Consider the following 72,089-nt stretch of genomic DNA (forward strand, 5'->3'; position numbering starts at 1 on the left):
CAGCAGAGGTGTAGGGAATTCCAGCAAGACCTACATCTCTGCTTTATTGACCTGGTCAAGGCCTATGATACCATCAGTAGGCCTGGGCTCTGGTTTGTTCTTCGTGCTTTTGGAGTACCTGACCCTTTGCTCACGATCATTAAGGACCTTCATGAGGGTGAGCGGGCCCGGGTAAAACTACGTGGCCGGGAGTCCGAGCCATTCCCTGTATACCTTGGGGTACGACAGGGATGTCCTCTAGCTCCCACATTATTTAACATCTATTTTGACCACGTAGTTCGTGAAGCCTTCAATAGCTGTACCGGGGGAATCTCCATATGGTACAGATATAATGGGAGGCTGATCGATGCCCGGGTGCGGTCAAGGGATGGCTCCCTATTGCTCAACCATGTTATGTATCTTCTTTGGTTCTTTCGGTAAAGTCACGTAGAATGATAATAAAATAATAAAGTGATAAAATAAAATAACACAATAATATTCTCACGACGTTTCGGCCACAACACAAGCGGCCTTCATCAGGTGAAGGGGGCGAGACTGTCTGGTAGGACAGCGCTGGAGTGAAAGAGCCACGTTCAGATACGGCCTTTAAGCTGTGTGAGAGGAACTAAGCACCCTCAAATTTCAGCACCACGGATAGCTACGGGCCCCGTTCAGACGGACGAGTTCGTCCATGGTCGGAACAGAGGAGGGGGAGAGAGACAGCTGCGAGGCCCTAGTATGCTCCATGTTGTAAAACTATACCATTAACCGTGGTGTGAGAGGTATTAAGAGGCAATGCTGGCGAAAGAGCTGCGGTCTGAAGGTCATCGTAAAAATACAATTAATTAAGAACAGAAATGATTTAAAACATCTTTCCAGTGGTTACTAAGCCTGAATCCATCTTCTCGGTTGAAATTGTCTCTGTGCTTGTATATGTGAATGGCCTCATGAACGAATCTCTCATGGTAGCCGGTTGGTTTGCAAAGAACCTCCGTCTTGGAGAAGTCAATGTCATGTGAGCCCACTGAATTATAACAGTGATCTGCCACGGCAGAAGAGTGCGTCCTATCCTTTTTGGATGTCTTAATTAAAAGAAGACATGATGGTTCAATGAGCCACTCTGTCTACAGGAAAGCTACCCATACAGATGCTTACTTGAAACCGGATTCCCACCACCATCCATCCCAGAAGAACTCCCTCATCAAGACTCTATACCATAGAGCCCAATGCATTTCCGACCAGGAACACATTACCAGTGAACTCAAGCACGTACACCAGGCTCTCAGGGCTAATGGCTACTCCGACTACACAATCCGCAAAGCCATCACTCCAGTCATGAAGAAGGATCCTCTTGTGGAGCCACTCAAAACCATCACCTTACCCTACATTGCAGGGGTCACTAAAAAGATCTCCAAAATCCTGAACAAACACAAGATCCAGGTCCGATTCAACACAGTACATAAAATCCGTGATTTTGTTCCATCTGTAAAAGATGCTGTTCCAGACATACAGTACCCGGGCGTTTACAAACTAAAGTGCCTCTGTGGTAGTAGCTACATTGGAGAAACCAAAAGACATATCTCAGACCGCATGCGCGAACACAAAGCAGACTTGAAACACGGTAGGACGAACTCCTCTGCCGTGGCAGATCACTGTTATAATTCAGTGGGCTCACATGACATTGACTTCTCCAAGACGGAGGTTCTTTGCAAACCAACCGGCTACCATGAGAGATTCGTTCATGAGGCCATTCACATATACAAGCACAGAGACAATTTCAACCGCGAAGATGGATTCAGGCTTAGTAACCACTGGAAAGATGTTTTAAATCATTTCTGTTCTTAATTAATTGTATTTTTACGATGACCTTCAGACCGCAGCTCTTTTGCCAGCATTGCCTCTTAATACCTCTCACACCACGGTTAACGGTATAGTTTTACAACATGGAGCATACTAGGGCCTCGCAGCTGTTTCTCTCCCCCTCCTCTGTTCCGACCATGGACGAACTCGTCCGTCTGAACGGGGCCCGTAGCTATCCGTGGTGCTGAAATTTGAGGGCGCTTTGTTCCTCTCACACAGCTTAAAGGCCGTATCTGAACGTGGCTCTTTCACTCCAGCGCTGTCCTACCAGACAGTCTCGCCCCCTTCACCTGATCAAGGCCGCTTGTGTTGTGGCCGAAACGTCGTGAGAATATTATTGTGTTATTTTATTTTATTTTATCAATTTATTATTTTATTATCATTCTACGTGACTTTACCGAAAGAACCAAAGAAGATGAATCATTGCAGTCACGAAAGCTTTAAATCGTCATGTTATGTATGCCGATGATTTGGTAATAGCTGCTCATTCAGAGGAGGAGTTGGAGATGCTGCTGCTAAGAATGGAGCGTGCTACTAATAGATGGGGCCTTACCATCAGCAACACCAAAACTAAGCACCTGCCTGGGTATTTTGTACCATCGGACACTCCACCCCCACATCTCCCAATCGGTGATGGGGCAGTTGTGGAGAGAGTAGAGAGTTTCCCATACCTGGGTAGTGTGCTTATGACTGGCTCCAGTTTGACAGCAGAGGTCTCACTCTGAATAAGTCGAGTGGCAATATCTTTTCATCGGTTGCATAACGTTGTGTGGAAGCTGCCTGGTCTGTCGCGCCACACGAAGCTTCGGGTCTTCTCGGTCACGGTCATTTCCTCACTTCTCTACGCTTGCGAAACGTGGACCCCCCTAATGGAACATCTTCGCCGGTTAGAAACATTTAGACAGGCCTGCCTACGATCCATCCTGGGTTTAACCAGACTGGATTGTGTGAGGAGCTCACAAATCCTTGAAAGATCTGGGCAAGGTCCCATCGATGAGCTCCTCCGGCAGGCAAGGCTGCGATGGCTGGGTCATGTAGCCCGCATGCCCAGCCACCGCATGCCGAAACAGCTTTTGTTCGGCCGGATCGAGGGGGCTAAACGGGCGCGGCACGGGCTAGAGAAGAGATGGAGTGATGTGGTACAGGAGGACGTGGAGCTGAGTGGAGTTGCCGATGACTGGTACCAGCAGTGTCAAAATCGGCCTCTGTGGAGGAGGCTCATGAAGGACGCTACTGGGCATTTGGAGGTAGTCGCCCTCCAACAACAATGGAGGGCAGAGGAGCGACGCTCACAACAACGAGGGGAGCGCCGGGTGGCTAGGGCACAGCAGGTTGGCACAATAGGGGGCACAGGTGGTGCATCAGCCAGTCATCTCAGTCATCTCAGTCAGTCGACCCGTGGCACCTGGGTCTGCCCCGTGACCTCCTGCCAGCGGGCGTTCGACACTTCACGTTGCCTCAAGGTGCACATGGCCTGGCACAAGCGTCGTGGTGACGTCACCGCCACTTAGTGGCGAATGGCGGTTGTTGTTATATATCTACTGTAATCACCCAGGAATGTATGTCCTTAACGTTCGTGACGTCACTCCACATCGACCAGCCCCCCTCATTAATATTCATGAGAAGGTGACGTCCTCCAAATGGACACACCCCCACCCCTCATTCATAATCATAAGCGGGTGACGTCACTCAAGATGCAGTACTCCCCCCCTCACTAATAATCATGAACAAGTGACGTCACTCCACATCGAACAGCCGCCCTCAATAATCATGAACAGGTTACGTCCTCCACATGGAACCCCCCCCCCCCATCTCAGTAACATCTGGCAGTTCACCAGTTCAAGCGAGCCTGACTGCTGATGAGACACTGAGAGACGAAGCCTGTTTCAGGGTGCTGCTTGTGTTGAGTTAATGTTGATGATGAGATGCACTCTTAGAAGCTTGTGCGGCTGAGTAGCACCACTCGCATTGTGTGCGTGGAGAAGTGGCGATGTGGAGACTGTACAACTCGGATATCTTGTTCCTTGAGCTGCAGCAGCAGCAGCAGCTGTAGTTATGCGTTTGTCCACTAGAGGGCATCACGTGCCTTGTGGAGAACCTGCAGTGCCCCTACATTCTGTAGCCCTAACCCTATAGCCCTGACCCTATAGCCCTGACCCTATAGCCCTGACCCTATAGCCCTGACCCTATAGCCCTGACCCTATAGCCCTGACCCTATAGCCCTGACCCTATAGCCCTGACCCTAACCTAATACTTTTGGTGTCCTTCCCCGGCACCTCCGATTAGCACGGTTGGCTATGTACGGTGCGAAAGAAATTCAGCCTTCAATAGCTGCCCCCAGACATGAGTTATCATTTGTGGTCAATTGGCTTCTGAAAAATAAGCTAATACCTCATTGGACTTTACCTGATAATATTTTTAAAAAATTGCTTAGTTTATTCTTTTTTTAGTGATTTGTTTACTTTTCCTATACCTTGCACTCTGATCTTTTTTTTTTGTATTGTTTGTTGCTGTAACGTACAAAGCCGTCCCTACTGGACATCTCTGAAAAAAGCTTTATAGCTCATCGGATTCCTCCAGTATGATTACATATTCAGATTTTGATTCTCATATACATATCTGGGGCAGCTCGTGTTGGTAGTGAGCCCCGATGAAGGCCAGCAAGGCGCTCGAAGGGGACGGAATGGTCAGAACAGTGTCTGGTCCTCAGACTCACCAGAGACACTCACCAGGGACAGACTCACCACATATCGACACACTCACTCACCCACCCACTCATCCACTCACTCAATCTCCCACCCACCCACTCACCCTCACCCACCCATCCACCCACCTACTCACCCATCCACTCTGACTCACCCACCCACCCACTCTCACTCACCCACCCACTCACTCACTCATACACACACTCACCAACTCACCCAATCACTCAATCATTCAAATACCACTTACCCACGTACTTATTCACCCACTCACTCAATTACCCACTCACCCACCCACTCAACTACTCACCCACCCACTCACCCACTCACTCACCCACCCACTCACCCACCCACCCATTCAACCACCCACTCACCCAGCCACCCACTCACTCACTCACCCGCTCACTCACTCACCCACCTACTAACTCACCCACCCGCTCTCCCACCCACCCACGCACCCACTTGCCCACCAGCTAACTCACCCACTCACTCAATCATCTCCCCACTCACCCACCACTCATTCACCCACTAATTTACTCACTCACACATCCAACCACTCCATTACCCTCTCACACACAGACTCACGAACTCACCCATTCACCCAATCACTCATTCAAAAATCCACGCACCCCTATACTCATTCACCCACTCGCTCAATTACCCACTGACCCACCCAAGCACCAAATCATGTATCCAGTTCCCCATTCATTTAATTAGCCACTCAACCACTGATTCATTCAAACTAACTCACTGACCCACCCACTCACTCATCCACCCACCTAATCATTCACCAACTCAACCATCCACTTACTCATTAACACATTCACACATCCACCAATTTACACACTAACCCACTCATTCAATTACCCATCCACCCATTCAACCACCAACCATCCACTCACCCAGGCACCAACTGATCCAATTACCCATCCACTCACCCACATATCCACACACCGATGCACTCATTCATCCACCACCTACCCACCCACTTACTCAATTTCCCACTCACCCAAGCAGTAATGTGATGGTTTATAATGTGCAGTCAATGGCAACCGCGCTGAGACCATTAATTCACCAGACTTGAGAACCTGCTTTAATCGTAGGTGAATGCCTGGATTCAACCCCATTTTAGTACTCTGACCTCTGAGCCACTGGACCATTTCTAAACAATCAACACCCCCCCTCCCCCATGTTAAATACATAAGCAGCCTGTTTAGTAAGAAGCATTATTGAAATACTTTGCCAAGACAATTGGTATTGTGGAGCAGTCCTGCAATTGCTTTCTCATGCCTCTGCTGGCAAGAATAAATGACACAATAGAGACCTCTAGAAAGGCGTTTGAACGATATTTTGGTCTATTCTTCCATACTCGTCAGATGATTTTGAAGAGGAAGGAGTACCCACACTTTCACCCACCACACGCAACTTGCCACTCGATTATGGTGTACCCAGTTGTACTGTTTGGCGGACAGAGGCAGGGGAACTTCAGATACTCGACCATTTGTTTCAACTGCTGTGCCAGAAGGTGGAACCAGCAATCTCTCCATTGCCAGTGAAGTTTACGAGCCATTGCATCACAGCAGCCCCCTCCAGTATGCAATGCTAAACGAGGGTCTCTCTCTCTGCGTGCACATCAGGGTAATATTTAATGAGGTGGTATGGACGTCTCGCTGCTTCGTGATGGATGTGATGGCAGTGGGAAAGTGGAGCAATGGAACAGCGGGGCATTAGGGCAGAGTGGCATCAAAGCAGTGGGGCAGCAGAGCAGAGGGGCAGTGAGGCAATGGGGCAGTGGGCAGAGGGGCAGCAGGACAGCGGAAGCAGCTTGGCAGAGGGGCAGTGGGGCAGTGAAGGGGTGGATGTGTCAGACGAATCGCCTGATGATCTTTTCCCACCACTGCTTGTACACGTTCTGAAGAAGGGCCATTGCCTGAAACTTCTCTCATGACATAGTTGTCATTGTACCGCCGCACACACAGCCGGGACACTGCACACGAGCCAAGGCACATTGAACCAACCCAGGCAGCGCTCACAAGCAATACAAAGTTACATTGTTTCCTCATAGGTTTATGTCATAAAGTTTATAATAAAAACAACAATGATAATTATTACATAATGCATTGGATTGATGCTAACTCTTAACAGAGTTAGTCTGTTGGCAGCAGTCAGTGTCCAGTACAGTCCTGGAATCTGCTGCTCAGTTTCCTTCCCCGGCTGTGGTCCCAGTGGCACCTCCATCACCCCAACTGTGCGGTCGACCGGCCGCAACCAAACAGCATCATGCTGCGGAAGAGCGCATGGATCGCGTTCGCCACACGAGCCAGGCCCTTTCGTTCCTGCACTACCACCGCCTCCTGCCACTCTGTCTCCTCCTGTCTCCTCCTCTGTCTCCTTCCCCGTCGCCTCCTTTGTCTCCTCCGTCTTCTCTTTCTCCGTCTTTTCGACCTCCTGCATCACCATCTCTTCCTCCACCACCATCTTCTCCTTTTCCTCCTCCACAGCCATCATCTCCTCCATCTCCTTGTCGTCCTCTTCGTCCTCCACCGCTATCTCCTCATTTGTCTTCTCCAACTCCCTCTCCACCTTCTCCATTTCCTCTTTCACCTCCTCCTTCACTTCCTCTTTCATCTTCTTCTCCACAACCTCTCTCTTCTCTTCAACGGCCTGCGAGGATTGCTGCGCTGACTCCGCTCTGTGAATAGACGCGCATGACACCGTTCAACCTTCCTGCTATGGCAGACAACGCAGTCGTCTCCTTACAATCTGTAGGTGGACTGTGTGGCGGACTAATTCGAATTTAATAACCACACAAAACATCACAATCAGTGAGTACGCTTGGCATTGCAGCTGTCATTCTCTCAATGCAAGGCTAGCACGAAGAAAGGTGCTGCTGAATCTAACACAGACTGCTGTAGTTTCACAGTAGTGGCTGGAATTGCTGTGTAAATCCAATGGAATAACTTGCAGTGACATTTGTATATGTGTACTATAATTGATCCCTGGCACACAATGGCATACTCATTTCTAATGACATCAGGGGAGATTTTTAACGTGTGCTATGAAGGAGAGGGTGTGCGTGTCTTTGTGGTTTACGCAGCAGCATTAATACCCAAGGCAGGACGCCAGAGCTGAACTGTAAGCAGTGAGTGATGAACCCGCTATCGCTGGCCCGCTTCACCCATGCACGATTGTGGAAAAATATCTATGGTGATTCGTGGTCGACTAAGTTGCCCCCTTTGACTTTGATGGCATCTCAGAGCGCTTTACACGTGATGAGCCACTCACATCTTGCATTTCTCGTCTCAATGCATTTGAAAGGGGGCACCCCCCTCCTCCCAATGGCAGCTATCCTTGTGCAGTAAAATACACTTGGTAGTTGGCCAGGAAACGGGCATTAGTCTGGCAACAATATAGTGGATGTAGGGTTACATGGTGAATATATTACCGCATTGTTACGTGGTCTCACCCAGAAAGCAATTATGGAGAACATTTCTATCGCCGAATGTACATGTGGGGTTTGCATTGTCTGTGTGTTTGTGCGGGTGGCAGAGCTGGAACATCTTTGCATCATAACTAGAGGGATCTGGGTTCGATTCCCAACTGGGCCACTTTCTCTGTGTGGAGTTTGTTCTCTCCCCCTGTTCTGGGTGGGCTCTGCTTTCTCCCCATAACTGAACCCACATAAGCAATGCAAATCACTCAATTAGGATCGCAAACAACAGTCATTTTGTTCCCGATTACTAACAAAACTTGGCAGGACCCTGCTGAAAAAAGGTCTTGAGACTCACTGATGCTTATCCTGCGTAAACAATAATAATAAATACACACAGGACACACGCAGAGTTGCTTACCCTGGCTCAGCGGCTCCTTCTCTAAAGACATCTTCTCCAATGTGCAGTGTGATTGGGCCCTGCACAGGAGTGGTAGTGGTGTTTGTAGCGGTAGCGGAGGAGGTGGCAGCGGTGCTGGCGGCGGTGCTGGCAGCGGTGCTGGTGGTGGTGCTGGTGGTGGTGCTGGTGGTGGTGCTGGTGGTGGTGCTGGTGGTGGTGCTGGCGGTGGTGCTGGTGGTGGTGCTGGTGGTGGTGCTGGTGGTGGTGCTGGTGGTGGTGCTGGCGGTGGTGCTGGTGGTGGTGCTGGCGGTGGTGCTGGTGGCCTTGGTCCGGAGGCAGTGGTGCTTCAATTTGGTGAAGCGCTTCTCCTCCTAGAGAGGCTTCACCTCGCCGAGGTTATTCACCTCCCGAATGCTCCTCTGGTTCTTGGGGCGCCTACACTTGAGCTGCTTCTATTCGTGCATATGCGCAACGATAAGCACAGGAACATTCAAACATGCACACACATGCACAAAATAATACCCACACGCACGCAAACATGCATTTCCACCCATACACAAATGCATACTCACACACCTATGCATGGACGCAAACATGTATATTGACTCATCCAAATATGCTGAGCACACACCAAATATGCTGAGCACACACATACACAATCACCCGATGTTAAAACAAACCTTTACCAATCAGTACTTTTGAACACAGCATTAATGTAGCCCTAACCACTAATTCACCTAAACCCTACAAACTAATGATACATGTTACACCCTCATATATTCCCACAGACACCTATCGACCCCACAGACCTCATGAACCCCATTGAGGCCTTGATCAACTGCGATAATTTAATGGCGATTGTTATTAACATTCATCACGGGCAATAGGTGCCACAGAATGTTCCATTGAAAGGATCTAGCTGCCCATAATCTGGAAAAATCTAACAGCAGCGCTCATCGTGGGCAACTGGAATAGCACCTTCCAATGAGCTCACAGACAGAGGTCGCATCACTGCCTGAAAAAAAGGCCAATTGATGTGCATGCACGAGTGGGATATGGCGTGACATGGTGGCAAGATGGGGTGATGTCGGGAGATGATGTGGTGGTATTTAGATGTGATGTGTTGGAATGTTATGGAGAGATCGTGTCATGTGATGGTGTAGACACATGGTGAGGTTCTGTGATGGGTTATTGACTGGATGGTGGGGTGGTATGATGGGAAAGGTGGTGTGGAGAGATGGTTTGGTGATGTGATGTGTAGTCATGTTGTAGTTTTATCGTGTGGTGGCGTGGTGTGCTATCGTGTACAGACGGTGTCCTTGACCCTCACCGACCACATACACACCTTTTGGTCGCCATTCTTGTCACCTTGGTTCGGGAAAGGGTCAACTCTGTCCATAATGTCCCCCTACGTGGTCGTTTGGAGCTGCGACTTCCGGACTACGGAGCACAGACATTTCATTCAAAGGATGAGTGATGGGTTAGAGAACGAAGCACATGGAGATTTCACAGAACTCATTCTGAGATCCCTCTAGTTACCTCTTATCACACTACAGGCCCTGCTTTTGAGAAATATTCATCACATGGCATTAACACTTTACATGTCATATTTTTGTGAGCATGTTGAGATCATTCATTCCATAAACTTGAGACCCTAGTTTAATTATAGGTTGCTGAAACCCAGAGCTTAATAAACGTTCTCTGCCATGCTGGATCAGTGTCTAATCCCTTACCCACCAAGCCAGTTCTGCTGAATGCCATTATTATGGAGTTCTCCTCTGCATTTCCTAGTAATTTGTGAAAAGTAAGTTTATAGCTCATCAGAATTCTCCAGAATATATAAATATTCTGATTCTAACAAACTATTTTATGTAGGTATATGTAACTTACTCTCATAGTGCTCCAAGATATCAGCCCACTTAAGTTGTCTGTCCATGTTGTAGGTGTTGTGTCTGTTTGATGGTGGTGGCCTGGAGGGGTTAGAACAAGGATCAAATTTATCAACTCAATTAATCACTCATCCTCTCAATTATTACCATTTTCCACTCACAGTACCAGTCACTCACTCTTGTGCATGTTGATTTACAAGCCCCTTCATTTACTTGCTTACTGCCAACTCACTCACTTGTGCACCCGCTCACTCACTCATTCACTCACCCACTCACACATGTTTATTCCAATCCACTATTCCATTGAACATAATCGTCAGACTTAACCATGTTCATGTAGAACCCATTTGTATTAATCCACTGGTTGATAAAGGCCTCTCAATGCCTCATGGATGATGAGGGTTATGTAACCATACTTAAAAACGCTGGTCAGTGTGGGTTGGTGAAGGTCGGGGAGACTGCAAAAGAAAATATTTTTCTGCACTGCCCTCCTATGCTCACAATGACTATTACACCATTTATAGCACGTGGTGGCCACCCAATGCTAGGACATCCAATCACTCCTCAAGCTAGACCCTGCTTAGCTTCTGAGACCTGATGAAATCAGGAACATAACGGGTAATCTATTCAGAGGTCAACCAATCGAATTACCTGAGTAATATCCCTCGCCCAAACATCAAAATACTATTACTCAAGCATAACCCGAACACCTCATAGGCAACCCTAACCCGTCATACCGAACACTAACCCTTAATACACAAACCCTAATACACAACCGTAACTCTAAGTTCTAAACCGTAACTGTATCACACTTGCCCGTATGGCAAACTCCAACCTCTAATTATAACTGTGAACTCTAACCCTTCACTCTATCCCCAAACACTAAAACTCAGCCTGTAGCCCATAACCACAACTTTTCACCCCTAATTATTAACAACGATCCCTGATCATTTTTAAAACGCCCGTGTCGGGCTCACTTTTCAGATGTGATGAAGACCGGGCTCACAACTGACGAGATTAACTTTACTTTTATCACCGGTTGTGCATCTTTTAAAAACTAGAATGCGAAATAATTGCGTCCAGTTGCACATTATTTAATTGTAAATGCATTTACATAATTTTGCTTTACAAACAATGTTTTCCATCAATTAAATAATTGTTGAATAACAAGACAAAATGCAGGAGTATCTGCATTATTATGAAAAAACTATTGTAACATTTACAATATTATAGAAATAAAAGAGAAAATAATAAATTGTGTCAAGCAGACGATCATACACTGTAACACGTAAATTAACAATTGGGAATTGTTTAATGATTAATGTTCACCTCTTTTGCATGCCGTTTCTATTTGAAACTAATTCTCACAACAATGTAAGAAATATCTACATCAATATTAATTCTACCGTCAAGAATCCAAAAATCACAATATCCACGACATTGTAGTTTGATTTTATAATAACATTTGTTAAAATTATATATTTAAACGTATTTGTTACAACACGTTACCATAAGCTGAGCTAAACCCCCAAACCCCTCATGCTCATGTAGTGAGTGAGACCCCCACACCCTTGAAAGCCTCAATAATAAACCCCATTAACACGCAAACAATCCTTAAACCACCCCTTTCAGGCTCACCGGTTAAATGATGTGCAGGCTGACAACTGCTGAGAATAATTTCAGTTTCATCAACAGTAGTGGAGGCTTTAATAACCACGAGGCTAAATAATCTCACGTTTATTTTAGCTTAGACAAGAAACACAGCGACCAATAAACACAGCTCTTCAATATGAATGACACGTGGTGCATGACGTCATAGATATCATGATGTCAAAGGTACCACCCACATGACTGTGACATCACAGACTGGAGACAACTACGTCATCAGCCAGGATCTGACCTGAACAGCAGACCCCTTCCTAATGTTAAATGTAATGTAACTCAGATTATTTCGGGCACAATTGTCCCAGTAATAAGAAAATGATGATTGTGTACATTTTATTCGTAATCTAGATGACTTAAACAGGCTCGTTATCAACGTTTTGAATGGTTACACGGTTACGGTCTAAACAATGTTAGAAACAGCAATATATGAAGTGATATTCCAAGTTACGAATCTAATTGTCTTAATTTGATGGCAGACAATCCAATTACCACAATATTATGAATATTTGAGTCTAGTTTGAGGTGACAATGTAAAATTATATTTTTAAAATGGCATCTTATGAAAAAAACTATTGTAACATTTACAATATTATAGAAATAAAAGAGAAAATCATAAATTGTGTCAAGCAGATGATCATACACTGCATTACAAATTAACAATTGGGCATTGTTTAATGATTAATGTTCACCTTTTGCATGCCGTTTCTATTTGAAACTAATTTTTACATCAATAATCAGTCACATAAAACGACGATGTCAGAAATATCCACATCAATATTAATTCTACCGTCAAGAATCCAAGAATCACAATATCCACGACATTGCAGTTTGATTATCTGATAACATATGCTAAAATTGTATATTCAAAAGTATTTGTTACAACACGTTACCTTAAGCTAAGCTAAACCCCCAAACCCCTCATGCTCATGTAGTGAGTGAGACCCCCACACCCTTGAAAGCTTCAATAATAAACCCGATTAACACGCAAACAATCCTTAAACCAGCCCTTTCAGTTTGATTTTCTAATAACATTTGCTAAAATTATATATTTAAACGTATTTGTTACAACACGTTACCATAAGCTGAGCGAAACCCCCAAACCCCTCATGCTCATGTAGTGAGTGAGACTCCCACACCCTTGAAAGCCTCAATAATAAACCCCATTAACACGCAAACAATCCTTAAACCACCCCTTTCAGGCTCACCGGTTAAATGATGTGCAGGCTGACAACTGCTGAGATTAATTTCAGTTTCATCAACAGTAGTGGAGGCTTTAATAACCACGAGGCTAAATAATCTCACGTTTATTTTAGCTGAGACAAGAAACACAGCGACCAATAAACACAGCTCTTCCAATATGAATGACACGTGGTACATGACGTCATAGACATCATGATGTCAAAGGTACCACCCACATGACTGTGACACAGACTGGAGACAACTATGTCATCAGCCAGGATCTGACCTGAACAGCAGACCCCTTCCTAATGTTAAATGTAATGTAACTCAGATTATTTCGGGCACAATTGTCCCAGTAATAAGAAAATGATGATTGTGTACATTTTATTTGTAATCTAGATGACTTAAACAGGCTCGATATCAACGTTTTGAATGGTTACACGGTTACGGTCTAAACAATGTTAGAAACAGCATAATATGAAGTGATATTCCAAGTTACGAATCTAATTGTTTTAATTTGATGGCAGACAATCCAATTACCACAATATTATGAATATTTGAGTCTAGTTTGAGGTGACAATGTAAAATTATATTTTTAAAATGGTACCTTATGAAAAAAACTATTGTAACATTTACAATATTATAGAAATAAAAGAGAAAATCATAAATTGTGTCAAGCAGATGATCATACACTGCTACACAAATTAACAATTGGGAATTGTTTAATGATTAATGTTTACCTTTTGCATGCCGTTTCTATTTGAAACTAATTTTTACATCAATAATCAGTCACATAAAACGACAATGTCAGAAATATCCACATCAATATTAATTCTACTGTCAAGAATCCAAGAATCACAATATCCACGACATTGCAGTTTGATTTTCTGATAACATATGCTAAAATTGTATATTCAAAAGTATTTGTTACAACACGTTACCTTAAGCTAAGCTAAACCCCCAAACCCCTCATGCTCATGTAGTGAGTGAGACCCCCACACCCTTGAAAGCTTCAATAATAAACCGGATTAACACGCAAACAATCCTTAAACCACCCCTTTCAGTTTGATTTTCTGATAACATATGCTAAAATTGTATATGTAAGAGTATTTGTTACAACACGTTACCTTAAGCTAAGCTAAACCCCCAAACCCCTCATGCTCATGTAGTGAGTGAGACCCCCACACCCTTGAAAGCATCAATAATAAACCCCATTAACACGCAAACAATCCTTAAACCACCCCTTTCAGGCTCACCGGTTAAATGATGTGCAGGCTGACAACTGCTGAGATTAATTTCAGTTTCATCAACAGTAGTGGAGGCTTTAATAACCACGAGGCTAAATAATATCACGCATATTTTAGCTGAGACAAGAAACACAGCGACCAATAAACGCAGCTCTTCCAATATGAATGACACGTGGTGCATGACGTCATAGACATCATGATGTCAAAGGTACCACCCACATGACTGTGACATCACAGACTGGAGTCAACTACGTCATCAGCCAGGATCTGAATGTAATGCAACTCCTATTATTTAGGGCACAATTGTCCCAGAAATAAGAAAACGATGATGGTGAAAATTGTATTCATTTTCTAGATGACATAAACAAGCTAGTTAGCAAAAGTTTAAATAGATACACGCTTGCGGTCTAAACAAAATATCAGGGAATATGCGAAGCAACGAATCTAATTGTAATTTGGTGGCAGAAAATCAAATTATCACAATATCATAACCATTGTAGCCTAGTTTGTGGTGAAAATCAAATTATCACAATATCATAACCATTATAGCCTAGTTTGTGGTGAAAATCTAATTATCACAATATCATAACCATTGTAGCCTAGTTTGTAGTGAAAATCAAATTATCACAATATCATAACCATTGTAGCCTTCTTCTTTGGTTCTTTCGGTAAAGTCACGTAGAATGAGAATAAAATAATAAATTGATAAAATAAAATAACAATGTAGCCTTGTTTGTGGTGAAAATCTAATTATCACAATATCATAACCATTGTAATATAACCATAACCGTTGTTTCTCTTCAACGTGAATTTACCGAAAAAACTAAGAATATGAATTACTGCAGTCACGAAAGCTTTAAATCAAAATTCATTGTAGCCTAGTTTGTGGTGAAAATCTCACGTAATTTTTATTTTTATTTTATTTTTATAGCACTACTGTAAAATGTACAATAATATAGAAATAAACGTGAGATCCTCAGAAATTGAGTCGAGCAGACAATCATACACTACAACACATAAATCAACAGTTGCAAATTGTTTCATAATTAACTGTAACCTTTGCATGCCGTTTAAATTTGAACCTATTTTTTACATCAATAATCAGTGGCATGAAACGAGAATATAATAAATATTCGCAATAATATTAATTCTACCGTCAATAATCCAAACATCACAATATCCACGACATTGGAATTCCATTTTTTTTAAATAAAATATGCCAAAAAATAACCCGTACCCATGACCCAAGCCGAAACCTACAACCCCTCACTCTTATGTACTGAGAGAGGCCTCCACTTCTTTGAAACCCTCAGCAACAGACCTCATAAATATCCATGAAATCATATTCTTTGGGTCTTTCGGTAGTCATGTAGATAAGTTGAAAGAAAATAATTTTTTAAAATAACAAAAAAACTACGACGTTTTGATCGTCATCAGGAGGAGAAAAGAGGAAAGCTGCTGAGGCAAAACAGTCTGCGACAATTCTGTAAGCAGCCAGGCACTTAAACGAAGGGCAGACCCCTTCCCAATGTTGAATGGAATGCAACTCGTATTATTTCTGGCACAATTATTCCAGAAATCAGAAAACGATGACTGTGGACATTTAATTCATATTCTAGATGCGAGTGGGGACCGGTGGCGCAGCGGTGAGCGCAGTGTGAGAATGTGGAGATTGGTGGCGTAGTGGTTTGCACATTGTGTGAGGGGGGAGTGGTGGCACCGCGGTTAGCACACCGAGTGAGTGGGGAGTGGTGGGCACGGTGGTTAGCTATAAATGCTCCGATACGTGTGGCATTGCCTTTGTACTGTTCGCCTTTTGGCGATCTCTGGTCTGACACTGGTGGTGAGACTGGGTCATAAAGAAGGCTGTCTCTGGTGTAGGCCAATCAGTTTCAAAGACAATGCAAATATTATCAGAGCATGTTTGTTTGCATATTCACCACAAGTACCGTGTGTGGTTATTGCAGACTTGATTCATTGCAACAGGTTTCTAATTGGTTGTTTGAACATTTTAACACCACTTCCTGTTTTACTGCCAGAAAGGGTAAAACCTTTTGTTATTTTTCACACTGATTCTGGAAAAAGGTCCCATGATACAGCTTGTTTGGCTGGATGGGGCTAAATGGATGTGTCATAGGCTAGAAGAGAGATGGAATGATGTGGTACAGAAGGATGTGGATGGAGCTAATTGGACTTTGATGACTTGTACCAACAGTGTCAAAATCGGCCTCTGTGGAGGAGGTTTTCATATAAAGTCTTATAACTGTTTTCACAAGATCCCTAATCTCAAGCAAAAAGCCACCAGACACGAACATGTGACACATTTCAATGTTTATTTACCCGATTGCTACTAAGCATGCATCAATTTCCAATTGCAGTCGACAGACACATTATGGTTTGATGTGGAAAATAGACTGTTGCAGAGTGTGAATACGATCTTCAAATATATATATTTTTGAGAGCAGCTTACAGTCTTTTACATGATGAAGGATCATTGCCATTTATCATCCCGACCAGTAAACCATCTTAACCAATCAAATATGCTATGATTTTTGGAATACCATGAAACACTATTAAAGTGTTCATTTTTGTACATATTTTCATGAAATGTTTCCAATAGATGTTTATATAGTTTTCTTACACGCGTCATGTAGTTCACTATAATAATGGTTTTGATATCACGCCATTTACACAGGAGCGTCTCAGATAAGGGGCGTCTCAGATAAGTGCCATGCAGCACATTTCATGAGGTTATCTAAATTAAATTTTTTGCAGGCTCCTTGTGCAAACCAGTCTTGTTTTCACGTCGTTAGTAAAGCAAAACTCACAAACTCATGGACTGTGTTGACCGGGGGAGGTGAAGATAATCAACAATAACCTTGCCATGGACATACTCTAAGACAACCTCTGTAAAGGACTTTCTCCCTGTGGAACTCATCATCCCTTCTGGATGCCCCGATCATTGCAGTGGTCCCCTAGAAGGCCAATAGACCCCTCTCTGAGTACCCCGACTGCTCAACATCCATGGCAATTAATGTATGGGAGATGCGAGTTGATGACCCAGGTGAAAATAAAACAAGAATATAAATGTATCATACGTAGTTTGGACAACACTCACTTTGCTATCATGTATAATCAGGTTGGGCCAAATATTTAGACAGTGCATTCATTGTCCATTGTGTCAGTTTTGAAAGAATTAAGCAACATTGAAAAATAGCAAGCTCTGTCTTCATCTTCTGCCAATGCCAACATCATGCTCATGTTTGCTTTGCCAGGCCCGTTGACATGTGTGGCAAACCCAAAAGTTAAAAACGCTATTGACAACGCATGTAAAAAAAAGACTTTTCTGATTTGACCCAAAATCCGTGTTCACTTGGAAATCATTTTTGCATTATGGTGCAGTTAAAATATAGTATTCAGCTCATTAAATTAACCTTTAAACATTAACTTTAAATCAGTTTTTGAAAAATATATTTATTGCCTTAATTAATTATTTTGATGTATAGTTCCCATAATATTTATATCCCTGGTCTATAGTATTCTGCTTGTGCAGAAATGTGTAAGAGACTACTGCATGTTCTGGTGAATCCAGTCCATGAACTTGACGACGGTGCGCTAGACACCTGGCTGGTAAGCCCGTGCACAGCCAACACCCCAGCTGGCGATTCCAGAAAGGAACCAGCGGCCGTTTGAGTCCTGGCAAACAAAGGGCCCCCCAGAGTATCCCTGCAACAGACACACACGACACCAATGTTAGAAGTTTACTGACTGACAAGGAGGCATGATGGAGCGCTGATTACAATGACCCAGTATAGGAAATGGCATGTCATGATACCAAAGAAGGCATATCAGAAGGTCCAATAAGTAGGTTTAAATGTTCAGTGCAAAGAGCAGTAGAACTGAGAGGCAGGCTTGAAATGTTGTGGGACTGGGATCCTGAATGAGGACTTTGTTGTGGAAGGCCCATTCAGGACATGGCATTAAAACTCCGCTCTCCTCTTACTTAAAAACAAACAAATGTCACAAAGGGTGATTAATGCACTCAGCAGTGACTTATCTGTGTGCTCCAGTTTCCTTCCACATATATACACTCACTAATTGGCTGGCAACATCTGGACATATATAGAAATGCAGGGCAATTATTGGCGCAGGCTCACCTCCCTTGCAATATTCCAGCTTGGTCTTTGGCTCCTCAGCAATTCTGAGATGCAATTATCATGAACGACGCTATATAAAATGAATCGCTATATATACTTTTAAATAGCTTAGCAAATGTGCTAAATTATCAGTGACAATTTGCTTCATTCGGAAAAGCCACATAGATCAGAAGGCTGGGAATGCGTTCACGTCGTGCTGAACAGGGAGCTGTGCGAGTGACTCGAAGCGTGGCTGCCCCTGTGGTGCCCCAGCTGATGCCCGCATCGCTCGTGCCACTCTCCTGGACCACCGAGTCGTGGAACTACCCGCGGGACCCTGAGTCAATGTGACTCGTGTCATTGAGGGAGTGGCCGCAGGGCAAGTGAATGTCGGGTGCCCACAACTTGATCGGCATTATTTTCTATTGGCAAGCTTTAGGCAACCCTGTGATGAATTTGTATGTTTGTCTATAGGATACATTCATCATAGTAACAGGACTTTTCTTACCAAAATTTGTTCTTAATTATCATGGGAACTCAACACGTTCGTAAATAACAATGACCTTAAAATTAAATAAAAATGGAAAAATGTAGACTTTTGGGCAATGGCCCTTTTTCATTGTACAAATGGGAGACGGACCATTGCCCGAAACGTTGCATATAATGTTGTGTCTATTGAGGCCACAACATTACTGACTAATGTGTTGAGCTTTTTAGTTAATTGTTCTTGGGCACCACTGCCAACGCAGCAACAGCATTGCCAAATAATAATGTATCATCGGGTTAACTTATTAGTACTCCATACTGCTCAGTCTGGGTCAGCGAAGCATTGAACCAGTTCAGATTTTGCTTTCCACTGATACTAGCCATGACTGGTTATCAAACTCATGTGGCTGGCTTCCACAGCAGAGCACGCTGAACAACACTGCCATTGCCGTGAATATTACATGTTTATATTATTATTATAACATACGATACTTGTTTCCTACCACGTGTGTTGATTTCGATTTAAAGCTTTCGTGACTGCAGGGATTAATCTTCTTGGTTTTTTCGGTAAAGTCACGTAAAAGGGAAATAATAAAATAATAATAAAACATAATAAAATAAAATTATCACGACGTTTTGGCCACAACACAAGCAGCCGTCCTCAGGGGAAGAAACAGAGCTGTCGGAAAGACAGCGCTCCAATGAACACTGCTAAGCTTGGCAGCGTATTTTAAGCTGGATGGGAGGAGCAGAGCGCCTTGACAAAGGAGTTTACATATCAACAGAATAATTTTGCATTGAAGTAGCTATGTTAATGTGAGAGATTAGCAGGATGTTAAAGTCAGAAATTAGCATGTAACTGGGAGATTAGCATAATGTTAATGTGACGAATTAGCATGTAACTGGTCACGGAAGTGGCTATGTTAAAGTCAGAGTTTACATATCAACAGAAGAATTTAGTATACATTGAGGGAAAAAAGTATTTGATCCCCTGCTGATTTTGTACGTTTGCCCACTGACAAAGAAATTATCAGTCTATAATTTTAATGGTAGGTTTTTTTGAACAGTGAGAGACAGAATAACAACAACAAAAATCCAGAAAAACGCATGTCAAAAATGTTATAAATTGATTTGCATTTTAAGAGGGAAATAAGTATTTGACCCCCTCTCAATCAGAAAGATTTCTGGCTCCCAGGTGTCTTTTATACAGGTAACGAGCTGAGATTAGGAGCACACTCTTAAAGGGAGTGCTCCTAATCTCAACTTGTTACCTGTATAAAAGACACCTGTCCACAGATGCAATCAATCAATCAGATTCCAAACTCTCCACCATGGCCAAGACCAAAGAGCTCTCCAAGGAAGTCAGGGACAAGATTGTAGACCTACACAAGGCTGGAATGGGCTACAATACCATTGCCAAGCAGCTTGGTGAGAAGGTGACAACAGTTGGTTTGATTATTCGCAAATGGAAGAAACACAAACGAACTGTAAATCTCCCTCGGCCTGGGGCTCCATGCAAGATCTCACCTCGTGGAGTTGCAATGATCATGAGAACCGTGAGGAATCAGCCCAGAACTACACGGGAGGATCTTGTCAATGATCTCAAGGCAGCTGGGGCCACAGTCACCAAGAAAACAACTGGTAACACACTACGCCGTGCAGGACTGAAATCCTGCAACGCCCGCAAGGTCCCCCTGCTCAAGAAAGCACATATACATGCCCGTCTGAAGTTTGCCAATGAACATCTGAATGATTCAACTCGCCGTGTTTGGAGGAGGAATGCTGCCTATGACCCCAAGAACACCATCCCCACCGTCCAACATGGAGGTGGAAACATAATGCTTTGGGGGTGTTTTTCTGCTAAGGGGACAGGACAACTTCACCGCATCAAAGGGACGATGGACAGAGCCATGTACCGTCAAATCTTGGGTGAGAACCTCCTTCTCTCAGCCAGGGCATTGAAAATGGGTCATGGATGGGTATTCCAGCATGACAATGACCCAAAACACACGGCCAAGGCAACAAAGGGGTGGCTCAAGAAGAAGCCCATTAAGGTCCTGGAGTGGCCTAGCCAGTCTCCAGACCTTAATCCCATAGAAAATCTCTGGAGGGAGCTGAAGGTTCGAGTTGCCAAAAGTCAGCCTCAAAACCTTAATGACTTGGAGAAGATCTGCAAAGTAGAGTGGGACAAAATCCCTCCTGAGATGTGTGCAAATCTGGTGGCCAACTACAAGAAACGTCTGACCTCTGTGATTGCCAACAAAGGTTTTGCCACCAAATACTAAGTCATGTTTTGCAGAGGGGTCAAATACTTTTTTCACTCATTAAAATGCAAATCAATTTATAACATTTTTGACATGCGTTTTTTCCGGATTTTGTTGTTGTTATTCTGTCTCTCACTGTTCACATAAACCTACCATTAAAATTATAGACTGATAATTTCTTTGTCAGTGGGCAAGCGTACAAAATCAGCAGGGGATCAAATACTTTTTTGCCTCACTGTATATATAAATAGTGCATATTTAGTGTATCATTGAGTGCATGTTTATGTGCTCTAACCCAAAAATCTCGATTATGGACTCAAAAAACCGCTGGGAGACTTCTCACTCAGACCCATAGCAAGACGATATCTCCCCAATATTCAAATTGTTCAAATATCCCCCGAACCAGCCCAGGATAAATTTAAAGATCATACTCGGCATTCTGAAGGTCCTCCGTGTCCTGACAATGATCACGTTGCCACGTTTACGCTTCTTACAAATATTTTTGCCCTGTTGAATCGATCACCAAACCAAGTGACGGTAATGTTACGGTAAAAAAAACTCAGTGGGTGACCTCTGGGCACAGCATGACCTTGCAAACAGACGACCAATCGAGTTAAATAAACATGGGAAACGCACCTCGATGAACAGGCTGACTTCCCTGTGTGTTCGGACAAACTCGCAGGCAAAACGAACATGTCCCGAATGCCCACGTCCTTCAGGAACTGCATCTGGAGGTGTTGGCACACCAATTGCATCACCTAGCAAAAGAGGAAAACAGCAGGAACGACGTGAATACATCATCGCCATACAGCAGTCTACGCCCGTCAATTTCTCACAGCGGTAGTAAGGTCCTTAGGTGTCTGGGAGCACAAGGCAGGTGCAGGTGGGTGAGTCATAATTTCCTTCCCTTACGCCAAAACTTATTTCAGGCTGTGCAAGAGATAATGACACAGGTGAATTGTCACAAAAAGCCACTTAGAAAGCTGCCATGCTGTTAATGGTTAGTAAACTTAACTCACAGACCAGAGGTCGCTAAATGGGTACACCACAGTTAGCTGATCGGCAAGTCGTGTGTGATGCAGCAAAGTGTGGCTTTCAGCCGGCTCTTCCAACACATCTGGTCAACGTGGAAAAGTAGAATATGGGACCTTCCTGGTGTGGACTAATCAGTTTCAAAGACAATGCATATATTATCAGAGCATGTTTCCATGTTCACCACAAGTACGTGTGGTTAATGCAGACAGGATTCCTTGAATAAGGATTCTGTTTGGTGTTTTAACATCTTGACACCTGTTGTATTGCCAGAAAGGGTAAACCCTATTGTTATATGGAAAAGTAGACCAAATACTCGTAAAGAGTTCGCTCTCATGAAGGTCTTTTCACCAGTGGTGGTGACCAAGCAATTGCAGAGCTGCACTTTTATATAAGTCAGGTCAGAGCCAGATACACATTGGAGGATAAACATCCCACGGTGGCTGGGCAATTGTTGTGCAATAATGTCAGGTCAAACTTACTTAGAATATTTACAGGTGCATTTTATTCATGCCGTATATATTAATGCACACATTGTGTAGTAGTATTATTAAACTCACCTTTAATGACGATGACCATAAACATGATTAAGAGTGTGACTATTAATGAATGTGCGACTGTACGATGTGGACGTAGCGGAGGGGCCCCCCACGGTGAGCGGTGACGCAACGCGCGCAGTGGCCCGCGTCACGTGGTTGACACCTCACGTGCACAGAGCGAGGCAGGCAGAGCCAGAGGGGGGCGGCGTTGCCTAGGCGATGCTGGCATCCTCGCGGTCTACTCCACGGTCAAGCTGCGTGTCACTTGGTGACCCCCCCACCGCCTCTTACTGGACACCTGTGAGTGAGAGCTTGATAGCGCTTCGGATTTCTCCAGGGTCAAAACAGATTTTGATTCCCAGTACAGTGTGCACAGCACCTGTACGACAGGTCCTCGTTTAACGCAGTAGATGCGTTCCTGAAAAGTTCCGCGCTAAGCGAAAATATTTCCCCCGTAATGAATGTCCACGCGCAGTCAGAATTGGGTTACAAATAACTTGAGGGGACGCCGCCGCGTTACCGTCTCGTCTCGCTCAACCGCGCAGCTCAAGAAAGTAGTTCGGCGTCGACCGCTCACAAGTCGCCTTATGGCGGTGCGCGTTCCCTAAATGAAGGCAACCGCGTTATAGCGTGAACACGCGGGACAGACCCAGTTGTCGTGTGCGGGTCAACTCCCTGAGATAAACTTGCTGCCGACTTCATGCGTTGTATACGCCCAGTGCTCAGCCAATTGTTGTGAGCGTCGCTCCTCTGCCCTCTGTTGTTAATGGAGGGAGACTGCACCCAACTGCCAAGTATCATCCTTCGTGAGCCTCTTCAAAACGCTGATCTTGACACCGCTGGAAGCAGCCATTGGCCTTGACCTCACCCCACAACAGTGCAAGTTTAACCGCTCAACATTAAAACACAACGATGGGTCGCTTGCACCAATCGCACAGCATCACAGCGTTGACTCTCAGCTGTTGCTTGTGTAGAGGGGGTCAGATTGTCCAGACATTCGGTTGATACTAATAGGGTTTATTTGCCAGTATTGCAGATTATTTGAATTCCTCTTCTTTGGTTCTTTCGGTAAAGTCACGTAGAATGAGAATAAAATAATAAATTGATAAAATAAAATAACACAATAATATTCTCACGACGTTTCGGCCACAACACAAGCGGCCTTCATCAGGTGAAGGGAGCGAGACTGTCTGGTAGGACAGCGCTGGAGTGAGAGAGCCACGTTCAGATCACGGCTTTTTAAGCTGTGTGAGAGGAACAAAGAGCCTTGACGAAGGAATTAGCATAAAATTTTGCATTGAAATGGCTGAATGATTAGCTTGTGACTGGTCACAGAAATAGCTATGTTAAAAGTTAAAGCATACACATCCGCAGAGGCACCCATTGTTAAAAGGAATTAGCATAGAATTTAGCATTGAAATAGCTAAATTAAGGCATACACATCCGCAGAGGCACCCCTTGATAATGGGATTAGCATAGAATTTAGCATTGAAATGGCTGAGTGATTCGCTTGTAACTGCTACAGAAATAGTTACGTTGAAGTCAGAGCATACACATTCACCGAGGCACTTAGTACAAATCAAACAGGAGAATTTAGCATTGAAATAACTAGGCGAATTTAGCATTGAAATAACTGGGTGATTTGCTAGTGACTGGTCACAGAAATGACTACACATCTGAGCTATTCACAGTACTATATAGTGAACCAATAAAAACTAAAATATAAATTACCTTCATGTTATCAATAAACTCTATATTCTCCAATCAGCTAAGCTACCAACCATAAGTCGTTATATATCACAATGCTATATGGCGAAAAAATGGGTGGATTCTTACCCTCAAATTTCCGTACCACGGATAGCTACGGGCCCCGTTCAGACGGACGAGTTCGTCCATGGTCGGAACAGAGGAGGGGGAGAGAGACAGCTGCGAAGCCCTAGTATACTCCATGTTGTAAACCATACCATTAACCGTGGTGTGAGAGGTATTAAGAGGCAATGCTGGCGAAAGAGCTGCGGTCTGAAGGTCATCGTAAAATTACAATTAATTAAGAACAGAAATGATTTAACACATCTTTCCAGTGGTTACTAAGCCTGAATCCATCTTCTCGGTTGAAATTGTCTCTGTGCTTGTATATGTGAATGGCCTCATGAACGAATCTCTCATGGTAGCCAGTTGGTTTGCAAAGAACCTCCGTCTTGGAGAAGTCAATGTCATGTGAGCCCACTGAATTGTAACAGTGATCTGCCACGGCAGAGGAGTTCGTCTTACCGTGTTTCAAGTCTGCTTTATGTTCGCGGATGCGGTCCGAGATATGTCTTTTGGTTTCTCCAATGTAGCTACTACCACAGAGGCACTTTAGTTTGTAAACGCCCGGGTACTGTATGTCTGGAAGAGCATCTTTTACAGATGGAACTAAATCACGGATTTTGTGTACTGTGTTGAATCGGACCTGGATCTTGTGTTTATTCAGGATTTTGGAGATCTTTTTAGTGACCCCTGCAATGTAGGGTAAGGTGATGGTTTTGAGTGGCTCCACAAGAGGATCCTTCTTCATGACTGGAGTGATGGCTTTGCAGATTGTGTAGTCGGAGTAGCCATTAGCCCTGAGAGCCTGGTGTACGTGCTTGAGTTCACTGGTAATGTGTTCCTGGTCGGAAATGCATTGGGCTCTATGGTATAGAGTCTTGATGAGGCAGTTCTTCTGGGATGGATGGTGGTGGGAATCCGGTTTCAAGTAAGCATCTGTATGGGTAGCTTTCCTGTAGACAGAGTGGCTCATTGAACCATCATGTCTCCTTTTAATTAAGACATCCAGAAAGGGTAGTTTGCCATCTTTTTCGACCTCCATGGTAAATCTGATGGCTGGGTGTATGGAATTGATGTGACCGCAGCTCTTTCGCCAGCATTGCCTCTTAATACCTCTCACACCACGGTTAATGGTATGGTTTACAACATGGAGTATACTAGGGCTTCGCAGCTGTCTCTCTCCCCCTCCTCTGTTCCGACCATGGACGAACTCGTCCGTCTGAACGGGGCCCGTAGCTATCCGTGGTACGGAAATTTGAGGGTAAGAATCCACCCATTTTTTCGCCATATAGCATTGTCATATATAACGACTTATGGTTGGTAGCTTAGCTGATTGGAGAATATAGAGTTTATTGATAACATGAAGGTAATTTATATTTTAGTTTTTATTGGTTCACTATATAGTACTGTGAATAGCTCAGATGTGTAGTCATTTCTGTGACCAGTTACTAGCAAATCACCCAGTTATTTCAATGCTAAATTCGCCTAGTTATTTCAATGCTAAATTCTCCTGTTTGATTTGTACTAAGTGCCTCGGTGAATGTGTATGCTCTGACTTCAACGTAACTATTTCTGTAGCAGTTACAAGCGAATCACTCAGCCATTTCAATGCTAAATTCTATGCTAATCCCATTATCAAGGGGTGCCTCTGCGGATGTGTATGCCTTAATTTAGCTATTTCAATGCTAAATTCTATGCTAATTCCTTTTAACAATGGGTGCCTCTGCGGATGTGTATGCTTTAACTTTTAACATAGCTATTTCTGTGACCAGTCACAAGCTAATCATTCAGCCATTTCAATGCAAAATTTTATGCTAATTCCTTCGTCAAGGCTCTTTGTTCCTCTCACACAGCTTAAAAAGCCGTGATCTGAACGTGGCTCTCTCACTCCAGCGCTGTCCTACCAGACAGTCTCGCTCCCTTCACCTGATGAAGGCCGCTTGTGTTGTGGCCGAAACGTCGTGAGAATATTATTGTGTTATTTTATTTTATCAATTTATTATTTTATTCTCATTCTACGTGACTTTACCGAAAGAACCAAAGAAGATGAATCATTGCAGTCACGAAAGCTTTAAATCGAAATTTAACCGCCTCTACGGGGAGGGATTCCACACATCCTTAAGATCATTCAACAGACTTCGGGATAAGAAGGCTCAACTAATCGAGTCTCTCACCTTTCTGAAGAGATGCCGCGACTCTAAGGTAATACCAACCGCATTTACACTAACCTCTGCTGTTGCAACTTCTCTCAATGCAAAACGAATTCTAGCTAGAACTAGCTTCGCTCTTATCTCGGAAAAAATCAGACTTACACGCACCGAACTCGATCAGTTAGACAAGACACTCTACAAATCACACTTAAAATTGACAGCAACAATGTCTACATCGGATTGGGAACATGTAGACAATATGACTACCTCTTCGGCTGCCACTATGTCGAACAAATGTAGGGACAATTTGATTTCCAAATTCAATCACCTCTCCAGCAAAAAATCGGATCCACACACCGAAAAGATAGACGTCAACAAAGTCGTAATTAATCGCAGTAACAGTTCCATTTCTGATGGTCTGAAATCCGTTTTAGCTAAAGGTCTAAACTTTGCTGTCACACCGAGACACTTACCGGTTAATGATATCATTGCCAATGTCGACGTTGCACTCAAGGGCTTGAGTCACATCTCTGCAGACGTAGCAAGATCTGAAATCGCTGCAACCCTCAAAAACGCTAAGTTGCCACCTAGCAACATCAGCAAAGACGAACGTTTTGAATTATCTCAATTAAAAAAGAGGGATGATATTGTCGTTCTCTCAGCCGACAAAGGCAATGCCACTGTCATCATGGACAAAACAGAATATAACAACAAAATTCAAGAACTACTCAACGATGGCAGCTATACAAAAATAAAAAGAGACCCCACCAACAGCCTGGTCACCAAAACGAACAAAATTATCTCTGATTCAACAGCATTAATTGATGAGAACAAACAGTTCTTGTTGAAACCCTCTGCTGCCAGACCACCAAGATTATATGGCCTTCCAAAGATACACAAAGAAGATACACCCCTTCGTCCCATCGTCTCTACTATCAGCTCCCCCACCTACAAACTGGCACGTTTTCTGGCTGATATACTGCGACCTTTCACTGGAAAAACCACCTCTGCGGTACTAAATTCTACTCACCTGGTATCGACATTCAAAGACATTTCCCTGTCCCCAAACGACCTGCTTGTCAGTTTTGATGTGGTGTCCTTGTTCACCAAAGTCCCGGTACCTGACACCATCGCTATCATTGAAGACCTGGTTCATCAAGGACTGCATACTGATGTACCCCCCCTGGTGAGACATTGCTTAACCAACACATACTTCACCTGGAATGGAACTTTCTACAAACAAACTGAGGGCACCCCAATGGGCTCCCCCCTATCTCCGGTTGTAGCCAACGTATTCATGGAAAAATTTGAAACTGACGCCATCCAGACTGCCACTCTACGCCCGACCTTATGGAAGAGGTACGTTGATGACACCTTTGTCATCTGGCCACATGGCCAGCCTGCTCTAGACCAATTCCGCGACCACATCAATTCCATACACCCAGCCATCAGATTTACCATGGAGGTCGAAAAAGATGGCAAACTACCCTTTCTGGATGTCTTAATTAAAAGGAGACATGATGGTTCAATGAGCCACTCTGTCTACAGGAAAGCTACCCATACAGATGCTTACTTGAAACCGGATTCCCACCACCATCCATCCCAGAAGAACTGCCTCATCAAGACTCTATACCATAGAGCCCAATGCATTTCCGACCAGGAACACATTACCAGTGAACTCAAGCACGTACACCAGGCTCTCAGGGCTAATGGCTACTCCGACTACACAATCCGCAAAGCCATCACTCCAGTCATGAAGAAGGATCCTCTTGTGGAGCCACTCAAAACCATCACCTTACCCTACATTGCAGGGGTCACTAAAAAGATCTCCAAAATCCTGAATAAACACAAGATCCAGGTCTGATTCAACACAGTACACAAAATCCGTGATTTAGTTCCATCTGTAAAAGATGCTCTTCCAGACATACAGTACCCGGGCGTTTACAAACTAAAGTGCCTCTGTGGTAGTAGCTACATTGGAGAAACCAAAAGACATATCTCGGACCGCATCCGCGAACATAAAGCAGACTTGAAACACGGTAAGACGAACTCCTCTGCCGTGGCAGATCACTGTTACAATTCAGTGGGCTCACATGACATTGACTTCTCCAAGACGGAGGTTCTTTGCAAACCAACTGGCTACCATGAGAGATTCGTTCATGAGGCCATTCACATATACAAGCACAGAGACAATTTCAACCGAGAAGATGGATTCAGGCTTAGTAACCACTGGAAAGATGTGTTAAATCATTTCTGTTCTTAATTAATTGTAATTTTACGATGACCTTCAGACCGCAGCTCTTTCGCCAGCATTGCCTCTTAATACCTCTCACACCACGGTTAATGGTATGGTTTACAACATGGAGTATACTAGGGCTTCGCAGCTGTCTCTCTCCCCCTCCTCTGTTCCGACCATGGACGAACTCGTCCGTCTGAACGGGGCCCGTAGCTATCCGTGGTACGGAAATTTGAGGGTAAGAATCCACCCATTTTTTCGCCATATAGCATTGTGATATATAACGACTTATGGTTGGTAGCTTAGCTGATTGGAGAATATAGAGTTTATTGATAACATGAAGGTAATTTATATTTTAGTTTTTATTGGTTCACTATATAGTACTGTGAATAGCTCAGATGTGTAGTCATTTCTGTGACCAGTCACTAGCAAATCACCCAGTTATTTCAATGCTAAATTCGCCTAGTTATTTCAATGCTAAATTCTCCTGTTTGATTTGTACTAAGTGCCTCGGTGAATGTGTATGCTCTGACTTCAACGTAACTATTTCTGTAGCAGTTACAAGCGAATCACTCAGCCATTTCAATGCTAAATTCTATGCTAATCCCATTATCAAGGGGTGCCTCTGCGGATGTGTATGCCTTAATTTAGCTATTTCAATGCTAAATTCTATGCTAATTCCTTTTAACAATGGGTGCCTCTGCGGATGTGTATGCTTTAACTTTTAACATAGCTATTTCTGTGACCAGTCACAAGCTAATCATTCAGCCATTTCAATGCAAAATTTTATGCTAATTCCTTCGTCAAGGCTCTGTTCCTCTCACACAGCTTAAAAAGCCGTGATCTGAACGTGGCTCTCTCACTCCAGCGCTGTCCTACCAGACAGTCTCGCTCCCTTCACCTGATGAAGGCCGCTTGTGTTGTGGCCGAAACGTCGTGAGAATATTATTGTGTTATTTTATTTTATCAATTTATTATTTTATTCTCATTCTACGTGACTTTACCGAAAGAACCAAAGAAGATGAATCATTGCAGTCACGAAAGCTTTAAATCGAAATATTTGAATTCCATTTGTTTGGGCGTCAGGGTGGTGCAGTGGTCACGCCCGTGCATGGCATCTTCTGAAGGAGTGCCTGGCTTAGCTTTCCTAATTCTGGTCCCTTTCTCTGCAAGGGTTTACTCCCATAGCAAAACAACAACAAAAAATACACTGTAACTGGTACTAGTCAAACATCTGGGATTGTTTTTGTTATGCTGCCTTGCCCAAAATGGCATTTGGTGATAAAAAAAATTTGGCAGGAATTGATGCACTAATGCAATTTGAACTCTTATATATTTTTATTTCATGACTTGCTTAGCGTTCATATTCTTGGTTCTTTCCGTAAAGTCACGTAAATAGAAAGCAAGAAATAAAATTCAAATTAAATAAAAAAATCAATAAAAAAACAAATAAAAAATAAATTGAAAATAATAAAAGCAAAAAACCCAGGACGTTTCAATCGCAACACAAGCAGTCCTTATTTTATTGTTTTTGTTTGGTGTTTACGTGACTTTACCGAAAGAACCAAGAATATGAATTCCTGCAGTCACGAAAGTTAAGTCAAAATTTGCTTCGCGTTCCTTTACTTTGCCCTCCTATCTGTTTGTATTGTTGTTTGTTGTTGTAACTTTCTGACTCGCCCCGACTGGACATCTGTGAAAAAGAGCTTAATAGCTCATCAGATTCGTCCAGCCTAATTAAATATTCTGATTCGGACATTAACTGACCCAGTTTTCGCGTGGAGATCACGGCCAGGATGTGGAACAAAGGGACCCCCGGTCACACTCACGTGGAATGCCTAGGGCATTGCACAGCATTTAAATGGACTAGTTTTGTGAGATTGAGTGGTGGCTTAGGGAAGGCCTTTATTCAACAATGTATATCATGGCCGATTAGAATTTTTATAGTCATACACCATAGCCCACGATTTCCTGCACCGTTCATTCACTTGAGGAGACTGCGCATGGTGGAGATGGATGACCCTCGGTATCCTGTCCCAAAGTGATTCCAGTGGTTCAGGTAGTGGAAGAGTTGCTAGAGCTTCTGGTTCTTGCCGAAGCCTTGTGACTTTGGGATGAGAGCGTGGTAGGATGAGTGAAGCGTAGAGCTAAAGCTCCTGGAACATCCTGTACCCAAACAACACCAAACATTCAAAATCTTACAATGCTGCTGTTCCAGCACGAACAACATAACAATGAACAACATATTCTTAGTTTTTTCGGTAAAGTCACATTGAAGAGAAACAACAAAATAATAAAATATATATAAAACAATAAAAAAATTCTCACGACGTTTCGACCATAACTCAAACGGTCGTCTTCAGAACAAAATTCTACTCACCTGGTATCGACAATCAAGGGTATTTCCCTGTCCCCAGACGACCTGCTTGTCAGTTTTGATGTAGTTTCCTTATTCACCAAGGTTCCTGTACCTGACACCATTGCAATCATTGAAGACTTAGTTCATCAAGGACTAAACACTGAGGTACCCCCCCTGGTGAGACATTGTTTAACCAATACATACTGCACTTGGAATGGAACTTTCTACAAACAGAGGGCACCCCAATGGGCTCCCCCCTTTCTCCAGTTATAGCTAACATTTTCATGGAGAAATTTGAGACTGACGCCATCCAGACTGCCACTCTGCGCCCAACCTTATGGAAGAGGTACGTGGATGACACTTTTGTCATCTGGCCACATGGCCGGCCTGCTCTAGACCAATTCTTCGACCACATCAATTCCATACACCCAGCCATCAGATTTACCATGGAAGTCGAAATAGATGGCAAGATACCTTTTTTGGATGTCCTAATTAAAAAGAGACCTGATGGTTCAATGAGCCACTCTGTCTACAGGAAAGCTACCCATACGGATGCTTATCTGAAACCGGATTCCCACCACCATCCATCACAGAAGAATTCTCTCATCAAGACTCTGTATCATAGAGCCCAATGCATATCCGACCAGGAACACATAAGCAGTGAACTCAAGCACGTACACCAAGCTCTTAGGGCTAATGGTTACTCCGACTATACAATCCGCAAAGCTATCACTCAAACCATGAAGAAGAACCCTCTTGAGGAGCCTTTCAAAACCATCACTTTACCCTACATTGCTGGGATCACAAAAAAGATCTCCAAAATATTGAATAAACACAAGATCCAGGTCCGTTTCAACACATTACATAAAATCCGTGATCTGGTTCCGTCTGTAAAAGATGTGATTCCGGACATACAATACCCTGGTGTCTACAAACTAAGTTGCCTCTGTGGTAGTAGTTACATTGAAGAAACCAAACGCCATGTCTCGGACCGCATTCGTGAACACAAAGCAGACCTTAAACACGGTAGGACCAACACCTCGGCCGTGGCAGATCATTGTTATAATTCAGTAGGCTCACATGACATTGACTTTTCCAAGACAGAGGTTCTTTGTAAGCCATCTGGCTTCCATGAGAGATTCGTTCATGAGGCTATCCACATATACAAGCACAGAGACAATTTCAACCGAGAAGATGGATTCTATCTTAGCAATCATTGGAAAGATTTGATAAACCATTTCAGGTCTTAATTGATTGTTCACGCTTACAGTGGCTTTCAGACAGCAAACATTATACAAAATTTCGTCTCCCCCCTCCTCTTTTCAGAATATAGATGGACTAGTCCTGGGTAAACTGCCAAATCGTTGCGCGTGGCGCTAACGGTTTTTATAAATAAATAAATGCGCCGTTTAAAAATTAATTTATGCGAACCAACACACCTGAAGACGACCGTTTGAGTTATGGTCGAAACGTCGTGAGAATTTTTTGTTGTTTTATATATATTTTATTATTTTGTTGTTTCTCTTCAACGTGACTTTACCGAAAAAACTAAGAATATGAATTACTGCAGTCACGAAAGCTTTAAAATCAAAATGAACATTTTCACAAATTCAACGTAATGCAGGTAATTGAGTGGCTCGAGGTTAATTTCAATGTCAGAGCACCGAGCCAATGCCATTGAGGTCCTCCGTTCAAAATTCAGTGAGCCATCTATCAACAAACGTTCCTGCGAATTGAGGGCAGGAATGCTGTGCTCTCAACTTGGTCACCAATGGCTGCTCAGTAAACATAATGTCAAATGTGTTTTTGTTCACTGAAGCATATCCCAGCTCTGAGGGTTTGAATTATATTTGACGTGTAATGAATTATCTTCAGCTTGGATTCCTGGTAAAGCACATCAGTGGCAACTTGTCTCTGAACCAGGGGTTCCTTGTTCGACAAACTGTGTTTCTGGAACTTTCAAGCATCCTCAAGTGCCGTGGATAAGTAAGAGTTTTATCGTTCCACTATTGTTTTGTGCACCGTATCAGCTTTAACAGGATTTGCCCAAAAAGCCTTAGCAAGGAAGGATGAGTCTTTGTAAGTTAGCAAATATAGAGGGTGGAGACCTCAGCATGTAGAGATCTCAACCACAACTCTACCTGGTCTCTGTTATTTATTTAATGAGCCAGCCCTTGCCACAGAGGTTATACGAATGAACCTTGCATGCCACAGACAGGGCAGTGAACGGCAGTTGCTGCTATTGTTTTGGTTGTTTGTAGCTTTTTTTACCCAGCGATGGCAAGCTCGTACTCCGAGTGCCTATAGAAGGAGGCTGGGTCAAAGATCACGGGCCCTTCATGAATCTCTGCAGCGTTCCCAGTCCATAGGTCACCGTGGAGCAGTGCCGGAACCACCTCTACATCCCGGAAAAAAATCCCCCAACCGAAGCTGCACACCACGCAAAAACAACACCACTTTATTCATGATAACGTTGTTTTCGAGTTAGATCGCATAAATTTACAAGCGTCGTACACCCACTCCAATTGCCATTAGGCAATTGCCAAAAGTCAGAACGCTTCTGGCAATTGCTTGATGATGCTGGTTGTAATCACCAGCGAAAGGTCGTACTCGTTTGAATATGTTCTGCGTTTCCTCTCTAACACACCAGAGTGCCGAAGCAATAACATAAATGGCACGTTCTGTTCATGTCAGAAACATTACTAATGGGCTGTGTTGGGTGGATGTGGGTGTACGACGCATTTACACTGACACGATCTAAGCCAAAAAAAACTTTATCATGAATAATATTGGTCGCGAAAGCCTGCGTGTGAAACACCACTTTACCTTTAAAGTCACCTCGAAAACCCACTGCGATCAAATGGGTTTCCCATATGGCTGTGCAAATGATGAGCTACACTGCTGCATGTATTAACTCTTTCCTGCTCCGAGATGACTGCAAGTTGCGGGGTGCATCCCGTTCACCGCTGAATCTCGTGTACGCCATCGGAACGTAATAGGAAGTAAATATTAAAAAACTTTATTAGTACCGAGGATCCCACAAGGCCGTGCGGGAAGGTGTGTAGCACAGTTTGGTACCAGCTATAACAGAGTGCTGTCCTGTCGCTACGGTGCTCTGTGGCAAGTACAATGTCTTTAAAAACAACGGCGCTATGCCTCTCTAAATAAAATTACCGCTGAACCGCTTGCGCGTCCCGAGATTCGGTGAACGAGACCCATCCTGAAATGAGCAGTCGTCTCGGAACAGGAAAGGGTTAAGGGCGAGAGTGAAACAGCTTACGAACCTGAAGCCGAGACCAGAGCTCGCGGGTTTCCCGTTCACCGTAGTCCTTCTCTATCATGTCCAGCTGAAGCTGCAGTCGCTGCCGTGAGAAGAACGTCACCCAGTCCTCCTGCCACTCATTCAGCTGGTGGCATAAATATAGTTGTATTACGGACATTTAGAAACATAAGCAAATAATACCTACTTTATTTGGCCAATCCTTGACCTAAAACAGGGATATTCACTCATTTTCGGAGGGGGGCCACTTTCGCGAATAAGACATTATCAGTGAAAGAGCCACCTCACATTTAAAACCATTGGGGGGTTTGACAGCATGATGGGGTGTTTTCACTTGTGTGTATTGTCGGGGACTGCACGTCAGGGGTCGCAGTAAAAAGGACACCAGGGACTGCCACCGGCCCGCGGGCCTTGCAATGAAGAACACGGACTTAAGATGTCACCCAGCAACGTTGAAATTTACGTACAAATGGCTGGGTAATTCTTAAGACATAATTCGACACTCATGTTATGTACCGATTATCATGGTGTAGTCTTTGAACATCTCATTTCAGCCACCAATTGATATCCTCATAAAAAATACAACAGCATTGATCCTAACGATAGGTTCTGCACTTAATTCCCACACCTCCGTTTAGCACGGTTGGCTATGTACGGTGGAAAGGAAGTTCAACATATATTCATACAAGTCTGTCAAACCCGGCTGAGTGTAATTGGTAATTAGCGAAAACATAACTGATTATGTGAACACTGGTTATGCAAGATCGATCTCTGAGGGAACTTGAGTGACATCTGGTGATGTCAGTTGTAACTGTGTGCCCTGTTATCAATGGTACAACTGTGTGCAATGGAAGAAAATATATGCATTTTTTTAATCAAATATATTGTTTTATAAATTTGTGTACTTATGCAAGATAAAATGTACGCCAATCTAGTTCTTCTTAAAATTTAACCTTAAACCAATGTTACCATCATCAGTGGTTAATAGACTATTACACAAAGGACTCTCATATTTCTACGATGTAATACTAATTAGACTGACATCTGAACAACAGCTGATTTCACCGCTCCATGATAAAACTAATTTAATCAAGTAAACATTATTGCCGTTCCTATAAAACTTTGGTCACCCAGGCTGTCCTTCAACAAAAGGGTACATTAAATCTATAATATAGTTTTTCTGGGTTAGATCGCATAAAAATAAATGAGCCGTTAAACCCACCACCACCTAACAGCCAATTAGTAAGGTTGTCACGTAAACGGAACATGCCAATCCGCTACTTGTACAGCAAACAGAAGTGTTGGAGAGAAAATCCACAACATTTACAATCTGAGTATGACGTTTCGCCAGTAATTACAACTATCATCATTAGGTGGACAGCCAAATTCGTAGAGAAATCCTCCTGTTTCATTCCTTGGAGGGATAGATGTGATTACGTCACTTGTGAGCCCTTCACGAATTGGAATGTTCTGTTTATGTGACAAACCTTACGAATTGGCTGTGTCGGTGGCGGGTATAACGACAAATTTATATTTCAACGATCCAACCCAAAAAAACCGATATTATGGATATTGGCCGCGAAAGCCTACGTGTTAAACGGGTATATTAAAATTTAAATGGGCTACAACCAGTTTCATGACTTTAAAGCGGAGATCACATGTGGGATGTAACCACAGCATATAGCCGTATGAAACCCACATACTCTACATCCTCCTGCCCAGGGTCCATACCTGTTGGGAGAAATTCAAGACTGAAATTTGTATCAAAATCTGTAAAGCACATGAGAACCTTAATTTAGCAGTCTCAAACTGACTGGGACCCCTGTCATGACGGAGCAGCTGAACATTGCACAAAATCATCAACCCATATACAGATATATACCAAGGGTGACCAACTTTCCTGACCCTACCAGCAGCATACCATAATCTTCAGATGGCCGCGGGAGCCACAAGAGATAAAGATTAGCCATACAGAAGTTGACTCGTGTCGACTGGCTGTGGAATTTTGAGTTTAGAAATCTCAGTGCCCTGGGAGTACTCATGGCCTGCCTCCGATACCAGATTGTTCTCACTTCATATAAAGTTAAATTGAAGAGTTACAAATTAGCAGCGCCTCTGCAGAGCCACACTTGAACTGCCCAGGAGCCACATGCAGATGCCGAGCGATGGTCTGGCCAACCATGGTATTTTCTGTACATTATAGACTTGTAAATCTAGCGTATATACAAAATTAGCTGAAAACATTTATTTGAGCATTTACTCTATTGCCCTTTAATGAATGAATAGCAAAACTACATGAACTCTCTCCTAAAGCCTTCTTTTGGCTAGCAGACCTTGACATTTATCTCCTGAACATATTGCGATTATATTCTTGGTTCTTTCGGCAAAGTCACGTAGAAGGGAAATAATACAAATAAAACATAATATAATAAAATTCTCACGACATTTCGGCCACAACGCAAGCAGCCGTCCTCAGGTGAAGAAACAGAGCTGTCGGAAAGACACCGTCTTAATGAACACTGCCCAGTGTTCACTGCCCAGTGTTCATTAAGACGCTGTCTTTCCGACAGCTCTGTTTCTTCATCTGAGGACGTCTGCTTGTGTTGTGGCCGAAACTTCGTGAAAATTTTATTATATAATGTTTTATTTGTATTATTTTATTATTTCCCTTCCACGTGACTTTACCGAAAGAACCAAGAATATGAATTCCTGCAGTCACGAAAGCTTTAAATCGAAAAATATTGCGATTAGCAAAAATATAAAGGGACGCAATGTTGAATTCTCTAAGTCTCCTTTGCAGAAGAGTTTGCCCTGATGGACTTTCATATATTACCCAACATAATTCATATAAAAGTACATTTCACACACATGAACAATACAGTTCCCTTCATCACAAAGATGGCTAAAACAAAGAGATGAATGTGATTAGGTGTGGAAAATCATGACCGCTGGCTCACTGGTTGTGTTCATGTATGAAATAATGACAGCATGTGTGTATCTCATTCACTAGCTCAATCGCTTGATTTTTACGATTAATAAACAGCTGTATGAAATGTGTGTTTGTTTACACACAAATCGCCTGTTAACACATATTCATTAGATCCCATTGGCATGCCTACTCTCAGTGCGAAGGAATGTCAACATAATACATAGTTGACATGATGCTAGGGTTGGATCGGTGGGCCTAGTTTTCCACATGTTTTACAATTTCATGATTCAATACCGATAGTTTTCTCTTCCTTGTGAAGCCTCTCTCCAATCTTCTGTTGTGAAGGTGCATTTCAGCCAGATGCTGCCCCAACAAGCCTGAGCCCCTGTCAGAGTGTACAACACAATAGACCTGTCAAAGAAAACATTAACTTTATCATGTCAACAAACCCCAAGTAATAATTCATATGCAAACTAAACTACATCATATTTGTCCAGGTGGTCTGTGGCCGAGAACCTCGCTTGAAAATACGAATATATCAGTTCACATTCTGGTTTGGGTGACTCAAAACAATATTCTTCTGGGGTTTATACAATGAGTGTTACTTCCTGGGAAGTCAATCCTATGTAGACTATAAATGAAACCATTTTTTATTTTACCAGAGCTATTTTTCAGAACCGACCTGGCCACAAATGATAGCCTAACGAAGTGGCTTATCACAGGGAAATTTATAGCAGCCAAATGCTCAAAATACTCATGTTTCTAAATGTGCAGGGAAAAACTGGAGAAACCGGAGAAAAATCTGCACGACCACGGGGAGAACATGCAAACTTCAAATATACAGCAGGCGTCAAGGTCGGGATCGAACCTACGAAGTCCAATATACCAGGCGAGGCAGTTAACATCTCCTAGCCACCATGGCGCCCCATTCTCTGACTTATCCACCCACCCACCGACTCGTAAAGCCACCCACCCACTCACTCACCGTGCCACGTACTGAATCTCTAAACCAACAACTCAACCACCCACCCACTCATCCAACCTCTCACTTACTAAACCAGCCACTCACCAACCCACCGACCCACTCATCCACCTATTCACTTAAAATAGTTCAACTACAATTGAATTATTTAAAATTCACCAGGTAAGGCCCACTGAGCTATATAGATCCTTGTCGGAAACGACGTGGCAAACAAATGATAGCTCAAAGAAGTGGCTTATCACGTGGACATTTATAGCAGCCAAAGCCTCTAAATGTATATTTCTAAATATGCATGAAAAACTCGGAGGTCCCAGAGAAAAATCCATGCAACCACATGGAGAACATGCAAACTCCAAATATACAGGCGTCACAATCGGGATCGAACCCACAATGTCTTATACAAATGGCGAGGGAGTTAACATTCCGCTACCCTGGCGCTCCACTCTGACTCAGCCTCCCACCCACCCACTCAAACACCCAGCCAAGCACTCATGAACCCAATCACCGTGGCACCCACTCAATCGCGAAACCCACTCACTCATCAACACACCCAGCCACTCGCTTAACCACTTACCTACGAACCCACCTGCATACCCCCCACTCACTAACTCAACGACCCACTCACTCAACACTCCACTAACCCACCCAATCACCTATTCATGCCCCAAATCACACACTGACCCATTCACCCACTTAATCTATAACTCATGCACTCACCCACCTACCTGCTCACCAGCCACTTATCTACTCACCCACCCACTCATCCTGCCACCTACTCAACCTCTAACCCACCCACGCACCGAACTACCCACCTACCCAATCACCCATCCAATAAACTACAACTAAACTATTTTGTATTTTACCAGGTAAGCCCCACAGAGCTATATAAAACATTTTAGAAGTGATCTGGTTACAACTGATACGTGAACGAAGTGGCTTATCAAGCTGACATTTCTTCTAAACAAATCTTGACTCTAAATGCGGAGGGATAAATCTGGAGGACCCGGAGAAAGATCTACGAGGACACAGGCAAAACATTAAAACTCATAATATACAGGCAGCAGGGTCAGAATCGAATACACGATTTCCTGTATACTCAGTGAGGTAGTTAATATCTCACCATAGTGGCACCCCGCTCTCTGACCCACTCACCCAATTACACACTAACTCACCCACTCAACCTCCCACATTAACTTACCCACCCACCAGTCACTCCCCCATTCACCCAACCACCCCCTCACTCACCCAACCACGCACCAACTCACCTACCCACTAACTCACCCACCCATCTTCTCCCGCACTCAGCCAGCCACCCGCTCAATCACGTGCCGACTAACTTACTCACACACTCACCGACCAATACACCCATTCACTTACCCACCCACAATCTCACTAGCCAAGCCAACCACCCAGCCCCTCACTCACCCACTTATTCAATCACTCACTACCCCACACACTCACCCAACCACTTGCTCACTTACCCATACGCTAACCCAACCACTCACTCACCGAATCACCCACCCACTAACTCATCAAAATTAATTCTCAACCACTCACCCAACCACCCACGCAATCTCATACCCACTAACTCACTCACCTACCCATTTATGCACTCACGCACCCACTTACTCACTCACTCACGCACCCACCAACCAACCCACCTACCCATCTCTTCACTCACTCACCCACCCACACAGTCAATCACTCACCTACATACCTACCCACTAATACTCACCCACTCATCCAACAACGAACTCACCAACCCACCCGCCGACTCACTCACTCAGGTACTAACCCACTCAACTTCTAACCCACACACTAACCACCTAACCACCTACCCACACACTCACTCACTCACCCACACACTCACTCACTCATCCACCCACCCAAACATCCACTCACCCACCCACTAATTCACCCACCCACTCACTCCCTCATCCATCCACTCACCTACTCGCCCATCCACTCACTTACTCAATGAGCCACTCACCTTCTCACCCAGTACTTACACATCAACTGACCCTGCCACCCACTCAATTTCTAACCCACCCACTCACCCAACCAGCTGCCCACTCCCTCAGCCACTCACCTACTTACCCACCCCACTTACACATCCACTTACCCTGCAATCCACTCAATTTCTAATCCCCCACTCACCCAACCACCCGCCCACTCATCTACTCACCCATTACCACGGAATTATTCACCCACCCATCAGTCAACCACCCAATAATTCAACCACTCACAAACTAAATCGCCTATTAATTAAACCACCCACTACCTCAACCACCCACTAACTTAACCACAGAGCCACTCACCCACTCAGCAAGCCATCCACTACTATATCTCTAACCCAATATCTCACTCACCCACCGCCCACTCACCTACACACGTATGCACTCACTCACACGCCACTCACTCACCTACACACTAAATTATGTTTATTTTACCAGGTTAGGCCCAATGAGCTACATAGCTCGTTTTCAAAACAACCTTCACCACAAATAAACCGACCATTAAAATTATAAACTGATCATTTCTTTGTCAGTGGGCAAACGTATAAAATCAGCAGAGGATCAAATACTTTTTTCCCTCACTGTACATTGCGGGGGTCACAAAAATATCTCCAAAATCCTGAATAAACACAAGATCCAGGTCCGATTCAACACAGTACAAAAAATCCGTGATCTGGTTCCATCTGTAAAGGATGTGGTTCCAGACATACAGTACCTGGGCTTTTACAAACTAAAGTGCCTCTGTGGTAGCAGCTACATTGGATAAACCATACGACATATATTGGACCCCATCCGCGAACATAAAGCAGACTTGAAACACGGTAGGACGAACTCCTCTGCCGTGGCAGATCACTGTTATAATTCAGTGAGCTCACATGACATTGACTTCTCCAAGACAGAGGTTCGTTGCAAGCCAACCAGCTACCATGAGAGATTCGTTCATGAGGCCATCCACATATACAAGCACAGAGACAATTTCAACCGAGAAGATGGATTCTGGCTTAGTAACCATTGGAAAGATGTTTTAAACCATTTCGGTTCTTAATTGATTGTATTTTATGGTGATTTTCAGACCGCAGCCCTTTCGCTGGCACTGCCTCTTAATACTTCTCACACCACGGTCAATGGTATGGTTTACAACATGTAGTATAATAATTAATAGTATAACATTGTAATGTTTAACATAACTCATAAGGCAATATATAGCATCGTAATTGCATAATGAATATACATCAGTGTGGTATATAGTTGGGTTCATAGAATAAGACATAGTGTAATATCACAAGTCTAATAGTTTATAATCTAAAGTATAGGGTAGTGTAAAGTAACGCATTGTATAATTCAAAAGTGGAATTTGTCTATGATGTGATGTTATACCATGTAGTTTAGATTGGAAAGTATAATATTGTATTATATAGTAGTCCAGTTTACAGCATAGTCATAAGGCAACTCAGGACACAACAGCACACCTTGGCTGTTGCACTTGCCCCTTTTCTTGTTTCCTCTCTGCCTGTGTTCCCAGCCCCCTCCCTCCTCCTCTCCGGAGGTGATGCAGGTAACATGCAAATTCATATTTTAACTCCGCCCACACAGCTTAATAGACGCGGTCCTTGCATGTCAGCGTTCATTCAAGCTGTCTTCCGGACAAACCTGTCTCTTCACTTGAAGAAGGCCACTTGTGTTTTGGCCAAAACGTCGTGATAATTTTATCGTCTTATTTTATTTTATTATTTTATTCCCATTCTACGTGACTTTACCGAAAGAACCAAGAAGATGAATCCTTGCAGTCATGAAAGCTTTAAACTGAAATTTACTTTTTATTTCACCAGGCAAGGCCCATTAAGCTATATAGATCCTTTTCAGAATAGACCTGGCTACAAATGATAGATATACGAGTGGCTTATCACAGATACATTTATTGCAGCCAAATCCTCTAAACGCATGTTGCTTCTAAATGCAGAGGGAAAACCCTGAGGATCTAGAACAAAATCCAGGCGACCACGGGTGAGAACTTGCAAACTCCAAATATACAGGCGACAGGGTCGGGATCGAATCTACCACCTCCTGTATACAAGGCAAAATAGTGAACATCTCACCACCTTGGCGCCTCACTCTCTGACTCAACCATCCACTCACTTACACGCTAACTTACCCACTCAATTTCCCATGTTAAATTTCGATTTAAAGCTTTCGTGACTGCAATGATTCATCTTCTTTGGTTCTTTCGGTAAAGTCACGTAGAATGAGAATAAAATAATAAATTGATAAAATAAAATAACATAACACAATAATATTCTCACGACGTTTCGGCCACAACACAAGCGGCCTTCATCAGGTGAAGGGACGAGACTGTCTGGTAGGACAGCGCCACTCCAGCGCTGTCCTACCAGACAGTCTCGTCCCTTCACCTGATGAAGGCCGCTTGTGTTGTGGCCGAAACGTCGTGAGAATATTATTGTGTTATGTTATTTTATTTTATCAATTTATTATTTTATTCTCATTCTACGTGACTTTACCGAAAGAACCAAAGAAGATTCCCATGTTAAATTACCCACCCAGCCGTCACTCACCCATTCACTCACTCACCCAACCCGTCACTCACCCCTCCGCTTACCCACCCACTCACTCATTAACTTTCCCACCTATCTTCTCAACCACTCACCCAGCATCCCACTCAATCTCATACCAAACTAATCTACACACACACACCCACATACCCACTCACTAACCCACTCACCCAGCCACCCACTCAATCTCGTACCCACCAATTCAATCACTCACCCCCCATCCAAGCATTCAATCACCCATTCACTCACCATTTAAATCTCCCACTCATCCAATTACCCTCCCACTCATCCAATCACCCACCCACTAACTCAAACATAAACATCTATTCACTCACCCAATCCTCCGCTCACCTACTCAATCACATAACCACCAACTCAATATCTAACTCAAACACTCACCAACGAACTCTCAACCTCCCACACTCATGCACTCACCCACCTAACCAGTAACTCAACCACACAAATCCACTTATTCACCCCTTTGCTCAGCCAATCAATCACACAACCACCCACTCAATCTATAACCCATCCACTCACTCAACGACCCATCTTCTCACCCACTCAGACAACCACCCACTCAACCACACACTAACTGATCAATCCACTCATTCACCCACCCACCAACTCACCCAACCTCTCACCTCCACCCACCCAACCACCCACTCTCACCCTACTACTCAATCACCCACTCAATTTACAAACTCAATCACCGACTCCATCACCCATCCACCCATATTGACCCACCCCCTAACTCACCCGGACACCCACTCAGCCACCCAATAATTCACCCACTCACTCACCCCAATTATCCAACAACCTACCCACTCAACTCCCCCACCCCTTCACTCATTCACACACCCACTTAACTTCCCACGCTCACCCACCCATACAACCATTAAATTACACATCCACTCACCCCCTCAACCTCCCACAATCATCCACTCACCCACCCACTAACTCATCCACACACACACTCACTAAACCACAAACACTCATTCACCTACCCCTCCGTTCAACCATTCAATCACACGATGATTGATTAAATCACTAACCCGCCACTCGCTCCCCCACTCACTCCCCCACCCACTTACGCACTCCCCAACCCACTCACGCACTCCCCAACCCACTCATCCTCTCACTTACCCAGCCATGCACGCACTCACTGACTCACCGAGCCATTTACACAATTAACAATGCACTTACCAAATCACCCACGCATCCACTCACCCACTCAAACTCCCCCACCCACTCACCATCCGTCTCACTCACCCACTCGACCCCCCTCACTCACCCACTCGACCTCCCACACTCACCCACCTACTCACCAACCCACTCTCTCATCCAACCATTCATTCACCCCCTCAACCTCCCACATTCACCCACTCGGCTACCTACCAACTAACTCAACCACATACACCCGCTCACTCAACATTACCCACTCACCCTCTACCCACGCAATCAATCAATGCCTCCTTCACTCACCCAACCTGTCGCTCACCCAACCCCTCAGCCACCTAATATGTCTCAAGCCTCGTGCAGTCCAAGCTCCAGGAGGGCCTCCTCGAACCCGCCGAGGTTGGGTCCCGTGTACGTGCCCTCGTGGCCCCGCACGCTCACGCGCACACGGGGTCGCGCGTTTGTTCTCGCCACGCGAACCTCGGCCGTTATCTCCCACCCGAGTCCCCGCCCACTGGGACCCCATTAGGGTCCCCGTCGGGGGGAACAATGAGGTGTCCATCCGCTGTGTCTCCTCCCCTCTCGACCCCGCTAGGACCCCCTGCGCCGCTCACGATATCCCCCCAGGAGGACCCTGTCCCTCCTGTTTCCATCTCGCGGGGTCGCCTCTCCGCACTCCCGCGCTTCAGCAGGCTCAGTGCTTGCACCACCATGCGGTGATCCTCAGAACCTGCGGGGGTGGACGAGGGTGGGGGGGATCATCATCGTCAGCAGCAGATGCAGCATCATTATTATTATAAGCAGCTACAGCAAGTCGCAGCATCATAATCATCATCTGAATTACCACCACCACTAGCAGGAGCACTATCATCACCATCTTCAACTTGCCAAGCCATCATCATTACATCATCACCAGATTAATAGTTCTCTACCATCACCATGCGTAGAGACATTATCATTATAATCACTATCTCCTGCATATCCTAATCTCAACATAATTATCGTTAACATTATAATCAAGATCATATCGATCAACGCACCGGTGTAAATTGTTCTAGTTGTATTCAATACAAATCAGTTAATATTTGCATCACTCGAACGTGCCACACCACTGCTCCACTCCCCGCTGCCCTTCTCCATCCTCCCCCTTGCTCCTTGGCCCCTTACCATCTGCCAACTGCCCCCTTGCTGCCCGGGCTCGTGGGTACCCTCTGAGGATTTGTATTCAGCTGTAATATCGAGGCTAGAATACATTTCCGCGTGATAAGCCACTTCGTTGAGTTATCATTTGTGATAGGCAGGTCGCTTCAGAGAAACATCTATATAGCTCAGTGAGCTTTACCGGGTAAAATACAAAATTGTTTAGTTTTTTTGTCTGATGGTAAGGTACCACGCAAACCACCACCATCATGACTGCTGTCAGGCTCCGTAGAGCAGGGTGCGTGTTTGTTGTCATCGTCTACAAGAGCTACACGTGGCAAACCGGGGGTGCTGTCGCATGGCTCGGCGATTGCGCATTTGCAGAATTAATCTGGCAAGGGTCACATGATCAGAAAAGGGGCAGTCCAGCAACATGAACCCTTGCACTGTGCCGCTCCCCACACCTGCAACCAACCAGCGTGGTGAAGTATGGTCAAATACACCGCAACGATCCGCTAGGTTGTGGCGGTCCCCATACAGCAGCGGAATCGTGAAAGGGCCATAGCGTGGTCGCACATCCATCGTCCCACGTGATACCACCTGCGGGGCACGCCTCGCAACGCTCAGGTGAGCGTTACCTGCACTCGCTTCCTGCCGGATAGCTTCAACCACCTGCCAGCCATCGTATCCCGAGGGGAGGTCGGGTCGCTTCATTTGCTCGTCGCTCCACAATTGGAAGTTCCTGGCAAAGGTGCGCGAGGTGGATGAGCTGGAGTCCTGTCTGTGAGCGTGTGGGTTTAGCACGCTGCGCTACAATGAATCCGGCGACCCGAGCTCGATTCCCGCTTACAGCCACCATCACCAGTGCGTCCTGGATCTCGAGAGGTCGGTTCAGCCTTAAATTAGTATCTGGTACGATGTGTACACATCGCAACTCGGGAGAAAAAGGCAGCTGAGGGTGGTCCCAGCCACCCACACAGAACATTTGTGAAACCCAGAGATTATGCGTGAAACACGTGCAGATCATTAGAAAAACAGGCAAATATCTTGTGTGATATCAAATATGGATCATGCGTAAAACACATACCGATCATACGCAAGAAACACACACTCAGGCAATGTATGAAAACACACTCATATGCTTCTGTAGGATACGTTGGTTCAGCAGATGTACAGGGTGATGGATTACAATGTTAAGTTTTTTTTTAAATGGCGATGAAGAATATTGTCCATTCATTTGCAGTCCAGCCGTACGCTCATTCATTCACGTGCTATCTTTTCGTCTATGCATCGGTCAATCCGCAAGTCAATTATGCAAGAGGACTCAGTCCCCCCCTGCCCCGCCCCCCTCTGCAAGTAGTAGCAGCTCCCTGCACCACCCAGCTAACCCCACACTGCATGCCGCGTTCTGCGCGATGCCTCAAGTTCAAGGTCGTGTGGGTGACACATTACCGTGGTGATTATTTGAAATGTAACTTTTTATTTTACCAGGTAAGTGAGCCATATAGCTCTTTTTAAGAAGCTATCTGGTCACAAATGTTAGTTTTAACGGAGTGGCTCATCTTGTGGAAATTTATAGCAGTAAAATACTCTAAACCAGGGGTCTCAACTCGCGGCCCGCAGGCCAATTGTGGCCCGCGGAACGATATTTTGTGGCCCACTATTTGGCATCAATTTTTTAATTTTTTTATTATTATATTTTTTCCCATAGCTCAGGCTCGTGACAGCTTCCGGTGTTTGTTGACAAGTTAGCCAACGCGAATTAGCAACGTTAGTCACTTGGTTGAAACGTGATTCCGGAGTGACACCAAGTGGAAGGAAAATATATCCTGTCACTCAGTGCAAGGTACAGAGGACTTAGGAAGTGGGCGGACTCAATAAGTGTAATCAGTCACCTAATAAAGACAACAGAGTGTTGCAATAGGAAAGGTCAAATAATTACATGGATAGCAAATAGCATGAGATGGGTGGCAAGAACAAAAGCCAAATGTTGGTTAGAACCTGAATATTATAAAGAAGTTATAGATTATTATTACAAGAGAAACAAAGAAAAGGAAAAAGGACAGATATTTGCAATCACAAAAGAAAATCATTTACCAAGAACAATTTAATCAAAAAGAGCAAGAAATTAAAAGATATAAAACATGAGACAATGCACTTGATGTTAAGAATTAAGACAGGTGGAGTAACATGGACACCAGAGTTAGCTCAATGGCATCCAGAGAGATTCGGTAGAGCAGAAGGATATGTAGGATGTAAACAAAAAGAAAAAAATCTAGATCACTTTATTTATGAATGTGAAAGGTATAAACACCTGAGAGAGAACACGATTGATGAATTTAATAATGATAAGAAAAACGAAGTGCTCAAAAAAAGCATGAACAATGATAAAGTTTTCAAATACCTCTCAGAATATATAGAAAGGGCATACTAAATAAGATCCCAAAAACTCAGGTATTGGGATAAAAACATGTAAATATATCACCCCCACCTTCCCTGAGCTTTCCAGGATGCTCAAGCGGACCATGTGCCTTTTTGGGAGCACATATCTGTGTGAAAAGCTCTTTTGCACCATGAACTTTAATAAGTCAAAGTACAGGTCCAAACTTACTGATGAGCATTTCAAGCCATACTGAGGGTCTCAATTGCTTCCTCCCTCAAGCCAAATGTGGCTCAGCTGTGTAAGAAGAGGAAGCGCTGCCAGGTCTCTGGAAGCATGGAGTAGGTAAGAGAAGCCTATGTTCTGAAGAACCGTTCATGTTCTGAACTGTTATTAATAAAGATTGAGAAGATTGGATCAGTTGCACTTTTTTTTGGAATACTTGATGCGGCCCAGCCTCACCCAGACTCTACCTCCAGCGGCCCCCAGGTAAGTTGAGTTTGAGACTCCTGCTCTGAACGCATGTTTCTAAATATGGAGGGAAAAACTGGAAGACCTGGAGAACAATCCACGCGACCACGGGAGAGAGAGAGAGACATGCAAACTCCAAATATACAGGCGTCAGGGTCCGGATCGAACCCACGACCTCTTGCATACCAGGTGAAGGAGTTAACATCCCACCACCGCGGCACCCTTATGTACCAGGTTACACAGTCACGGACTCAAATGAAGACACAGTCCCTTCATTTAACAGTCTGTTCGATAAATAAGTTCTGTTAGCGAGCACCTATTAAGGCTAGCATGCCACACGAGGGGGTGGGTGGTCAGTTTTACCCAGGATAGCCCTACTGGCTCTTTTCAGGAGGGTTCTACCACATTTCCCAGCAATGATTACTAGGCACAGTATATTCCAACTGGGTAATTTGCGGGCAATTGTATTTAATTCGGTTAATCTGGTCCATGACGCTGGGATCTTCAACGTCCACTGAAGCAGACGGCACATGGTGCCTTTGCGGTGAACACGCCTGTAGCATTAAACAGGGCGGCCGCTGGATTCAAACCGCGAACATCTACGACAAGCGGCACACGTACAACTGCTACAGACACACGCCGAGTGTGTAATCACTCAATATGTGAGTGATTACACGCAACATTGTTGTGTGATTAAACACAACGTTGTTGTGTGTGTAATCACACACAAAAATATTGATGAGACGCAACGAAGTTGTGTTGAGTGTAATCACAAACAACAACGTTGTGTTGAGTGTAATCACTCAAAACGACATTGTGTTGAGTGTAATCACTCACAACGACGTTGTGTTGAGTGTAATTACACACAACGACGTTGTGTTTAGTGTAATCACTAACAACGACGTTGTGTTTAGTGTAATCACTAACAACGACGTTGTGTTTAGTGTAATCACTAACAACGACGTTGTGTTGAGTGTAATCACTTACAACAACAACGTTGTGTTGAGTGTAATCACAGGCAACAATGTTGATGACACACAGCGTCCAACAGAGGGCGTCGTAGTCGTGCCATGGGGAGGTGGCGAGTGATGAACGCCACTGCGGCGCCGCAAAGAGATCAGAGCCGTGATATTTATTTGTACACTGGAGGAGGAATCCGATGAGCTACGAAGTTCTTTATCACAAACGTCCAGCGTCTTGGCCGTCACGATAGAACGAGGCCGATAAACGTGGAGGTATAAATGAGGGTGATGCTAAGTCGGTGTGCCGTGCCCTAAGTGAGGTTGCCATGGGCGTGTGTGTTGGCCGTGTCAGGAGCGGGTGAGGAGGACGAGGCAAGGGGTGAGGAGGACGAGGTGAAGGGTAAGAAGAACGAGGTCAGGAGGTGAGGTGTGAGGAGGACGAGATGAGGTGTGAGGAGGACGAGGAGAGGGGTGAGGAGAACGAGGAATGAAGAGAACGAGGGGTGAGGAGGACGAGGGGTGAGGAGGACGAGGGGTGAGGAGGACGAGGGGTGAGGAGGACGAGGGGTGAGGAGGACGAGGGGTGAGGAGGACGAGGGGTGAGGAGGACGAGGGGTGAGGAGAGTGAGGGGTGAGGAGGACGAGGGGTGAGGAGGACGAGAGTGAGGAGGACGAGGGGTGAGGAGAGTGAGGGGTGAGGAGTAAGAAGAACGAGCTGTGGGGGTGAGGACGAGGTGAGGGGTGAGAACGAGGTGAGGGTTGAGGACAAGTGAGGTGGACGAGGTGAGGGGTGAGAATGAGGCGAGGGGTCAAGAGGACGAGGTGAGGGGTCAAGCGGACGACGTGAGGGGTAAGGAGGACGAGGTGAGGGGTGAGGAGAATGAGGAGCAGGGTGCGGTGGACGAGCGAGGGGTGAGGAGGACGAGGGGCGAGGAGGACGGGGGGTGAGAAGTAAGAAGAACGAGGTGTGGGGTGAGGAGGACGAGGGGTGAGGAGGACGAGGTGAGGGCTGAGGAGAGCGAGGCGTGAGAGCGAGGGGTGAGGAGAGCGAGGGGTGAGGAGGACGATGGGTGAGGAAGATGAGGCGAGGGGTGAGGAGGACGAGGGGTGAGGAGGACGAGGTGAGGGGTGAGGAAGACGAGCTGAGGGGTGAGGAGGACGAGGGGTGAGGAGGACGAGCTGAGGGGTAAAGCGGATGAGGTGAGGGGTGAGGAAGACGAGGTGATGGGTGAGGATGAGGTGAGGGGTGTGGACGAGGTGAAAGGTCAAGCGGACGACCTGAGGGGTGAGGACGAGGTGAGGAAGACGAGCTGAGGGGTGAGGAGGACGAGGTGAGGAGGACGAGGGGTGAAGAGGACGAGCTGAGGAGGACGAGGTGACGGGTGAGGAGGACGAGGTGAGGGTGAGGAGGATGAGCTGAGGGGTAAAGATGACGAGGCAAGGGGTGAGGACGAGGCGAGGACGAGGTGAGGGGTGAGGAGAATGAGGAGCGGGGTGCGGTGGACGAGCGAGGGGTGAGGAGGACGAGGGGCGAGGAGGACGGGGGGTGAGAAGTAAGAAGAACGAGGTGTGGGGTGAGGAGGACGAGGGGTGAGGAGGACGAGGTGAGGGCTGAGGAGAGCGAGGCGTGAGAGCGAGGGGTGAGGAGAGCGAGGGGTGAGGACAGCGAGGGGTGAGGAGGACGAGGGGTGAGGAGGTGAGGAGCAGGGTGCGGTGGACGAGCGAGGGGTGAGGACGGGGGGTGAGAAGAAAAACGAGGTGTGGGGGTGAGGACGAGGGGTGAGGAGAGCGAGGGGTTAGGAGAGCGAGGGGTGAGGAGAGTGAGGGGTGAGGAGGACGAGGGGTGAGGAGGACGAGGGGTGAGGAGGAAGAGGTGAGGGGTAAGAAGAACGCGGTGTGGGTGAGAAGGACGAGGTGAGGGATGAGGCGGGCGAGGCGTGAGGATGACGAGGCGCGGGGTGCGGTGGACGAGGTGAGGTGAGGGGTGAGGAAGACGAGCCGAGGGGTGAGGAGAACGAGGGGTGAGTAGAACGAGCGGTGAGGAGGACAATGTGTGAGGAGGACGAGGGGTGAGGAGGGTGAGGTGAGGGGTGAGTAGGACGAGTCGAGTGGTGAGGAGGACAAGATGAGGGGTAAGAAGAACGAGGTGTGGGGTGAGGAAGACGAGGCAAATGGTGAGGACAGCGAGGGGAGGGGAGGACGAGGAGTGAGGACGAGCTAAGGGTGAGGAGGACGAGGCGAGGGAGAGGTGAGGGGTGAGGAGGACGAGGGGTGAGGAGGACGAGGTGAGGGGTGAGGAGGACGAGGTGAGGGGTGAGGAGGACGAAGTGAGGGGTGAGGAGAACGAGGGGTGAGGAGAACGAGGGGTGAGGAGGACGAGGCGAGCGGTGAGGAGGAGGCGAGGGGTGAGAACGAGGGTTGAGGAGGACGAGGCGATGGGTGAGGAGGACGAGGTGATGGGTGAGGACGAGGTGAGGAGAGCGAGGGGTTAGAGAAGGACGAGGTGAGGGTGAGGAGGATGAGCTAAGGGGTAAAGATGACGAGGCAAGGGGTGAGGACGAGGCGAGGACGAGGTGAGGGGTGAGGAGGACGAAGTGAGGGCGAGGTGAGGGGTGAGGAATACGAGCTGAGGGATGAGAAGGACGAGGTGAGGGGTGAGGAGGACGAGGTGAGGGGTGAGAACGAGGGGTGAAGGAGAACGGGGTGAGGAGGACGAGGCGAGATGCGAGGACGGGGTGAGGACGAGGTGAAGGGTGAGGAGGAGGTGATGTTTGATTCGTGACAAAACATGTAATAAAGTTATTAATAACAATCTGAATTATAGTCAATTATTCACGTCTACTACAGAGAGTGCAGGTAGCCGTGTGAGGATGAGGTGAGAACGAGGTGAGGGGTAACGACGAGGTGAGTAGAACGAGAGGCGAGGGGTGAGAACGGGGTGAGGGTTGAGGACGACGGGTGAGGTGGACGAGGTGAGGGGTGAGGATGAGTCGAGAGTTGAGGGGTGAGGATGAGTCGAGGGGTGAGGAGGACGAGGTAAAACGTGAGGCAGACGAGGAGTGAGGAGGACGATGGGTGAGAAAGATGAGGCGAGGGGTGAGGAGGACGAGGGGTGAGGAGGACGAGGGGTGCCAAAGACGAGGGGTGAGGAATACGAGGGGTGAGGAAGACGAGGGGTGAGGAGGACGAGGGGTGAGGAGAGTGAGGGGTGAGGAGGACGAGGTGAGGGGTGAGGAGGATGAGGAGCAGGGTGCGGTGGACGAGCGAGGGGTGAGGAGGATGAGAAGTGAGGAGGACGGGGGGTGAGACGTAAGAAGAACGAGGTGTGTGGGTGAGGAGGACGAGGCGAGGGCTGAGGAGAGCGAGGGGTGAGGACGGGGGGTGAGAAGAAAAACGAGGTGAGGACGAGGGTTGAGGAGAGCGAGGGGTGAGGAGAGCGACGGGTGAGGAGGACGAGGGGTGAGGAGAACGAGGGGTGAGGAGGACGAGAGGTAAGGAGGTGAGGGGTGCGAAGGACGAGTCGAGGGGTGAGGAGGAAGAGGTGAGGGGTAAGAAGAACGCGGTGTGGGTGAGAAGGACGAGGTGAGGGGTGAGAAGGACGAGGTGAGGGGTGAGGTGGGCGAGTCGTGAGGATGACGAGGCGCGGGGTGCGGTGGACGAGGTGAGGTGAGGGGTGAGGAAGACGAGCTGAGGGGTGAGGAGAACGAGGGGTGAGGAGAACGAGCGGTGAGGAGGACGATGTGTGAGGAGGACGATGGGTGAGGAGGACGAGGGGTGACGAGGGGTGAGGAGGGTGAGGTGAGGGGTGAGTAGGACGAGTCGAGTGGTGAGGAGGACAAGATGAGGGGTAAGAAGAACGAGGTGTGGGGTGAGGAGGACGAGGCAAATGGTGAGGACAGCGAGGGGAGGGGAGGACGAGGAGTGAGGACGAGCTAAGGGTGAGGAGGACGAGGCGAGGGAGAGGTGAGGGGTGAGAAGGACGAGGTGAGCGGTGAGGACGACGACGGGTGAGGAGGACGAGCTGAGGTGAGAGGACGAGTCGAGGGGTGAGGAGGACGAGGGGTGAGGAGGACGATGGGTGAGGAAGATGAGGCGAGGGGTGAGGAAGATGAGGCGAGGGGTGAGGAGGACGAGGGGTGAGGAGGATGAGGGGTGAGAAGGACGAGTCGAGGGGTGAGGAGGACGAGGTGAGGGGGGAGGAAGACGAAGTGATAGGTGAGGATGAGGTGAGGGGTGTGGACGAGGTGAAAGGTCAAGCGGACGACGTGAGGGTTGAGAGGACGAGCTGAGGAGGACGAGGTGAGGGGTGAGGAGGACGAGGTGAGGAGGATGAGCTGAGGGGTAAAGATGACGAGGCAAGGGGTGAGGAGGACGAGGCGAGGACGAGGTGAGGGGTGAGGAGGACGAAGTGAGGGGTGAGGAGAACGAGGGGTGAGAACGAGGGTTGAGGAGAACGAGGCGATGGGTGAGGAGGACGAGGTGATGGGTGAGGACGAGGTGAGGAGAGCGAGGGGTTAGAGAAGGACGAGGTGAGGGTGAGGAGGATGAGCTAAGGGGTAAAGATGACGAGGCAAGGGGTGAGGACGAGGCGAGGACGAGGTGAGGGGTGAGGAGGACGAAGTGAGGGCGAGGTGAGGGGTGAGGAATACGAGCTGAGGGATGAGAAGGACGAGGTGAGGGGTGAGGAGGACGAGGTGAGGGGTGAGAACGAGGGGTGAAGGAGAACGGGGTGAGGAGGACGAGGCGAGATGCGAGGACGGGGTGAGGACGAGGTGAAGGGTGAGGAGGAGGTGATGTTTGATTCGTGACAAAACATGTAATAAAGTTATTAATAACAATCTGAATTATAGTCAATTATTCACGTCTACTACATAGAGTGCAGGTAGCCGTGTGAGGATGAGGTGAGAACGAGGTGAGGGGTAAGGACGAGGTGAGTAGAACGAGAGGCGAGGGGTGAGAACGAGGTGAGGGTTGAGGACGACGGGTGAGGTGGACGAGGTGAGGGGTGAGGACGAGGCGAGAAGATGAGGGGTGAGGAGGGCGAGGGGTGAGGAGGGCGAGGGGTGAGGAGGGCGAGGGGTGAGGAGGACGAGGGGTGAGGAGGACGAGGGGTGAGGAGGACGAGGGGTGAGGAGGACGAGGGGTGAGGAGGACGAGGGGTGAGGAGGACGAGGCTAGGGGTGAGGAGGATGAGGTGAGGTCGGTAAGGGAGGTGTCCGTCTCCGGAGTGTTGCATGATATTTGTTGCTATGCTCGATGTTTGGTTGGTGACATAACATTCAATAAAGTTCTAAATAACATCCTGAAAGATAATAAATTACTCGTGTCTGCTGCATAGAGGCCAGGTACCCGCGTTTGCCTTCTGCGTGAGCGTGTAGATAAATCAGAATCTGTATTTTACATGAGTTTTGACGTTCTCATTCACACACGTCCAGAAGGGTCGGGTTAGCCAGTTGCATCAACAACAAAATGCAATTAAAGATACTCGAGTAAGGATTGAGAAAATGTAGTCAAGTCACGAATAAATGTCATGTAAAATCAAACTGTGCAAGCTCATACCTTCTTGTAGATTTGTCAACATCAAATCCAAGCTTGGGCAAGATGGCAAAACACCAACAGTCAAAGGACCATACCAAGACAGTGGCCTCGATTAAATTGCATTCAAACATTGAACTCTCGACACGTGAGTGAAGAGGTTCCGAGTTTCAAATCGCAGACGCAAAAGCCGCGTCGAGAACTTTGAGCCCTGGCTGATACGGAGGCAGCTTCCTCTGCCGCCATAGGGTGCCTGGGGGCACGTGATCTGGCTCCGCCCATGGTAGGCGGGGCCAAGTGCGTCACTTCCTGCGCTCTCACCTCCGACCCCAATGGCGTTACGTCACTCCGGCAGGGCGAGCGAGCTGAGCGGCTGCGTTTGTCTCTTGCGCCCCCAACAGGAGCCATGAAGTTCTTCAAGAGACGGCAGCAGATGCAAGCGACGCTGGAGACTCCAAATTCGTCAACAGTGGAGGTGAGTGGCGCCACCTCTTGCGTTGGAGTTATACGAAGTAACAAATAGAGTACTGCGATCACATCGAGAAAAAATATTATTTTTAAAATATTTAAATTTTACTTTAAATTGAGCGCTTGATGCGTGGGTAACGAGGTTCATAGTTTAAGATCACAGATTGAGAGTTTCATCAAGGATTTTAGTCGGAGAAAGCTTTCTCTGGGCAGTTGGTCCTTGTTTGCGTTGCCAAGGTGATAGCATCTCGTGTCAACTGCCATTTCCCAGCAGCTGTGCCTGGGGGTCACGTGACGTTTGGTGACGCAATAAGGCCCGAGCCATTGGCTCCGCCCTTTTTGGGTAAAGCCAGTGACGTAATCACTGCCATAGATGACGTCATTACTGTATTCGATGCCTTCTTCACTGAAACACAGCACCTGTGTTTCTTTATCTGCGTCGGCAAGAATATACATGATATTCTTCAACAGACCACAGTTGAGAAAGCAACACATGAGACAATGAATGTGTCAACAGAGTAGGTGCGTAGTGCCACCTCTTGGGGGCCGTCCATAAATGACGTCACGCACTTGGGGGGTTGGCAGACATTTGTGACGATGTGTGACGGGGGGGGGGGGTTGAGAAATGTGATGTCACATCAAAATGCGCAATTTTAAATAAAAATAGACAACACGTTCTACTTAATTAAATACTTTTTAATAAATGTTCTACAACATCAGAGTGCAGCACCACATTAATACGCACTACAATGGCAATAGTTTAATATGTTTTCTTGTTCATGTTTTTTGTTTGTTGCGGGTGCACCCGATTCAAGGGCTGAATGGCTCACAGGGCTATACCAAATAAATGGAACTGTGAACTAAAGCGATTTGAAGCATGTTTTTTTTTTTTGGGGGGGGGGGGTCTGACTTTTTGTGACACCGTGTGACAAAGGGGGAGGGGTCCAAAATCGCATGACGTCATTTATGGACGGCCCCTTGTGTTTTGATGTCAGAGGAGTTGTACTCGGTAAGAGAGGTAGGGGACAGACAAATCTAGGCTGGAGTGGAGGCCACCACTCTGCCACTTACCAGCTAAAATGCAAACGTGTATGGAATGATAAAAAAAAGCTTTGCCCCAACACCAGATTGACACCTTTTACAAGGCAGCAAGTCCGCATGAACCACAAATACCTGCTAACACCAGTGGCGAGGGATATCTGAGCCAGTGTTGGGACTCCCCTATGTCGACTTAGGCTGAAATGAATACAGGCAGTCTCGCTTAGCGCTCAAGATGCCTATGTGGAGAAGTGAGCATTCAGGAAATCAGCGCGAAAAGGGTTATACCATTATATATGGGGATGACTTCTCGACAGCGTTATCTCTTATGAACAATAAATGAGGGCTTCATTGGAGTATCAGCGCTATTTTATAAGAGTAATAAAACAGATGGTAAACATTCCATCAAACGAATTTTTTTTTAATAATAGCATCAGGAAGTATTATGTACTGTACTCACCAGTGTAACCGCCATATGCTCACTCACCTCGACCGGCCTTATCACTGGCATGTTGACATTCCCAGACATTTTGGGGCTAAGGCAGAGAGACCAAGGAGGAGCAAACACGTCGGCGGACGAGTTTGTCTTTTAAAAATTGGCGAGCGCTGTGTGGCTCAGAGCGTACTGTGATAAAACTGAATATCAAATTAACCTTATGGCGGGACCCCGAGGTCCCGAATAAACGTAAGTCATTGGCTGAGCGAATGTAAATGAAGATGATGTGGGTGCGTTTCCTAGGCCAGCGCTGCTGCACATTCTACCACTCTGTTTAGGCTGTGCGGGGAATCGTGGTGTTGCCTTTGCTTGGGTGTGTGGGTGTCAGCCCATCTGTCCTATGTGTGTATACCTGTGTATTAGGCACCTCACTTGCCATGTGCCATGGTGTTGTCTCCACCATCCGATGGCGAATGGCATGTCACGATGCGATTGAAGGCAGGATTTACGCTGGGAGGAGCTAACGTGCCCGTGCCATGTGCCCTTGCTCCCGTCGCAGTTGGAAATGCCGGAAAAGGAAATGCACCACCTGTCCCGGGAGGTGTCGACCCTGCGGGACAATCTGAGCAGGGCAAGAGCGCAGTTCGCCACCCTGCGTGGCTCACTGAGCCAGACAGAGAAGAGTCTCCTCGAGATGCTGCACCAACTCAAGAAAAACCATGCTGAGGAGGTACTGTGGCCACCACCAACCCCCCTGTCCCCTTGTTACACGGAGCACGGCTAAAGTGAAACTTCGTTTGTCAAGATTTCGCCGATCTTACATTTACATGCAAATTTCATCAAGCCCTGCCCACTGACCCTTGAGCTACACCCATCTCAAACCTTTTTAACTCCCTACCTTAGCAGCGCTCCCGCCATATATTTTTTCCTGCCTCGGCAGCTCTCCTGCCATATCCTTCACTTGATGACGATTGCTTGTGTTGCGATCGAAACGTCGTGATATTGTCATTATTATTTTATTATTTTTGTATCTACATGGCCTTACCGAAAGACCCAAATAATGTGTTCACGTTGTGAAGCTGCGTGGCACACAAGCAGAGATAACAAAACCTCAACATATTCGTCAATAACGCTGCAATGGATATTGCTTTGACTTCTATGATGTGATGAAGGCCCATTGCCTGAAACATCACCTTTTAGAAGCTCTGCCCTATTAAGTGCATCATTATTGATTCATGCGTTGAGTTTTTATTCAGAGTTACGATCTGAACGTCAAGGAAATGGCACATTAAATGAGTGCATTCTGGGAGGTAGCTAGGTGCCCCAGGGGTCAGACATGCTGTGCCAGCATGGCTGAGATGCCAGGATTGAATGTGGATTACAGCTGCCCAACCACAGTGATTAAACCGGATTCTCAAGCATAGTGGTCTCAGCCTAGTTGCAAATGAGTGCACAAAAAACCCATCGAATTATATTTTGGTTCCGTAATAAATTTTGCTAAATTCACTGTAGCGAGTGGTCCATGGTTTTATTCCCAATAATGTTGAAAACGAAAGATAAAAGCAGATCAAACTAATATTTTTGTATCATAGCATCTCCCCACATAATGTGCATGTATTATGTTTTATTGATTAATACATCTGTACGGTGCTGACCAGCATGGGGAAGTATAGTCAAACACATTCCCATGACCGACATGGTGTGAGGAGGCGTTGTGAGTTATTTGTTTTGAATATTGACTCAATTTGAAGATGAACATTTGGGTGCAACGAGTTTCTTCATTATCTTATGATGAAGAACGTTGCCATGTTGTATGCACGCTTACCAATCGTTGATTGATGTATACAATGTATCATGGTTCTATTTTTTGACTTTCTATTATCATTCTAAATATTTTAAACGTGATTGTGGTATGTTCAATAAGACCACAGGTGTTTACCTTGCATATTTTTGTAGTTCTTGATTTGTTTACAATAGAATCTCAATTTCTTATTTTCATCTTGAAAAGCATTCACTGCACGTGTGCGTCCGTCTGCATGCGAGGCGCCTGTATGTGCGTCTCTGTACTCAATGCCCGTGTCTCCGCATTCGTATCTTGTCTCCCTCTGCATGTTCTGCCTTTGGCTATGTACATCTCTCTCCACATGCACTGTCTTTCCATAATGTGTCCAAATTTGTATGACTTGCTTGTGTCTTTGTGTGTATGTCTCTGCATCTGTAATTTATTTTCTTGTGCCTCCTGCCCATGTCTATAGTCTCTTATCTCTCTGTACAACTACATGCTCCGTGTGTCTGTATGTCTGTACCTGTCCTCATCTGCACGCTGCATGTGTCTGTGATGAAGGGCTGCCCACCTATGCATGCACGTGCCTGTGACACTGTGCCCTTCTGCCCGTGAGCAGCTAATGGCACACTCGCAGGCCATCAACAGCCTGCAGGTGGAGTTGGAGGCAGTGCGGTGGGGCGAGCGCGAGGAGCAGCTGAGGCGTGAGCACGATGCGACTCTGCATCTGGCATACATAGAGCTGGCCGAATATCGTGCATCACATATGCACGACGATTCAGAGTACGACGCTCACGTTGTGCACATCACGGTCCTCCAGAAGGTGAGGCCTCCACTCTCGCAACAGCCACCCCCCTTCTTGCAACAGCAATGTGTCCTGCCCAAGCCCACTTATTTTCTCAATATTTTGGATGAATGCTAAACAATTTATTAATATATTCAAATTACATGTTGTAATTACGTGTAATTTAGATGCTGCCCGTCTCCGCCCGCAGGCGCTGAAGGAGCGTGACGAGCTGCTGCGGCGCTCAGAGGCAGACCTGGTGGCGGCGCGGGAAGAGGCGCGAGAGCGCGGGACTGAAACCGAGCGGCTGGGCACCGAGGCCGCGGAGCTGAGAGCGAACATGCGCGACCTCTTTACCAACCAAGAGGTGCAGCAGACCGAGGTGGACAACCTGCGGCATGAAGTACTGGAGCTGCAGCAACGACTGCAGGAGGCTAACGCTTGCTGCGAGGAGACCGGTGGGTAGGGACCTGTGCTCCAAAATCTTTCTGAATCCACGGACCCATTGAACACTAATTTTTGTCGAGCACTGTGCACCAATAACTTCTTTTTACGAGTTAAAACGAGTAATTCCTCGTTTTTACTTCATTTCCCACGTGGACCACTTCCGCTGTCTAACATAGGACTGCACTGGGTTTACTAACTGCTCTCTCACTAGGCCCTTCCTGTGCATATATTATTATTCTGGACCCTGTGTTTGCATGCAAGCTGGTGAATAGGTCTGAGGGACCTCAGACCTATTCTGTCTGCTACTACTCCCGCTGCTGGTACTCTTCCTCCTGAGCTGCTGCTCCTTCTCTGTCTGCTGCCACTGGTGGCTGTACTGTCTTCATCGCCATGGTTTTGTGTCCCTTCCGACAGGCAATTCTCTGGAGCAACAGACGGACTTTCTCAAGGCCGAGCTGGGAGTCTCCAGGGCAGAGGAGGCCGCGAGGGCACAGGAGGTGGTGCAGATGCAGCACACACTTCAGCACACGGATGCTGAGATGGAGTGCATGCACGGCCAGATCGCCGGGCTGCAGCACCAGGTAACCAGAGCCTTATGCGGCAGCCCCCGCACCTCCATGTGTGTGCATGAGGCCTGTCCTCATCGCCTGAGCAGTGCACCATCGCATGTTAGAGAATGTTTTTTTAGGTAAAGTCACGTAGAAATAAGAAATAATAAAATTAATAATAAAACACCAAAGAATAATTCCTGCAGTCACGAAAGCTCCAAATTCAAGTTTCATTTCGATTTAAAGCTTTCGTGACTGCAATGATTCATCTTCTTTGGTTCTTTCGGTAAAGTCACGTAGAATGAGAATAAAATAATAAATTGATAAAATAAAATAACACAATAATATTCTCACGACGTTTCGGCCACAACAACCTGATGAAGGCCGCTTGTGTTGTGGCCGAAACGTCGTGAGAATATTATTGTGTTATTTTATTTTATCAATTTATTATTTTATTCTCATTCTACGTGACTTTACCGAAAGAACCAAAGAAGATGGTTCAAGTTTCATGTTAGAGAATGGTTTGCAGAAGCATAAATCACATAACTACTTCTGAGAAATATTTAAGTGCCCTCTGGTACCCACACAATAGGAGGAAATACTTTGATATCTGCCCTGCTATGGAGAGTAATGAGTAATGTTCATCACAAAACAGTCTGATCTTTGGTTTTCAGAGCTGGAACTTAGCTCGATTTAGTGTAAAGCCGACATTGTTTTCATGGGCTTTTCTGTGAAGTCATTGATGATCAGGCTGACATCATTAACTCACTGCACATGTGAACCTGGCTTAATCACAGGTGGCTGAAACCTGAAGTGGTTATATAAGTAATATGGATGCAGCCAGGAAGGCAGACAGCCAGAATGGTTTTTTTTTCGAATGTAGTATGATAATGCATTTCTATATGGCAAAAGGTATAATTGTGACCACAGGATCGGTCCTCCCCTCATGGCTCTTAATTTTGTCTGCAGATAGGTGAATGTTGGATGAGGTAATTACACTAGACAAGGCAATCCCTGACTAGGCCTTTAACTAATTCACTCCCTCTCATAATTTGTCATGATTCAGAGTTGCGAATGTATTTTCTCACATTTTAATACTTTCAGTTAGAATGAATACAATTTAATTATGAAGTCAGCTGCAGTTTACAGGACTTTTTCTAAAATGTGATTGGCTTGCATTTGTTAGAGAAACAATATAGGCTTGCAGACACACAGCTATATGCACACCACAGAGTTTAAATGACTTAAGTGGTAATTATTTATCTGTTTGCAAGCCGGGCTTAATTACAGCTGGGTCTTTTCCAACCCAGAAAATATTTCCACATTCTGCACACCATATTCAGTATACTTCCCCAGACATGAATCCAACATTGTGGAACGTGTGCGTGCCTGTAGCTGAAGGAGTCGGAGGGGCACGTCCAGGCACTTGGGATGGAGAAGGCGCAGCAGCAGGACGCGCATCGGAAAGAGGCCTGCGAGCTGGCGACAGGGCTGGAGGAGGTCCGGCTCACCCTTACCGATGCTTTTAAGCAGTTCGAGCGCAACTCCAAGAAGGTATCGGCTCGCAAGGGCACGCGTGGTGAAGCCGCGATTGGCACTGAAGAGGGGCGCCACGGTGGCGAGATGTTAACTACCTCGCCTGTATGCAGGAGGTTGTGGGTTTGATCCCAACCCCGACACCTGTATATTTGGAGTTTGCATGTTCTCCCTGTGGTCACGTGGATCTTTTCCGGGTCCTCCGGTTCTTCCTCCACATTTAGAAACGTGCGTTTAGATTCTATAGCTGCAATACATTTCCACATGATAAGCCACTTCGTTGAACTTTCATTTGTGGGCAGGTCGCTTCTGAAAAAGAGCTATATAGTTCAGTAGGCCTTAGCTGGTAAAATAAAGATAATTAAAGTTTGAGTTTTAAGACATTTGTGGCAGCGTTCACAAGAGGAGGAGACCCTTGTGCGGCAAAATATTTATGATGATATACAACGTATTAATTTACTGTGATGAGCCTTCTGCACTCTGAACCAAGCTGTCCGAGTTTGATTACCAACCATGGCTAGCATTGGTGGCCAGTGAAATCTGACCCAGTCTTGGGTGTACCACTTCGTGCTGACCAGTGTGATGAAGTATGATCAATTAATTCCCATGACCGGTATGGCTCAGGGAAACTTTCATCCAGCAGTATCACAAAAACACATTCAGCGGTGGACGGATCATGGCTGTTCATGATGATGATGGTGATGATTACGATGGTAAAACGAACGTTGCCTGTATTAAGGCTCAGGAGGACGAGGACACAATCACTCGGCTGAGGGAGGAGCTCAAGGCGAGCAAGGAGGAGCTCGCAGCGAGTGAGGCGGAGCGCGCCAGTGCCCAGCCGGAGCTCTCCACCCCCCAACAGGGACTGTCGGCGCTGCAGGATCAGCTGACCACATCCCAAGCTGAGAATGAGGACACTCTGCGTCAGGTAATGCTCCCAGCCTCGTTCCCACGGCCGCTGAGAACCCAGGCTCTCCTGGCCCCGGAACGGCCCAGGTCTGACCGTGACACAGCACTTGAGTCGTCAGGCTGTGTAGGGTCTGACCATCTGCTCCCCTCTGCTACGTACATGTCCATGCCCTCCCTGTCCTGGTTTGGGAAGCGATTTTAATCTGACCTTTTAATGCAGATTTTGGGTTACTTAATCCATATATGTGGGCTTTTATAGGCGTAATCATGGGTTGTGTGCATGATGGTCTGACAAGATTGGGTGCATCCTGGGTGATTTGGTCAAACATGGTGTATGGACATCTGTGAAAAATATTTTCACAGCTCATCAGACTCCTCCAATATGAATAAAGATTCTGGTTCTAAATGTGTCTGTTGTTGCATCTGTATGTTCTACAATAACCGCACACAGTCGTTAAAATGCTTTTCTCTGTCCCTCTGCCTGTGGCCCAAGCAGCTGTTCGAAAGGAGCCAGGAGCTGGGATTCCTGCATGCGGGGATTCTTTGGTATCAGCGTATGCTGGCCGAGCTGCACACAGAGCTGGAGCAGTACCGCGAAAACGCACAGATCGGACGCTCACAGCTGCAGCATTTGGACATGCTGCGCCAGCAGAGCGAGGCGGAGGTGAGTACACTGCATTCGCACGTCGCAGACAAAGACTCCCCGTATAGCCTTAATAGACTGTTGGGGAAAGTACTGTTAGTGAGCAGCACCTATGAAGGCCGGCATGGCACACAAGGGGGTGATTGGCCAGCACCATGCCTCGCTGCCTTTGTCTCTCCAGTGGTGGTGTTTACACATCGCACCAGGTACTCATTTGAGGCTGGGTCGATCTAGGGGACGCCCAGGACCGGTTCACATAATCGTCACTGGTGTTGGCCATGAACGGGAATCGAACTCGGGTCGCCGCTTTCGAAGGCTAATCGCTACACTACTGCTCCCACACATTCACTTTCATACACATAGACACGTGCGCGTGCATACACACACACTTATAGGCATACACTTGCTCCAAGCGCCATCCTGAATTATTACATGTCGCGGAGGATTGCTCCACTGAACAAAATAGTGACGCGGTTCAATTTTCAAGTGCGAGTTCGCGTTTAAAGTCAATGTTATAAAATATATATTTGATGGAAGCAGGTTCGTAAGTGCAGGTGTTTGTAAGTTGAGGACTGCCTATATATACACTTATTTTTCACACAGATGTGTATATGCGCACTGGGTTACTGAGTATCCTCTGTTTAGGGACTGTACCACATTACAATCCACCATCCCACCTCTAGTAAAAGTACCTACTACTACTAGAACATCTGCTCCCCTCTGCTACGTGCATCTCCATCCCCTCCCTATTTTTGGTTGGGAGGCAATTATAATCGGACATTTTAAAGTAGCTTTTGGGTTAATTAATCCATATATCTGGGCTTTTATAGGTGTTATTTTGGGTTGTATGGATGGTGGTCACCCATCCAAGTACCATAAAAGTTCAACCCTGCTTTTCTTCCAAGATCTTATAATATTGGGTGCATTCCGGGTCATTTGGTCATAGGTGGTGTGGTGTATGGACATCTGTGAAAAAGAGTTTCATAGCTTATTAGATTCCTTCATTTAAAATAAAGATACTGGTTCTGTATGTGTTTGTTGGATTTGTATGTTCTTTAACAACTGCACGCAGTCGTTAAAATGCTTAGCCATGTCCTTCTGCTGCCGTTTGTCCGTGGCCCATGCAGCTCATCGAAAAGAATGAGCACCTGGGATCCCTGCAGGTGGGGATTTTGGGTTACCAGCGTGTGGTGGCAGAGCTGCACGCTGAGCTGGCGCCATGCCAAGAAAACCTGCAGAGCATTCACTGTCAGCTCCAGGATCTGCAAGTGCTGCACCAGCAGAGTGAGGCGAAGGTGAGCAAGTGCTGTTAGCGAGCACCTATGAAGTCCGGCATGGCACAAACGCAGATATATACAGCAATACCATTATTTACGCCCTCCCGTTGTACGTACTTTCACTATTAACGTACTCAAGTCATTGATAGCCAATCGCATGTTATGTACTGTGGTACCTTGCCATAGCGTACTTGAGATTTACGAACTTTACTATAAAGACCCAAATAGTTTACGCTGGATGGCGACAGTAAGGCACCAGATGACGCCCAAGCGTTTGCATCTCTGACTACAGTAGTCACTTTCATGTGTACATGTGTAGTGACTAACTCAGAGACAGTAAGACTTTTAGGCGCTTCTTTTATTTAACGAGCACCATTGGGATAATACAGACACCCTACGTGGGTACACACTATTACCGTTGCTTGCCTATACACAACACTAACCATCTAACACTGACAGCACTGAACGGAGACAGCGAACACCTATCTAGCAGCGTAATATCGAGTGAAGACGGCAGCGACGATGGCGACAAGACGACAGCGACGAGACGACAACGACGATGACGAGATGGTGACGACGACTATCTTATATATACGAACAGCACGACGAGGATCCCACTTCCAGCAACAGCCACAAGGTCCCTCACAGGGGCCCTTCTTATACTCTCAGCGTGGCCTCGCTCCGCCACGGCCACGCCCCCTCTCTGGAACCTACTAGCGGGTTCCCGATGGCCCCCCCTCTGTGACCTTTCCCCTAGATGTCCCCCTCTCGTGTCTATCGTGGCCTGCTGACGTGGGTACTACCATACACCGCAGTTACCCTTTTTTACCAGCAGCCAGCGCTATGCCACTACACATACTCTATCAATATTTTTTCCCCACATACCGGATTTATGGTGAATATTTTTCAAGTGTAAACTAATTTTACATGATAAACAACTAATAATACACACAGTATAATAGACAAATATATCAATAATATGGCAGTCCTCGACTTACGAACGCATTTAGTTCCTGAGGCCCATTCATAAGTCGGAACGGTTCGTAAGTCGGAATACAATAATGTGCGATATTTAAATTCCCATATTGTCAGTGTTATAAAATGTGTTAAGGTTCAACAAAAGAGTTAAACTCGTAAATAAGAAATCATGTACATTTGCATTAACACTAAAAATATAGTGTATCGTAAGTAATACATAAAATGTAGTAAAAATATATTTTTTTCACTCACCGCTTTTAAATCACAAGCGTGCTCACCGCTACACTTCCGATCCGCACAAAGATCCACCGTGTAGCTGTAATAGGCTGTTGGGGCACGTGCTGTTAGCGATAGCCTATGAAAGCCAGCACGGCATGCGAGGGGTTGTGTGCCAGCACCACACCCAGCTGCATTTGTGTCCCGAGTGGTGATGTTTATAAAGCGCGCTAGGTGCTCATTTGAGGCCGAGTTGACCTACGGGAGGCCCAGGAATGGTTCAGATAATCGTCACTGGTGTTGGCCGTGAGTTGGAATTGAACTTGGGTCGGTGGGTTTGTAGCGCAGCGCGTGAACTGCAACACTACCGCTCCCCACACAATCACTTTCACATATACGCACATGTGCGCGTGCACGAGGCTGACTCATGACATCTTGTGGAGGATCACAGCACTGAACAAAATAGTTCTGTGGTTCAGTTTGGAAGTGCAAGTTCGCGTTTTAAAGTCAATGGTATCCAAAAATTAATACATTTCATAGAAACAGATTCGGAACTCGGGTATCCGTAAGTCGGGTCTCCGTAAGTATGGTGTTCCTAAGTCGAGGACTGTATGTATACACTTATTTTTCACACTGATGGTTGTACAGAATGGATGCGCACTAGGTTACTGAGCATTCTCTGTTTAAGGACTGTACCACGTTACGATCCACCATCCCACCTCTAGTAGAAGTACCTACGACTACTAGACCATCTGCTCCCCTCTGCTACATGCATCTCCATCCCCTCCCTCTTTTTGGTTGGGAAGCGATCTTAATCTATTATTTTAATCCAGATTTTGAGTTAATTAATTCCTAAAAAATGTTTAACATAAAACTTTCGTGACTGCAGGAATTCATATTCTTGATTCTTTCGGTAAAGTCACGTACTTTTTTTTAATAATATAAAAAAAAACCCACGACGTTTCGATTGCAACACAAGCGGTCTTCATCATGCTTTTATAGGTGTTATCTTGGTTTGTATTGATGGTGGTTGCCCATCCAAGCATTTGAAGTTCAACCATGCTTTTCTTCCAAGATCTGAGATGATTGGATGCATTTCGGTTTATTTGGTCAAAGGTGGTCTATGGACATCTGTGTAAAAGAGCTTCGTAGGTCATTACATTACTCAATTATAAATAAAGATCCTGGTTGTGTGTGTTATTATACCTGTATGTTCTGCAATAACTTCACGCAGTCGTTAAAATGCTTTCCTGTGTCCCTCTGCCGCCATTTGCCCGTGGCCCACGCAGCTCATTGACAGGAATTGGAAACTGGAATCTCTGCAGGCAGAGATTCAGTGGTATCAACGTGTAGTGGCAGAGCTGCACGCTGAGCTGGCGCCCTACCGCGACAACGAGCAGAGTGCACACTCGGAGCAGCAGCATCTGCAGAGCGAGGTGGAGGTGAGTGCACAGCACTCGCGCATCGCACACACACACACACACACGTATATAATTTGCGTTTAACGTAAATAATAGATTCATGCACACACGATTCAGTGTATTATGATAATGATGAGCTGGTCTAACCATCACGTTAAGCCGTCATGGTCCCCGTTTACAAATACAGACAATTTCATTATTGCTGGACACAGTGATAACGATGAGAATGATTTAGCACCTTTCTGTACACCGGGGCATCTCAGAGCGCTTTACATCACATCTCATCTCAACACGTGTGAAAGGGCACGCCCAATGACAGATGTCCTGTGGGCACAAGGTGACTCAGCACCTGGTGTGCAATTGGCATTTGTCTGCCAGTAGGGGGTGCTGATTGTTGTGTGTAATCCCAGTTGAGCTGGTAGAAGTACTGAGTTGTGTGTAGTGTCTAATGGGTCAGTATGTCCACAGCTTGTCACGGTTGAGGAGGAAGAGGACATCTCTGGCTGCTCACTGGAGCCCGGCATTCAAGAAGCCTCCCAAGACCTGCCCCCCCAGGCCTCGAACACCCTCTGAGCATCTCACAGCCCCCCACACTTCCAGCACCACCCACCCCCACCAGCACCTCCCCTTCTTTACAAGGCATCGCGTTTTAATAATAAATATTTGTATCTAATACTATCGCCTCGTCTCAATTCTTTTGAGTGTTTTGGACACGCGAGTGGCTCACATTTATAATGCTAAGGGCTGTCTACATCCACAGTGTGGCTGTTGCGGAGCTTCTAGAAACCAAATGTGAGGCAGAGTTCTGTGTCCCTTGGGTAATGCCAGCCCTCCAAGGGGTTTGCACTGAGTTTGAGTTGGGGGCGACAAGCACAAGGTTGTGGAGGTGGTGATGGTGGTGGAAATTTAGGAGGATGGCAAGGAGGAGATGCCCATCAATAAACTAGTTGGCCACGGTGAAGCCAGCAACCATAGTCGTTCCTACGTCCCCTGATGTGAGCGGCAGTGTTGGAGGGCAGTTCCACGGTCTCAGACGGACGTGGATACTCATTACCATAATCGCACAGTTATCTTACCTTGGGCAAAGTATTTCAACCAAGAGATTCAGATAGAAATCATCTGTGTGAATAATGTCATTTCTAAAGCAATAATTACCTTCTATATTATATCCCATATAAATATATAAAATTAAGATGATGCTGAAATTGTGATGTTTGCCTAATATGTGAAACTGCCCTACATGTAGTGCCAAACACTGACGCTCTGAAAAATATTTCTGCAGCAAATCTGTAGCCCTATCCCTAACTCCAAGCCTGAATAGACTATGGAATATATGAAAACTCAATGTCCAATTCACAAATTCGGAGGCATCATCACAGCGATGCACCAACTCTACTTCTTACACAATGATCTGGCTCAACCACCTCAATCCAATATAGTTGTTGCTCTACATAAACGTCGACCATACGAAGAACATGACTCCAACCCCTGTTCGTCCCCTTGTGCTAATTCATTGCTCAAGACAATGCGTTTCCATGTAGTTCTCCCCTCTTCGGGTTTTGAGAGATCCTTCTTCCCATGATGTGTCCCCAGGTTGTGTACGTCACAGATGGCAACTCTTATCCTCGTACATGGACGGTCACGTTGCGTCCCTTGTCTCCTCCCATCACCCATCACTTGCCATCCCTCCCCCCCCACCCCAATGTAATCACTCAAAACCAACTGTGATTGACTGCAGCAGTGTTTTTAACAGACACCAGTCGTGTTACGGCTATTGGTGTTGTTATCGTTTATTGTAATAAACGCATTGCCTCCAGGAGAAGTCTCGCTCTACGTTCATACCCACAACACAGGCGCAAAATACATTACAGAAGTTATGTTAAGCAGCGGCAAAGTTTGAGTGATAGCTCATCTGACACTGACTCCTCTCACAACGACCAACTTTCCGAATACTCATTCAGTAGTAAGACTCTTAAATTGACGGAGAAAGCTCTCGTCAGAATCCCCTATTTTGATCCACACAATAGGAACAGAGACATACACTCATATCACAACAGTAGAAGTGGAGGCAATGATTAGAGGTCTGAGGAAGTTGGACGAGAAAACAAGTGCTGTAAAGAAGGTTACATGAATATTCTATACCATGGGTAAAGTCGCTACCATACAAGGTTAGGAACTATTTTAAAAAAACTCAGCCTAACAGTGATTACGAAGTTTGGAGAATATTCAACACTGAGGGGTTTAATGCTGCCAAATTTATGTCCCAGTGCGTAAACGAGGAGTGTATTACGCAGGTGATGTTGATCAATACCACGAAGGTGACAAAATGTTCAAGATTGTTTTTTTTAATCCTGACAAAATGTTCAAGATTGCTTTTTTTAATCCTTGAGTTCAGAGATTACAGAAATTGTGGGAATGGTTTTGGACCCAGAGACGGCCTCCTTACACCACATACAGAATAGGGTTCACACGGCATGGCTATATAGAATTAGGAGCCATAATTCGGACAAAACACAGGGAGAGAGATAATGCACCCCGCCATCTAGAGGGAAGTAAAAATCACGTGAGCAGCTACAGCACCTCACACCAAGCCCCACAATAGAGTTAGTTAGTTCATAGTTCATTTATTTGGTATAGCCCTGTGAGCTATTCGGCTCTTGAATCGGGTGCAACCGCAACAAACAAAAAACATGAACAAGAAAACATCTTAAAGTGATTATGTGACTGTGCAAACAGAAAATACAGGAAAAAAATATCAAAATATTCCTGAAATAGCACCGTACACCAACGCTGTGTGCAAAAATCCCAGTGGGATGCAAGTCAAATAACAACAACAACAACCACAAGACAACTAAGATTAAAGCCATCAGTCTAACTCCGTACTACAATAAACAAAAACATGGCCAAAACAAAAAAAAACTTTTCGAAATCACCAAAATAAAAGCCATAAATTCAATGTAACAGTGATCATAGGGACTGTGACCGAATTTTTAACAATAAACTACATAAATAAATTATAACACCAAAATCTAGAGCCATATTTTAGGCCACTGAATAGCAGTGGCAGCTAGGGTTGTACAACTCCTCTAGAGCAGTTTTGAGTGAAGATCTCATAGGTAGTGATTCAAGTTGCAGTTTATTGGCAATAGCATTCCAGACCCTGGGGGCATCAATAGCAAAGGCCCTTCCTCCAGTTTTTGTACGGCAATAGGGAATGTGAAGCTGGTAAATGAGCGAAGACCTGAGGTCAAATTTGTTCTTTGAAACAGAGAGGAGATCCAGTAGGTAGTCTGCGGAATTTTTTTTTCAGAGAGGAGCAAGCACCCACGAACTACCAACATAATTACACGCAGAGATGGCAAGGTAACAATCCAGCGAGAGAGTGGCACACCAATCCGAGGCAACCACAGCACACAAAGACAGGTAATTATTGGAATTTCAGGGTGTGGAAGCCAAGAGCGGAATCATACCAGCACCCCATGCCACGACAAACTCAAGGTTAAACACAATCTGCCCATTCCCCCTTCGATACCCCCACCCGGCTATACCAGGAGGGAGTAGAGAAACAGGAAAGGAAACAAAAATGGACTCAACTCAGATACAAAATGTGGCACAAACACGTGGTGAATCACCCACATTAATTGAGAATGAGCTGCCAGTGAGAGCACTGCCCACTGAATTACTGAAAAATAAAAGTTTTTCATCCAAAGGCCGATGCCTGCATTCCTCAGGGCGTGTCCCTGTAGCACGTTCCTCTGCCCCATCCATCGTACAATCATGCAAATCCGCGAGACAATGGGCGACTTTTCCAATTACCTGGCGATTAGGTTTTACTCCCTCTCCCTGCGGTTTATCATCTCCTGTCGGATGTAGATCGGAGTGCTGAAATGGGGGAAGATTCACAATGGATCGGGAATTATGTTGAAACCCAGCACACCCAAAAGCACAAAAGTGGGGAGGACCCAACGGGGCACGGAATCGAATCGACTCATCGAGTTAAATGTACGGATCAATGAGTGGTGGCCCACTTTACTCCAGTGACCTGGGTGCTGCTACGGGGTCCACTTTCTGCCCCGCCTCCTTTCCCCCCCCCCCTCTCTCCCCCCTACTGTCGATTCCTATATAACCTCGTGCCACGGCAGATCTCTCGCCTACTTCAGCAGTTTTTTCTTGCTGTGGTTGTCCCACCTGATGGGAGGGACTTGATCACATCAGCCGCGTCACAGGAAGTAAGATGTGGGGATGGCTGTCATTTTTAAAGGGGTCTGAGTAATTGACCATACACAAGGAATCGGTTATAATCGACTTGGTAATCGAATCGTTCCAGCTTTAGTATTCGCGCATATAATACACTAGCTATTCTAGATTTAAAGCTTTCGTGACTGCTAGGATCCATACTCTTTGGTTCTATTGGGTAAAGTCACGTAGGTGAAAATAAAATAACAAAAAATCACGACGTTTCGGCCACAACACAAGCGGCCTTCATCAGGTGAAGGGACGCTACTGTCTGGAGGACAGCGCTGGAGTGGAAGAAGCCACGCTTAGATCACGACCTTTAAGCTGTGTGAGAAGAAAAACACCAAGCGCCTTGACAATGGAATTAGCATATAATTTAGCATTGAAATGGCTAATTGAAATAGCTAAGTTAAAGTATACACATCCGCAGAGGTACCCCTTGACAAAGGAATTAGCATAGAAGTTAGCATTGAAATATCTGAGTGATTAGCTTGTAACTGGTCACAGAAATATCTATGTTAAAGTGGCGTACAATTCTCGAACTCACCCACTCAACTACTAAAGCCACCC

At 45.8% G+C, this 72,089-nt stretch overlaps 2 long non-coding RNA genes across 4 annotated transcripts; one reads left to right on the plus strand and one right to left on the minus strand.

Moving 5' to 3' along the window:
* Positions 1-16,667: 16,667 nt before the first annotated feature.
* LOC142929246 (uncharacterized) lies at positions 16,668-55,025 on the minus strand. 3 transcript variants are annotated; one of them, XR_012945469.1, is made up of 8 exons: positions 54,824-55,025; positions 37,866-37,956; positions 34,647-34,769; positions 33,634-33,792; positions 31,384-31,474; positions 30,981-31,169; positions 21,874-21,995; positions 16,668-18,077 (listed from the first exon to the last, which is right to left on the minus strand). It is a non-coding gene; the product is annotated as an uncharacterized LOC142929246 (long non-coding RNA). The 3 variants fall into 3 exon arrangements; XR_012945467.1 differs by lacking the exon at positions 31,384-31,474 and having other exon boundaries at positions 54,824-55,018; XR_012945468.1 differs by lacking the exons at positions 31,384-31,474; positions 37,866-37,956 and having other exon boundaries at positions 54,824-55,012.
* An 11,680-nt stretch (positions 55,026-66,705) lies between these two features.
* LOC142929249 (uncharacterized) lies at positions 66,706-67,956 on the plus strand. Its single transcript, XR_012945473.1, has 2 exons — positions 66,706-67,304; positions 67,752-67,956. It is a non-coding gene; the product is annotated as an uncharacterized LOC142929249 (long non-coding RNA).
* Positions 67,957-72,089: the final 4,133 nt, after the last annotated feature.

Source organism: Petromyzon marinus, chromosome 27, assembly GCF_048934315.1.
Source record: "Petromyzon marinus isolate PM22_M1 ecotype Great Lakes invasive population chromosome 27, UKy_Petmar_22M1.pri1.0, whole genome shotgun sequence".
Taxonomy (NCBI): domain Eukaryota; kingdom Metazoa; phylum Chordata; class Hyperoartia; order Petromyzontiformes; family Petromyzontidae; genus Petromyzon; species Petromyzon marinus.